Here is a 72,089-nt window from a genome sequence, read left to right as displayed (position 1 = left end):
TCTTAACAATCATGGAAATCGCCTTGAAAGGTTTAAAAGGTTTTCTAAAGATCCATCAACAAGAGTTTGTCCTGGTATCTGAGGAACCATTTATTAACCAGGTAAAGAACTGTTTACGCATCCATGCTTCTTTCAGTTCATGTAGAACGACTGCCTTTTCTAAAGAACCCTTGGGGTACCCCATTTTAAGGATACTTAGATTATATAAAGCCCTGCTACTTCTATAGAACCATATAACTGAATTACTGCCTGAAGGTACGGTAGCTTGGTCTCCAGAAGGAGGGTTGAAGACCGGACTACTCTCTAAGCAAAAAGGGTTCTCTATACTGGAGAATAGTGGTAGTCAACAACAGTGGAACCTTTGTTTTGAAGCTATATAGAAGCATATTTTTAAAAGGTTCTCCAAAGACCCATCACCAAAAGGCTGTCTAGGTATTTGAGGAACCATTTAATCAGATAAGGACCTGCTTACACGTTCATGCTTCATTCTGTTGATGTAGAGCCACTGCCTTTACTAAAGAACCCTTGGAGTACCCATGTGTAAGGGTGCTTATTTAAAGGACTGCTATATTTGACAGCTCAAACGCCCTGCAACTTCTAAACCTGAAGCCTGTAGGAAGGAGGTTCACAGGGAGGAGTGTTGAAGACCATACCATTGGTCTAAGCCAAAAGGGATCCCCTTTAACCAATGCCACTGCTGTACTAAAGAACTAACCCTTGGAGTACCAATTTCTAAGGAGACGTTTTAAAAGAGTGCAGTGATTGATGCACAGGGATCTCTGTGGTAGACAATAGTGGAACCCTTGTTGGTGCTATAAACCTGCAGGAAGGTGGTTCTCCAGGAGGAGTGCTAACGACCATACCATTGCTCTAAGCAAAAAGGTTCACATCTACAAGAGGTTCAGGTCCTGGTATATGAGGAACCGTTTATTAGCCAGACAAAGAACCGCTATAGCATTCATGCTTCATTCTGTTGATACGGAGCCACTGCCTTTACTAAAGAACCCTTGAGAACCCATGTGTGAGGATGCTTATTTAAAGGAGTGCTATAAAAGCCCTGCCACTTTTAATCTGAAGCCTGTAGGAAGGAGGTTCTTCAGGAGGAGTGCTGAAGACCATACCATTGGTCTAATTAAAAGGGGTTCAGGTCCTGGTATATAAGGAACCGTTTATTAGCCAGACAAAGAACTGCTTAAGCATTCGGAGCCACTGCCTTTACTAAAGAACTACTTTTGGAGTATCCCAAGGGTTACTAAAGAACCCTACTTTTAAAGGGTGCTTGTTTGACAATGCAATGTTTGACTGCTTGAAAGCCCCGCCACTTCTAAACCATAGAACTGAATACTGCCAGCAGCAGCAGCATTAAAGTGAGTCATTACAGGCTTCCCTGCTGCGTCCTCAAATGCAAGCGCACGGCCACGGAGCACTCAGTGTACATTTTTTCTTTTCTTTTTGATTATTTGGATTAGACACATTCGTCGAGACTGCGCTGAAGCCGTGGCTTTGTCACACACAAATAACGTTAAACAATGCCGAAAGTTTCAGGTGAAAAGTTCATGCGTCAAAGTGATTGCCAAATGTGTGTGAAATACGGCGTATTGAATTATGCTTCTCGTGAACGCGTAGCATAGTGAGGAGGCCGGGTTATGTGGTCGGCTGGAGACTCGGCTGGCTGCAAACTCGGACAGGTTTCCCACGAGCGAACTCGTTTCCTAATGCGTCTACCGTATCATGTAGCTTCACATATGCATCTGACGCTCTTCAGAAAAAAATAGCTCCAATAGCTTTCCTTTTTTGTTGTTGTTGTTGTTGCTGTTGTGGGTCTGGATTGCTCGTCTCAGGCCTGCAGTGTTGGAGGACATCTTAGCATGTCTGCGTTTAAAGGCCTCGTGTGGTCCGACATGAGCCACGGAAACCAGAGCGGACACCCCCCGGTGCCCTGTCCAAGCTCTTTATGTATATAGGCTAACCTAATGAAATGTATGTGGACACTGCAAGCTTTGTCTTTCACCGTGTGCTGTGCAGTACATCCTATGTTTTATCAAAAAAAAAAAAACTGAACTGAATTGAGGGCAGTGCCTATATGATTTCTGACGGCAAGCATCCAAAAGCATCCAGTGCTCATGTGGGAATTTCACTGTACCATTTTTGTAATGTACCGTGAGAGCACATATTCCAAGGAGGGAATTAGGCTTGGAAGACAACTGCTATTCCCATGCTCACACCCGTTTCATTCGGAGACTCTAAAAGCACAGGTTCTCTTGACAAGAAATGTCAAAGACGTTTACGGGAGACAAGAAAGGGGATCTGCATATCTAGGGATTCCTGGTTTTCCATAATGGAATTCCACTTCACATAAGAGGAAGTGATTAACGAGTGTTCCCGCTGTTACAGAGTACATCCACGACTCGCCACAGCTCATAATAAAAGAGGTGCTGTGTAACACGGAGAACCTGCATGTATTACTAAATGTGTCTACGCAAAGCATCCGAGACCCCTTATGTAAAGTGGGATCAGTAGGTGTTTTTTTGTTGTTGTGTGTGTGTGTATGTGTGTGTGTGTGTGTATGTGTGATTTTGTATGTGTGTGTGTGTTGTTTGAATGCTGCTGTCGGCTGCTGCGCTGTCCTGTCGGGCTGCTGTTTGTCCGTGCTCCGGAACTCCGGAACGTGCCGCTGGTGCTGCTGCTGTTGATGATGATGATGATGATGATGCTCAATGTGCTGAAGAAGGTTCCCTGAGGTCATGCTTTCTTTCTGGAGTGTTTCTTGAAGTTGCTCTTAATGCGTGTTTGCTGGTGTTAGGGGGGCGTGGTCTGTGCATCTGTAGCTCCGCCTATCTTTCAGGTTGCGCTCTACCACAGTTTACTCTTTTGTGGAACTTAAAAAGCCTGAAAACGATTTTCTATACATTTGTACAATGTTATTAAAGAAGACGAGGAAAAAATGACTAAAAACACTGTTTGTAATGAATTCCAACGTGTTAATTCTTGTGCAAATACAAATATATTCACAATAAAAGTTTATTGTTATTAAACTTCAGCTTGCCTTTTTTCTCTTGTGCTAGAAGGTAGGTCTAGGAGGCTGTCTTGACACTTGAATGCCAAGCAGACGTCAGCACACCTAACTGACTAGCTAGCTGACCTAGCATAGAAGCTAGCTAACTTTACACCAGAGTCCCTCAGAGCGCACAGAGCAGTTTCTTATTTAAGTCAAACTGATTATCAGCTAATGTAACTTAGCCTGAGCTACAGCATAAGCCAGGAAACCCTGAGAGCTAAAATGATTTTAGGCCAAATACAGCCCAGTTAAGCCAAAGACAGGTCAATTATGACAAATGTAAGTGCACATCTGGCCCAAACTGGCCGAGCTATAGCCTAACTCTAGGCCCCATGCATCCAACCATGTGTACAGATAGTATCATTGTATAGATAACGTAGGCTAATGACATACTGTAGATAAATACACTCTCAGTAATAATGTCTATGGGAGTCTCTTTATTTTTTTACTTAGTCAAATCCAAGATCAAACTTGGCTAGCCTGGCCCACTCAAGTTGGTCAAGATAGTTAAGCTGGTTGACCAGCTTAGCTCTTCACCATCTTCATATGTTACGTATGTTTTTTTTTTGTTTGAGGTTGGTGGATGGGCTGGTCTACAAGCATGACCAACCTGACCAAGCTAAACAACCAGTAGGGCCAAGCTTGACCACGCTGGTTCACCACCATGATCAAATGCAACATACACTATGCTGGTCAAGAACTGGTTAACCAGCTAGTTTTCCAACCATCTTGACCATCAAAGACCAGCTTAGACCATCTGAGACCAGCTACCAGCAAAAGCTGGTCTTGAGCAGAATTTTTCAGCAGCGATACTTAATAAAATAAAGCGGTCAACTAACCAATAACAGCTGTCATAACATCTTCATAAGACAGCAGTCATCCACTAGATGTTCATTTGAGCTTGAGTCTCCAGTCAGTTCTCGGCTATTCCTGTAACATTAGGAGCCAGCATTAGCGGTTACCAACCCGGACTTACAGAAACACAACTGAGCTACTTTGTGGGTGTTATCTAACATAAGTTTAGCTAGTAAGTTTAGCAAGCTACTAAACTAAGACTAATCAGCCATTTCAGCCACAGATAGTGGCCTTGGGCACAGCAGTACAGCTAGTCTTCTATTTTTGGCCACTTCTTGCATGGGCCAGATTTCAATGTCTTCTTTAAACATTTAGCTCCTTGAAGACGTCCTCCATAAAGACGTTGTGAAGCTAGTTACCAGAATTTACTTTGAGATTTACTGGCCCTTTTCTTAATGGAACAAGACAGCCAGGCTCACGATGGGAAATAAACGGCGAAGGTATGAGAAGACGGTGCCTGTAGAAGATCATTTTAACATCCCATTCGCTTGCATTGCCTTACAACAGCGTAGCCGACAGCACGCACTACAGAATACACGGCCGGCGGCAATCCAGCGAACCCTAGGCTTGCCTAGTCTGGTTTCCTCTGAGCATATCTGTTTATTGACAGCTGCCAGAATTTGAGGAGTGCTTTGCCAAATGTTTCCGAGTGTTTTCTGCCTTAAATTCACCGACCCCACCTTTAACTATTAGAGACAGTGTGACGGAAAAGGTTATAGCCTGCTTTACATTACCATCAAGCAAAGGCAATTGTTTCCAGTGATGCATGATATCATAGTTCTGCCTTATCGACGCTGTGGTGTTTAGTTACTGAATAAAACATCTGACGCTGGCTGGTAACTGTAACCGAAGCCCTGGACATCTTGAAAAGTAACTTCTACAACATTCACAAAGATAAAGTGCTAATAAAGTCAGCACGGCAGATCCCGCTGAGTGACAGGAGGCATATGAGAGGAGTATCGTCAGAGATAAACCAAAGTTATCAGCACCGCAGTTACTCGCCCTGAAAGCAATCCTATGAATCATCAAGGGCTGCTTTTAAAATGATGAGCTTTATAAATCATTCAGATGCATTTACTGAAACTGGAATCTGGAGTCGCTATTGAGAAAAGCTGGGTCTTCTGAACATCACATCTTCCAAAAGTGGAGTGTGCTTATTGTCTTTAGGTCCTGTATAGTTACTTTTGTAACTACTGCATTTATACTAAAATAATAAATTATGAATTGTTGATTATAAATGGTTTATGGTGTGTGTAGGTACTGCACTCCCTTTCCTTCCATTTGAATGGTACATGGCCTTTAGAGGTTCAAGTAAAAAAATGACTGGGGTGGGGGGTTATGGGGGGGGCAAGGGGGATAATTAAATATTTAAACACTAAATAATAACATTTGAAGCACTTTTGCAGTCTAGGTAAAGAAGGCATAAACATTAGCATATTGTTGCCGTCCAATGAAAACCATTTCCATCTCCAAAATAGTGACTTTACAGGAGAAGGCAAAAGCATCCTTAACTCTGACTTAACTTTAAGTCAATGTAAAATATAATAACAGTATTCCAAGTAATTTAGAGCATTTCTATTGGTCCATTTATCCAAATCCAAAAACAGACAAAAAATGGAGATACATGGTTTTCATTGGACAGCAGCAATATTGTGGCTGTTTACTTTCCAAAGTCTTCTCAATATGAATGTCCTGACCACGTTATTTTACCCCTGAATTGAATCCTAAGTTGCTTGAGTCTCTTCATGTTGAGTATCAGCCGAGACTGATCTGATCTGATCTGTGTGTGTGTGTGTGTGTGTGTGTGTGTGTGTGTATAAATAATTCAGCCCCACAGTTTAGATCAGTTCAGTAAAATCCTTTATTTTCAGGATCAGATTCTATAATCAGACTTTCTGGACCTGGTGCGGCGGAGCAGGGGACCCGGCACTTTCCTCAGACCACGTTGGCTGCCCAGCGATGCCGCATCAGTGGCAGTTCAAAAAGATATGGCTTCACATATATCAGAGGGGGGGAGCTACGAAAAGGTGGGTCAATTAGCAGTACCAAATTAGAACTCCATATGTTAATAAATACTGACATTTTATACAATTAAAATGGAAATAAAATGTACATGGTTTTAATCTGACTGTAACTTTAACTCCTCCCGACCCCCACCACCACCACCACCACCAGCAATCTGGGAAAGAACCCGCCCCAGGATCCCTCTCTTTAGCATTAGCACAACCATGAAACAACCATTTCCTGTTGGCTTTGCCCATCTCACAAACAGCATCAGCCAGAGCAACCCTCCCACCCCTGCATCACAGAGGACGTCGCTGCCAGCAGATGAAACGCCCACTGATTGGGGCTGACGGAGCGTAGGCCGTGGACCAGATTCGGGGTGAGGAGATCCTTTCTGGAGTTGACCGCTGGCCGCTTGATTGCTTTTAAAAGCCTATCTGTGACGACAGGCTTGGGCTGCTTTTTCCAGCCCGTTGAGCAGAGGTGGTCCAGATGTATGTGGGTGTGTCTTACTGCAGCTTTTAAGAGTGTATCATGTTATTGCTATGGTGGCTTTTGTGGGGGGGGGATTTTATTTGTTTTGTGTGGATGAGAGGGATGCTTTTAAGGAATGAGGCTGAGGGCTCTGAGATGGTTATCTGGGGTGAGTTGGGGGAAGGGTGGAGGGTCACGGTAACCAGATACCTTCGCTGGTGGCACCGAGGTTGTGACCTCACATATAGTTACCATCTCAGCACATGCCAGCTACACACTAACAACAAACAAACCGTGAAAGGAAGACCCTTTATTTTCTCGCCCCTTAGAGGTGACCTGGTGACTCTCTCGGGCAGGTCCCAGAGCAGAGCTAATTTCACCGTCTAAATAATAACAGTGTTTGTTACACAAGTAGAAGAAATGAAGACTTCAGAAAGAGTCAGTTACATCCTGCCGAGGCTTCTTTACTGACGTAGATTTGGCGTTTAGGATATCTTCAGTGATATTTAACATATATTGCTATTGGAATATGCCTGGTTCCTGGTACTGACTACGCCACCATTTACTGATCTGATCTGAGCACTAATCTGAGCACTAAACCTCTCTATATAAGCACTGTGGTAGACTTGGCTTACATGAAAGTGTCTAAATGTAGCATGGAGGTCTAACCACAGTGTGCAAGTTGCTGATGGTACTTACATTGAAGCTGTTACTCTATATACACACAAACACACACACCCTCACAGCTTGTCTAGTCCCTGTAGAGAAGTACTGCCAATAGAATAGGACTCTCTGGACCAGATAAACAACATTAACCTATTGGGACTATGCTGCCTAACGCCAGGCGTGGGCTAGAGAGGGCTATAAGCAGCATTGGAGCAGCTGTGGAGCAGTGGAAGAACAGTGTTGTCTGGAATGATGGTGATGGTGCTCCAACCAGTACTTTCGGAATATGTTGGGGATGAGGTGGGGTTGTGATCTTCCAACATCCTGACCTCACTAATGCTTGATTTTGTCAATGAAAGCAATCAAATCCTCACAGCGTTGCTCCTACAAAATCAAGTAAAAGGCTTTCTTCCCTGGACAGTAGAGGCAGTTACTCCAAGAAAAGCAGGAAAAACTCTTTTTTAATACTCTTAATTTGAGAAGAAACAATGATGTCCCAAAACATTTGTCAATCTCTCTCTCTCTCTCTCTCTCTATATATATATATATATATATATGCAATATCTGGACAAAACTATTGGAACATCTTTGTGTATCAATTTACCAAAACACTGCACTTTGACCCCTAAAAGACCAAAAGTTCGGGTACTAAAATAGACACCCAGCCATGCACACATTGCAGTTTACTCTTAACTAGCTCGTATTGTCTCCTGCCCCTTTTTCCACTGAAGGCCTAATTTATCTCTCGTTGAGCTTCCCGAAACAAGCCCTTGTTCTGGTCAGCAGTGCAGGTGAGGAGAGGGTCAACTTAAGGTCCCCCCACTCCCTCCCACTCTCTCACACTTTATTTGTCTCTGTTCTCACTGAAAGGAAGTGTGAGAGAGTGACTGGACCCTAACGGTTCTCTTTGTAGTAAGGGAAAACCTTAAGTAACCTTTGTTTTTGGTGCAGGGTGTCTATTCATACTAAATAAAAATAGCATGAATCCTCTCACATTTTCACAGATTATTGTATTGCTGGATATTACGGCCTAAAATGAATGAATATAGTTTAATATGAAGGATTATATGAACAGTATAACACCTGCAGTTACTATTAGCACTAAGTGTATATAGGATCACCATCCAGTAAGTTAGTAACATGGTGTTACTATGGACACGTAGGCTCCGCCCACATGTATTCACATCGCAGAAACAGTCCTAAATGTTTGAATAACATGCCAGCCCAGCAGGGGGCCCTAACACCTCACATAGTCTGATGTCAAATTCTTCAAGAAGCAGCGTAACAGCCAAAACAGACCTAAATACATGTCATGTGCCCACATTTAAGTTAATGTATCAAAATTTTATTCTAAGTGCATTAAATGGACAAAGGTATTGAGACACTTGCTTATTTATAGTTTCTTTGGAAATCAAGGGATTTTAAAAAGAGTTTATCCTGCTTTTGTTGGAGTAACTGTCTTTACTGTCCAGGGAAGAAGGCTTTCTAATAGATTTTAGAGGAGCATTGCTGTGAGGATTTGATTGCATTCATTGACAAGAGCATTAGTGAGGTCAGGATGTTGGATGATCACCACCCCACTTTCTCCACAACTCCACAACTCATCCTCCACAGCTCCATCTTCTCTATGGAGACATTTTTAAGTAGCCGAATACATTTATTAGAAGGGGTGTCCACAAACTTTTACATTTTTGCAGATTTACAGAGATATGTAATAAAAAAAAAAGCAGGAGCAAATCCTTTTACCCTAGTCCTTACGTCCTGCCACTCATCAAACGTCCAGTTAAAGTCTGATAAGTGGGATAACTGCTGATGTAGAGTGCTGCTCACGCAAACGACTGAGCTTTATTAGTTATAATTTTGCATTAATGAAATATTAATGAGTACATATCGGCTTGTCCCTGATGTACCGCTACTGGAGTCTGCGCTCATGACTGCAAGTCCTCTTAGATGATTAGCAGTAGCATGTTCTCCTCATTACGCTGACTATGGTAATTACTCAATAATATGCAGAAGGGCCATAACTACCTTACTGAGCTTCTCTAATGACTTAATGTGTACGGCAGGAATGAACATTTGCTGACCCGTCAAGCACAAACACACACACACACACACATACACATACACACACAAACAGAACCTAGCTGGATCACGCCAGCCGTGTTCTTCAGACGTAGCAGACGTAATAATGGGTTTATTCATTTGTGGTTCAGCAGGGCATGTTCACATGTGGGGAATCGCTCTAGAACAGAGGCTTAGTCCAAACCAGAAACATGACCACTGACCACATAGGCATCCACTCCTACCTCATTAGCAATTAGATCCCTGCTCTCTCTCTCTCGCTCGCTCGCCCGCTCTGGCTCCCTCCCTCCTACAGTATAAAATGCCAAAAGGAGTTTATGCTTCAAAACTACAAATCCCATTTCCCCATTTCCCCCCTTTATTGCTTCTCCTGTGGCCGTCTAGAATAATGACATTCCAGTTTGGGAATGTCCAGCCTTCCAGGATAATTACAGCCATATTTCAGACGCTAGCACCTGAATAATCTCAATTGATTTTCCTGGAGCGCGCTTCTCAAATCACAGACATTTACATCACGAACCTAAACACGGCCTGCGTATTCCGGCGTGGATTCGACGCTACAGTGACCCGGCGCTCCTTTCCCTGGAACAGAATCAATCCCAGGAGAACATTGTTGACGTTTCAGCTACTAATACTGATAATAATGCTTATTAATAGTGATATATTTACTGCGGCTGTGGCTACAGCAGTATCGCGTGACTGCTTGGTAAACCGTCTCTCCATATATATATATGCTGTATGGCTGCACACTCCACACATTACGCGCGCTAATGATTCATCTGTTGGTCATTCAGCCTGACGATAATTATTATGGGAGTCTAGGAGGCCCATAAGCACACAAGCAGCCTGCACCGTTTGTTTTAAATGCATCCATCGTGAAAGTGATTCGAGCCTAATTGTGCTGAGAAGAGTCAGTCTGTGTGAGTGTATGTGTGTGTCTGTGTGTGAGTGGGTGTGTGTGTATGTGCCAATGTGTGTGTGTGTAGACTAAAGCTTTTACAGATGGCCTTAGTCCTGCCTCATCAAGAGTTAATCACGCAAACATGGGGCCACTGCTGATACGCTTCCTTTAGGGCTAACTCTGTTCAGAAGTTTGTGTGTGAATAGGTTTGTTTGTTTTGGTGTGTTTTCAGGACAAAATGTCCTGATTTTATAGAGAACCAGAAACAAAACAGGACTAAACCCAATAGCTGGTCCTGATTTTTTGTTTTACACTAGCTGTAAGTTTCATATGTTTAAATTAAGTTGCAATTATTTATTGCAACTATTTATTTTCAGTTTCTAAGGTTAACCTTAGAAGATTAAGATTTAGGGTTAGGCCCAATACAATCACCTACAGATCCTGTCATGTCACATCAGGCTTGGGGTCATTGAACAGAATCCCTTACATTCGACTAAAAGCTCAGTTGCGTTTAATAAACATTCAGTTGCTCGTTAGTTTAACCCAAGGTGAGTATCCAACCCAGGTCCTCACACTGTGTTAAAAACAAGTATGCGTATGTGCCCATTAAGACTGGGCCTTTAAAAGCAAAGCAGTTTCACTGAGTGGTTATGTCTGGGTAGGTCAGGCTGAGGCGTGGTTGTTGAGCACTCTTCATGGCTATGGTGTAGAGGCCCACACACAGTACCAATACAGCCAGCTGCGAGCACAGCTCCCCGGGCACTTAGGCTGGTGCTTGATGCAGGTGGACCAGGCCAGGCTCTCCTCTCCAGCTGCCTCGTAACAGGCCTCACAGACCTGGCCACAATCAAAGGACCAATTAGGTCGATGCAGACTGACGGCTTTTTAAGGAAAAAGAGAAAGAGAGAGAGGGAGGACTGTGATGGGGGTTTTCCGAAGGATCCTGATATGTGTTTTTCCAGCAGGTTATTAGCAGACAACTGATAAACCTGTGATGAATCCTAGATAACTTAAAATAAAAAAAGTCTACCAATCTGTGTGGGGGTAAATCTTAGAAACGGGTGCTATTAGCCCAAATACTTAATATTTTTAATGATTTGTCATTACAGCATGTCTATTTTTACTTTTGACCAACAAGCCACTTCCATCTAAAATATCTAAATATATCTAATGTATATATATATATATATATATATATATATATATATATATATATACATATATATATATATATATATATATATATATATATATATATATATATATAAATAACTTTTATTGTGTTCAAGATTGTGTGTCCATGTTTATAGAATTTTTTTTATTTTCTTTGTATGCGTCCGTCATTTTGACTTACCACCCCGTCACAGTAACTTGTTTTGTTTATAAATAATGTACTATTGCTCTAAAATACATCACACAGTCCTTTTAGCCTCTAGAGCAGCCACAAACAACGACAAAATGTTCCGATGTATATTCCAAACTGAGAGGAATGTTTGTTAGCCCAGGAACTAAAGAATGAAAAACTGTGGCCATTTTAGAATGAACTTTACCACCCCGTCACATTTTATTGTGAATATTAATAAGGACTTCATGCCCAAAGTAAGAAAAAAATTTATTTTGTAAATGAATATATCTCATCCTGTGGATTTTTTTATTTACGTCAATTGCATTCTGGGAATGGCACATGTTTCTAAGAATGATTCTTGGACATAAAATTAAATGGTCCAAAATACATATTTTATGATACTGAATGAATTTCAATGATACTCGTAATGAATGTACTCATACTCGCACTGAAAAGCAACTCACCCAGTTTACTTGATTTAAAATGTCATATTATCATGTTTAACTTCTGATATTATTTCTATGCAAAACTGATACTAATAAAACGAAGCAAACTAAAGACTGAACCGTGCCAAAGTAACATACACACTTGACATTGAAATGATGTACACGTCTGAATGAAGTCAATTCAGGGCGTCCAATTCAAACACAAATGCTTCTCAGTTCCACTTTCTGATTGAAGCACTTTGTGGTAATAGAGCTATTACCCAGGCCATGTGCTTAGCAGCACCGAGGTGAGACCTGCCATTGGGACTCCAGCTTAAATCCCAGCTGTGCCATGTGCAATCTGTGGTAGAGGAGCCTTGAGAACTGTTGGCCACATTGAGCTTTACTCTCATTGGAGGAGTGAATATTGCTCGTTGAGCCATGAACTGATTGGAAGTCACAAGGCAACGTTTAGGACTGTCATCCAAGAGAGACTGCCAACTATGCTCCCATGCCGTTCGCTGAAAAAGTCGGAAGAGTGTGTAGCGTAGCTTCTGGCCTTCTAGATTCTGGCCTTCTTGGCTGTACAGAAATATAGTGGTAGAATTAAGGGGGGAGGCCACAAAGGAGAAGAGAGCAATCAGCTACACCAACAGTCCACACATTTCTGTACTGAGAAGAGTTGTACCACGAAGGGGAATTCCACAGATAAAAAGTTACTGTATGTGAAGGGTTACAAATACACTGCCTGATATATTAATTTACCTAGTATTTTATCATTAATCAACCAGTAGAGCCTCCTCGGGGCCTTTTAGGCCTTTGGGGAAGGCTAAATGATTGCTGGCAATTAAAAAAATGTCTGTAATTTTAGTTCAATAGAATGATGTATTTAAACCCCTAACACTCCAAGGCTTATTACACACTGCGGTGTATTACTCAGTAACTACAGGAATGTCTGTACAAACTGGTGGGACTGTTCTCTGGTAATAGAAGTTTGTGAAAACACTTTCGGCCCACCTGCTGGCAACTGGCTTTATTAAAGAGTCAAACTCTGCAAGTATTACATAAATAATCTTAACTAATTAACTTTTAGCTTGCAGCAAAAATAGCTTACAAATTGTAACTGATGCTCAGATCAAATTATTTGGAGCCCCAATCGAATCTGACTCTGTTAATGCTGAGTATCTGATCTGATCTTTCTGTTGGTATAAATAATCCAGCCACACAGTTTAGATCAGATGAGCTGCTGATTAATCCGTTCAGTAAAATCCCTTTATTTTTAGCATCAGTTTCTATAATGAGATATTTACTCTGATATATCATGCGGAATCTGTGTAAATGAGTCTTCGGTGTGTTTACACTTGCATTTTTATGAGGCTTGGTCTTATTCAGATATAATCCTGATACTCAAAGTGAATGGTGACTCGGTGGAAACAAGGTCATATTGTTGCTATCTGACACAAAACCCTGCATCTCCATTTTTGCAGTTTTCTAAGTTTTTGACATAATATGAATTTGGCAGGTGTTCTTTATATTGTATGACAACTTTAAGATGAATGGACCAATAGAAATGCTCCAAAATGAATTTAAATTAATAAACAATTAAAATAATAATTAAAAATAATTTTTATTTTTACATTGACTTCCGTTTAAAGTTACAAAGCTTTTTTCTTCACCGGTAAAGTTGCTGTTTGGGAGATACAAGGCTTTTCCATGACAGCAACAAAACACTGGATTTAATCTAACTAGATATTTCCTATATATATATATATATATATATATATATATATATATATATATATATATATATATATACATAACCAATATAGGCCCACAAGTCCCATATTGGTGCTCCCCCCAATATAAAATGACTTCCATTGAAAGTTAATAGCGTTTTTCCTTCTCCTGTAAAGCTGCCATTTTGGAGATACATGCTTTTGTGACAGCCATGATATACAGAAGGTTCTACCTCCTTCTCTAAACATGATCTCAGTTGCAGTGCTTCGGTCACAAATCTGAATGTTGGAGAGAAGCATGCAGCACCTTCTAGAAAGGAAATTATCTAATCCTCTGGGCATCCAGAAGCCTATCCTATACAGGGGCATAAGCTATACAATAAGCTCGTAGGCCGTTTATGAGGTGTGGAGGCTTGACGTGAGATTTCTATGGTAAAGGATGCGTCATCTAAACACTGGAACCAACCTAAACAATAAAACCTTTGTCGTGAGGCTGTTCCGACGTTACATACAATGCATTATTTCTGTGGGCCAGCGACGCCCATAAATATTGGACGTGATGGACACATTTTTGCCATGTGAAGTAAATTTACATGCCTTTCAGAAAGTTCAGAAGCACTATCGCAGGCGGAAACGCGCTTCCAGTCCTCGCGCACAATACTGTTTACAGCAGAACTACATCCTAAACCCTGGCCTTGTAAAACCACTTCAAAACTGGCTTCTCTAAACACCCTGTAAAGCGAACCAAACAGAACTTTGAAACAAATGTCCGATTGCGAAGGTCTGAGAACACCACAGCACAATCAATTGAGTCACTGAGTTTATAAATATTGAGGAAGATTGCCTCCCTACTGTGCCGGGGATCTGAGATGTCGTGGTGTTTGGGTTTTCTCGTGTTTATCAGGGCTTTCGGTGGAGGTTTCAGGTTTCAGTCTTCAGGTGAGTGAAGGAGTGTAGGACTGTCAACAGGCCACAACAGTCCGGCGTGGGCCTAACAGCCGGAGGAAGCCGCAGGAAGTGTGTGTTTATTTAGAGGCTGCTGTGTTTACTGTTCCTGGAAGATCCTCCTCAGGAACACCCCCACACAAATATGCGTCTCAGATGCCTTCACTTAGACAGTAATCTGATATATGGCAATATGTAGATTTGAGATATATATATATATATATATATATATATATATATATATATATGCATATATATGGTATTTCCTAATATCCAACATATGTCTGTGACATATTGAGATTTATATTTGAAATGGGCATATATATTTGAGCCATAAATCAACATATACAAACACATATGTATCATACATCATACATATAGGTACTACACTTCATCATTTCTTATATGTTTATATTACTTACATTGCTTACGTGTTTACTGCTATGTTCATATCTATGTGTTTATATATCAAACCAAAAATATAATATATATATATGATCTATATATTATGCATGTGTCGATTTGAATACATATAAAAATTATATTATTATTATATGTATATGTATACATATACAAATAAAATTTACCATTAATAACCATTTTGGTATATGAGTCTTGAATGTTTAAATGTTCTTTACACGTATATTCACGCAACATTGATTCTTTATAAAAACCAAAATATGGCAAAGTATGGCATCGACCAAAGATCCCTTTGCTTGATGCTGGTGCAAGTCCACTCATGGCTGCTGCCTGCCTACCCTCTGGACCAGGCTCTCACACTTAACACACTCTGTTAATTTCCCAATATTTGTCACAATCCCTCTAACTTTTGTTTTTACTTTCTTTGTTTCCCATGTTTTGTGATGCCCTGTTCCAACTGCCTGACCCAGCTCTCCACTACTTGCTGTTACTTCCTGATGCTGTCCTGCTTTGGATCGTCGCATTGATACATTCACACCACTGCATATGACTGTTTCACCTGCATGGACTTTCACATTACCATTGAGCATGTGTCCTACACTCACTCACATTCTCAAAACTCATGGCTTGCTCTCACATTAGCCATAGCTCTGCATTGTCTCATTCTTTCTGTCCCATTATTCTTGTTGTTCTGTTATTTGATGTGCTTTCCAGCGTCGACCACCGGAGGATGGGTTCCCCTCTTGAGTCTTGGTTCCTTTCAAGGTTTTTTCTTCTTAGTGTGAGGGAGTTTTCCCTTGCCACTGTCACCTTTGGCTTGCAAGAAGCTCAGACCTGGATCTCTGTAAAGCTGTGTTATAAAACATTTGTTGTGAAAAGAGCTATAAAAGTAAATCTAAATGTAATTGAATTCTGCATGAGCAATGCACATGTAGTTTTATGGGATATGGGGTTCCTCCACTTGCCCTTATTGAGAAACTCTTATTAGAAGCATAATTTCCGGCCTAAGTGGAAAGCTGTCAATATGTTTATTAATTTACTGTAACTTGTTTTTAACAAGTACTCTGTAATCTGTGCCACATGTCTCATTCAGACAGACCACATGTGTGTGTGTGTGTGTGTGTGTGTCGTAAGGGTCAATGGCGGGTAATTTGCTGCAGCTGAAACTTGACACCAGAACCAAATCTGCATGACAAATTTGTACAAAGCTGCAGGAAATCTATTAACACCTTGTTCCACCATGCACAGCTTTCCTTGTCTTCAGTTTTTCTGTCTCCAGGTTTCCCCTTTGTACACTCTATAAAAAGGTTCTTCGAAAGTTCTTCTACATAGAACCATGACAACTTTAAGAACAATTTGAACGCATACATAATTCTTTGCCCTGTTAAACGGTTCTTCAAATCCAAGGAGAACTCTTGTAGATGCTTCTTTATGCCGTAGATCCTTTTAAGTGTTTTCCAACCCTGCTTCTGCAAGACCTCCTGCCCATAATATGCCTCTATTGTCATTTATACTGGGACAGTACAATGCAATTCTTCTCCTTGCGTATCCCAGCTTGCAAAACCAGAGTCAGAGCGCAGAGCCTTGCTCAAGGTCCAAATAGTTGAAAATAGTGGACACACGTATCGAACCCACAACTTTAACCCAGCGCATTAACCATGGAGCCACTATTGTACACAAACACAAGTATTTTTAGTGTCTACTCTGCTTCCAGTGGTGGTGTTTTAGTATTGGAGCTGAAAAGCACTACAATGTCCAAGATAGGGGCTCCTTCAGGAACAGGGTTGGGAACTACTGCTACCAAAAATAGCACCAAAAACGGTTCCACTATAGTTGACTTCTTAGGCCCTACATTAAAACTACATTAGTCATTATTAATCATCACTTACACAGAGCCTATAATGAAGCCCTGTGGGACTCCACAAAATATGCTTAGTAAGCCTACAAAATAATCCTTAGCAGTTTCTGCATTAGGGTTAAAAACAGACTAATTAATCTAGGGTCCAGTAGGTCAAAGAACCCATTAATTAAGCATCCCATTATCATACCTAGAACCCTTTTAGCTTCGAGTGTACTTCTTAATTGACTGCCTGTTTAATAATGACCTCTCCAACTCAGTTTCTCTCTGGTATCTCCTCACTTTTCAGTATTAAACTTCCACATTTTAGACTCCCCCATGCTTTACCAGCTCTAAATGTGTATGTGTGTGTGTGTGTGTGTGTGTGTGTGTGTGTGTGTGGTGTGGTGTGTATAAGGAAGCAGTCCTGCAGCAGCAGTAATAACGAGACCCTGTTTAAAACAGAATTAGCCCTCTGCCCTTCAGCTTCCAGAGTCCTGAGTGCTTTTTCACCACAGAGAAAAAACAGTGAGTCACTTATTCATTATTTGTTTGTGCTCTGCCGAGCACATGGTCCGAATTAGTGACTGAGGTGAAATGAGTGTGTGTGTGTGTGTGTGTGTGTGTTTGTGTTTGTGTCATAAACTGGACAGGACCAATTAAAGCCATGGCTATGAAGGAGAAGCACTGCTATGTTGCAATCACAGCTTTATGGCTTAAGCCACGATGACAGAGCAGAAGAAAAGAAGCATGTGTAATTGAAGACATTTAGATGAGTTCAGAAGACCGTGACTCTCTACGCTGCTCTCACGTGACTTTTACGGTGCTGTTTTCGAGTTACGGCCTGCATTCGAAATAGTAAAGGTGCTTCCAATGGTTCCAATGGAGTGATGCTTCAGAAAAAGCACCTTTGTACAAAGCTTCTTCCACCATGCACGGCTTTCCATGCCTTCTACGCTACATGGACATAAGTATTGGGACACATGCTCATTCATTGTTTCTTCTGACATCAAGGGTATTAAAAAAAAGTTTGTCTTGTTTTTGTCCAGGGAAGGAGGCTTTCTGATAGATTTTGGAGGAGAATTAATGTGAGGATTTGATTGCAATCAGCAACAAGAGTATTGGGGAGGTCAGGATGTTGGATGATGCTCACCAGCCCACCTTATCATCCCCGACTCCTCATCCCAAAAGTAATGGATGGAGCTCCACCACCATCATTCCAGAGAGCACAGTTCTTCCACTGCTCCACAGCTCAATACTGGGGGACTGTATACCCTATACTCTATCCCACACCTGTCATTAGGCAGCATGGTGCCAATAAGTTCATGTTCATTTGCTCTAGAGAATAGTCATATTCTATTGACAGGGCTTATCTACAGGGGCTAGCTGAAAGAATTCATGGACATATAGTATATACGTATATGTGTCTATAACAGAGATGTATGTGTGTAAAGAATCTTTAAATTGGTATAATATCTTTATATTACGTGACACTTTTGGCTTCCACACACATACACAGGTTAGCATTAGCTCAGTTAGCAGGAGAACAGCCTGCTCACCACACTTTTAAATACTACAGTATATGGTATTACTGGTATACCACCAAATCCATCATGCCCAGATCTAATTGGCTGAGTAGCATCATGTGTGATATGTACAACTCATACGATTGGTCTGTGAGTTTCCTGGGCTCCTGAACCTGTACCGTAAATGCTGGAAAAGTTTCACCAGTTAAATTAAACACTTTGTCAAAATGGAATAGTGCTCGACAGTTTCTCAGTTATAAATTCAAGTCCGGATACGACAGCGCCTGGGGTCCAGACTGTGGTCGGCCTGTTAGTGACCCCTGTTCTATGACACCACCTCAGACACATCAGACACGTCGTAATTTTAAACTACCATCCTTATACCATATTTTGAGATACCGTCAACATTTGTAAATACCACTGTATACAGTAATACGCAGCACTCATCATTATACCCAGATCTAATTGGCTGAATAGCATCACATGTGATATGTACAACTCATGCAACTGACCTGTGAGTTTCCTAGGCTGCCAAACCAGCACCGCAAATGCTAGAAAAGTTACACCGATTAAACTGAACACTCATACCGCAGCCTGGCTATTAGTGACCTCTGTTCTATGGCATCGCTCAAAGAACCATTTAAGGCATGTTTATTTTTTAAACTGCTCCTGACAGATCACATAATCGCTGCTCATACCTAATGCATGTCCCCATCTCCAGACTCTGGTGTGTCAGCTCTCTGTGAGCCACACCGTTTATTAATCCACCAGCACACAGCGTCAACACAGCGCCTTGCTGCTCCGCTCACCACAACGCTTTCATTTCGACTTCGGCAGCTTATGTAGTCACACTGCACATCTGCTCTCCGTTACAGATGTGGAAAAGAGTGTGTAGACTTACAGCTCCTGACATTTCAATTCCCAATACTGTGCTGTTTTCATTTGCCTGGGAACTATGCTGCTCTTTTAACAGGGTGTTCACTGTAAACACAATCCCGCAGACCTTTTCAACAGTTTTCAACAGAGGAAAAAACTCTCTCTTCTGACAAAACTTGGGGCAGGAAACTGCACTTTGCATAACGATAAACACAAGTTTTACTATAGAGCACAGTTTGCCGCAGGCTGTCATGCCGAAGAACACTGCCGTTCAATAAACAAAAGCCCAGTCACTGTAATGAAACACGGGAAACATTGCTGTCATACTCTATATGGACAAAAGTTTTGGGACACCTGCTCATTCACTGTTTCTTCCGAAATCAAGGGTAATAAAAAGAGTTGATCCTGCTTTTGTTGGAGTAACTGTGGCTTCCTACTAGATTGTGAAGGAGCATTGCTGTGAGGATTTGAGAATTGCATTCAGGAGCATTCAGGTCAGGATGTTGGATGATCACTACCCCACCTCATCATCCCTAACTCCCCAACTCATCCCAGAAGTACTGGATAAAGCTCTACCACCATCATTCCGGAGAACACAGTTCTTCCACTGCTCCACAGCTCAGTTCTGGGGGGTGTCTAGAGCGAGACACCATATGAACAACAGGGGGCAAAGGGAGAGAATTAACAGATGTAGACCACATATTTACTAGTGTTTGGATGTGAAGGGCACAGGACCTCATGAACATGGCTTGTGATTAACAGCATGGTAGCGATGCTGGTGGCCAGCATGGGAGCAATGGTGCGCGCTGTGGTAGCGATGGTGATGCCGTAGTACCGATGATGATGCTGTGGTAGCGACGGTGATGCTGTAGTAGCGATGGTGATGCTGTGGTAACGATGGTTATGCCGTAGTAGCGCCGGTGATGCCGTAGTAGCGATGGTGATGCTGTGGTAGCGATGGTGATGTCATAGTATCGATGATGTTGTGGTAGTGATGGTGATGCCATTATAGTGATAATGATGCCGTAGTAGCGATGATGATGCTGTGGTAGCGATGGTAATGCTGTGGTAGCGATGGTGATGCCATAATAGCGATGGTGATGCCGTGGTAGCGATGATGATGCTGTAGTAGCGATGATGCTGTGGTAGCAATGGTGATGCTGCTGTAGCAATGCTAACATCGCGATAACTATGCTGAGGCCAGCATAAAAGCAACAGTTCCTGCGGGAGCGGTGCTGGACGAGGTTGACGGCAGGCACGGGAGCAATGCTAACACCCCAATAGCGATGCTGGGTGACACAGCAATGCCACAGTATGTCTTCACACCACTTCCCCTTACAATAATATTCCACGCAAAGAGACCCAACCTCAGCTTACCTAAGATTACAGCTCCTCTCAGCAGCACAGATACTTCTTATCTTTGTGGCTAACTTTAGTCCTCAGACCGTCAGGACCAGAAAATGACACACTCGGCAGTTCTCGAGCATAGACGTTTTAACAGGGTTCGTCAGTCAGTTCGTGAAATTGCCTATTGTTGGCTAAAAAAGGGGGGTGAGGAAGACAGAAAGTGGGAGAGTGGGAGGAAAAAGAAGAAGAGCAAGAGTGAGAGAGCAAGAGAGAGAGATAGAGAGAGATCTCAGGTTTGTGATTGAAGGGGTGCTGGGCTGCTGAGAGGCTGGGACAGGATGTACAATGGCAAGTCTCTTACTCTCTCATTACTCCCCTGAGGGCACTAGCCCCGCTGTTAGGGGGGTCGCAGTTTTCGCTCTTGTCATCAGGGGATGCAGAGGCATCGCTGCCGCGAGTCCCAGATGACACTCAAATAAACAGCCGGCCCGCTAACGACACTAATACAAACAAAGACAAACAAACACAGATAAACACGTGCCAAGCTGAAAGGAAAACTGAGAAGCAAACGCAACGCAACACTCGGACACCAACCCGTCAAGTGACCTCCAGCAATACCTGCTGAAGGAGGGTAATTTACATAAAGCCAGGACTGTGAGTAAACCGAGCAAAGAAGTGCTGCTTCTCTACAGAATAAACAGGCACATCATGCATCTACAGCCATGACAAAAGTATTGGGACACCTGCTTTTTCATTTTCCTTCAGTTTCTTTAGACATCCAGGGTTTTAGAAAAAAAGAGCTAATCCTACTTTTGTTGGAGAACCTGGTTCTACTGTCCAGAGAAGAGGCTTTCTACTAGATTCTGGAATATTGCTGCAAGGATTTGATTAGTAGGTTCATGTTTATCTGCCTTTAGAGTAGAGTCCTATTCTGTTGGCAATAAGCTGTGTGTGCCTGCATTTACACATCTGTGTCAGCAACAGGTGCAACTTAAAGTGGCTGAATTTATTCATTAGAAGGGGTGTCCACAAATATTTGGACATATAGTGTATGTCATATGAGGACGCTGTTGTGTCTGCAAGTGGTTCAGTATCCATTTGCTTCTCTGCATGACGATGGATGAGCTCAACCAGCCCATGGAGTCGATCAATAGAGCAGGGATGAGTAAGTAAAGAAGGGCCTGTTGTAATAGACCGTCTGTCTGTGTCGATATGCCCTTGAACACTTAAGACACTCATGAAACTGAACTGCATCAATAAAATCCAAAAGTTTTCACAGACACACTTGTAGTGAATTTACTACCATTTTACTACCACAATTGCATGCCATTTAAGGTATAATTAAGTAATTAAGATATAAATAGCATGATTTAAATTGTTGTGGTGTGAAAACTGTGAGAGGTTGGAAAAAGCTTCCTCAGAAAATTGTACCTCATCATACGGTTAACAATTTGGAGCCTGAGATATTACTAAATTATGAGACCATTCTGGACGAGGATGTTTAAAATAATACATTAATGGCAGAGAGGTCCATGCAGGGTGTTGCGAGACAAAACAGCCCCTAAAATGAACATATTTCTTTCACATTTGGACTACTCTTAAGTTCTTAGGGGCAATTCTTAACCATATATGAGTGTTAAAGATACACCGCCCTGGGGAAATATACATATTATACATAAATATACATATTTACTTACTTACTTACATTCTTAAAATACAACATAACACAAGGAAGACAAGCGTCCAGGCTTTTTTCTGTCCTGGCACCAAAGTGGTGGAACGAGCTGCCCCTGGGTGTCCGAACGGCCGAGTCGCTCGCTGTCTTCAAACGCAGACTGAAGACCTACCTCTTCAGAGAGTACTTGGACGAATAGCAGAGTACTATGGTCACCTTATTGTATTGTGTTTAGCAATGTCTAAGCTTAGAGGTATCTTTTGAATTATTAGCCTATTCTAACTAGCGAAGTTTTCTTGGGTAATTAGCAAAGCACTTTGTAAGTCGCTCTGGATAAGAGTGTCTGCTAAATGCCATAAATGTAAATGTAAATGTAAGGACGCACAGTGTCAATGATGCGAAGCACCATTATGTAATTAAGTGCTAATAGCACCCCCATGTGAAGGATCTTCAGCCTGCTAAACATGCGTGAGCTAGTATATGAGTTACAAACCAGGTGCCTTGCTTTATAAAATTAATTATTAATAATAAATACATGCAACAAAGCGTGATAGAAACACCTACCTAATATTCTGTAGGGCCCTTTCGTGCCACCAAAACAGCTCTGACCTGTTGAGGCATGGACTCCACAAGACCTCTGAATGTGTCCTGTGGTATGTGGCACCAAGGTGGGGGCTCCATGAGCATCAGTGAGCCTAGGGCGCCCATGATCCATGACCATGTCCTTCCTTGGAGGCCTGCATACCACTGCATACTAGACCTGCCTGATGTGTTGGAGAAGTTCTGACCCAGTCGGTTCTCGTCAGAGTGGCTCAGATGCTTATGCGTCCCCATTTTTCCTGCTTCCATGCATATTCCAAGACATCAATATGTTAATATTAATATTATATATTCACATAGTACAGATATTGAATACGCACCCATGCATGTGATGTGACAAGCACCACCGTAGTGAGAAGTTTGCATAGGCCTCTGATATTTCCCTAAACGTTCACTCTGCCACAGGGAGGAAGGGCAGCTTCTGATGGGGAACAAACGTGGTAGTTGCTGCAATCCCTGACATGGACATTCCCCATGCACCACGAGGTCGTCAGACAGTCAGTCAGCAAAACAATATTCTAGTGAACTTCCCGCTCAGCTTCAGTTCAACAACCTCAGCACTAGCAGCACTGCTCCGGAAATTATTCATATGATAAACATGCCTTGTTTCTGGACGCTGCAGGAACGCTATACAGCCTACACACATTATTTCGTTCCCCACCTGTATTCCGCCAAAGCCGAAATCCCCGAGCCCGATTGGCTCAGAACTCACACTCACATTCAACCCACCAATCCAAGCGCAGGAGGCGCGCTTCTATCGACCATTCATAGCCCAGGCGGCTTGGAGGGGGGCGGGATTGTCGGAAAACGGGTGGGACCTGAGTCACCGTGCGTGAGGCAGCCACACGCTCACTCACTAGCGTTATTTCTGTCCCCACCCGTACTCCGCCAAAGCCTAAAGCCCGCATTCTGTGCATTGTGATTGGCTAAGACGTCACGCTCACATGCAATTCGCCAATCCCAGCGAAGGCGGTGCCATTTGATAGGCCACTCACAGCTAGGGGGGGCGGGGTTTGAGGAAAACGGGTGGGTTTTAAAAAAACATAAGGCAACTGTAAGCGCGGCGCGCGCCAGATTCTCTCAGTATTTAAACGGCCGTCGGCGAGTGAGGAGCATCGCGGGCAGTCAGTAGTTCATCGGCTTAGACGCGAATTAAGTCGAGTTTGGGCGGGTTTGTCGCACATAATTGACTCTTTTGGATAATATTAGACACTTTTTAACCATGTGGATTTACAAAATCTTGCTCTGCGTGGCTGTGCTGGTTTACTCAGGTAAGTTTGGACTCGAGGTGCTGAGGTGACGGTTGGTCTCCTGTATTGTGAATTAGCTGGTAGCGCTAGTTGACGGTATTCCTCAGTATTCCTCAGTATTGTTGGAAAACAAGTATGCTAGCTAAGTTACAACTGATTTTCTTTGTATTTTTGGGCTCATTAGTTAAATACTGGTCTTATAAAATCACAAATTGAGCTCTCTGATATTGCATGGTCATGACTGAACGGACTGGGCTCTGGGCTAGCTATTAGCACTAACATGCCCAGTAAGTCCTCACCTGCAGTATTAGCTAATAGCTCAAATAATAGTAATTTCACGTGTCCAATATAAACCCAAAACAACAGGAATACTGTACTATGAATCTGCCTGGCTTTTAGTGATGTTGTCCCTGTCTTCCTCTGCTGTTTTAGATACTTATTTGGGGATTAAATGAAGTTTCGTAAACAAGGAAAAAACGTATTGTAGTGAAAGTGGGTTCCTTTCCTTTTCGCCAGAACATCTGGATGGATGAGTCACCAGAGGGAATAAGAGAGAGAGAGAGAGAGGGAGAGAGATGTTGATATAGATAGATACAGCTGTGTGACTCCTAGCTTGCTAGATAACCTGTATGCTGTAAAACAGCAGGGTTGCTTCAGATTCAGATGATCTAGGTTATTATATATTATTATAATATTTTCTTTGACAGCAAAGGTTCCCTTCTTTCCTTCTTGCACGCCTCCGCTGAAAAAGTAGTAGATGCAGACGTCTCCGACAATCCTGAAATCTCATCACAGGACCTACAGGTAGATCCCGCCACGGTTGATGTCAAAGCGAGCGCTGCAACGAGGCAACCCTTGCTGTCAATAAAAACATTGGGGCAAGACTCAAGATTCATCTGTCCAAAGCACACCGTCCTGTGATGACTTTTCTGAATTCTTAGAAACTGCTTCACGCCTGCTCTAAGGACCTTTGGGATCTGTTTAAACCCCCTTCCCAGACTCATCTGCCTCTACAACCGTCTCCCCGAAGGCCTCAGAGAGCTCTCTGGATCTGGGCATGATGGTGATCTTCTTCACCGCTCACTTCAACCATCAAGAGCAGACCAGACTAAATGTCTGAGGTTTAAATAAGACACTAAGACTCATCCAGAATAGTCCTCTCCAATCATAATGAGGGGATGGGGGTGTTCTTACTTTTTCCTCACATGCAAACTATGCTGTTAGTAATTATTCATTATGTTGCATAATGTTGCTAGGAAATGTGTTGTAGGGTTGTGAGAATGGTCTGTAGGTTTTATTGATGTGGACAAATGTATTGGGAAATCCAGGGAAATAAAAAGAGTTTGTCCTGCTTTTGCTGGAGTAACTGTCGCTACTGTCAAGGGAAGAAGGCTTTCTGCTAGAGCATTGTTGTGAGACTTTGATTATATTCATCGACAAGGACATTAGTTAGGTCAGGATGTCGGATGATCAGAACCCCACCTCACCCCAACATCCCAACTCATCCCAAAAGTATTGGCTGGAGCACCACCACAGTTCCACTGCTCCACAGCTCAATACTTAGGGCTTTATACCCCCCCCAGCCTCCTCTAGTACGTTCATGTTGATCTGGTCCTATTCTATTGGAAATACTTATCTTAAAGAACTAAGCAAGCTGTGTTTGTGCTTTGGCACATCTGTGTCATTAATGGATGCAACTTTAAGTAGCATAAGGAGGGGTGTCCACAAACATTCGGACATGCATTTGGTTGGGTAAGAACGCAATCCATGTCAGTAAAGAACGCCTGAGCCTTAGATCTAATTTCAGGAGTTATTTAATGGGCAGGGGTTCAAGCTTGATGTCAGGGGAGCTGCTGTTGTGAATGAGGATGCAGATGTGAATTTTTGTCTTTCCTCCTCCTTCTTGGTCTGTGCTGTGCTTAATATGCAAGCCTGGCTTTGGCTACAGGCTTGCGGTGCTTATCTCCCCCTCTTCTTCCCTTTAAGACCTTAGACTGTGACCATGTCCAATGGTTTTGGACAGTGAGGCGGCAGCTTGTTCATGCATGTGGAAGTTTGTCTATGGTTCAATACCGAGGAGTTTGGTTACTTGGCACGATTTCATAAGGGCCCTCACAATGAATCCACTCGGCCTGAGTCACCATGCTTAATCAGACAATGATGGATGTCCTTGCATCTTATTACACACTCTAGATTACTCTTACACACAGTGAAACACACTGAACTGGCTCATTTTCCACTCCACTACTCCACTGCTTCAGTGTTCATTTGTCTCATAGTGCTGCTAGTGGCAGATCTGCTTAGTGAGTTTTAGTCTTATTATAGCCTGTCTTCGGGTTGTAGACCTCACATGTCTTGTATGAATCTCCAAAAAAGCAAATTTACAGGAGAAAAAAAAAAAATAATAAGTTAATTTATCATGAAATGTTGACATAATGTAAAGAAGAACTGCCCAGAGATCCACATTATTTAAAAAAGTGAAAAATGTAATGAGATCTGATAGATTTTATTTAACATTGTCTTGGATGTTCATAACACAGTTCTGTTTTTCATGGCAGAAAGCAAGAGACACGCTCTGCAGGACTACCAGAAGACCGATGGGGTTCGCCTTGTTGCTCCGCCTGACTCCTCCTTCATGACTAAAAGCAGGAAGATGAGTTTGGGAAAGTGTGCCCGCCGGTGCAGTCGCAACAGAAAACTCCCCTTCACCTGCAGGTATCAAAGCCTATAAAGTCCAGTTCAGCCCCTTTGCTGGTCAGTTGTAAGGGCAGAACAGAAAGCTGCATCTTGTTGAATGAATAGTCTAACTTTAAAAAGTGTTCCAACCAAGCACAATTAAACGCTCTGCTTTGTACCATCTTTGTCTTCCAAGTCATTGACAGAACCCTTTATAAAGACCCACGTTTTCTACCTGTTCGGATTTTTCTTTCAGCTCCCTTTGCTTTTGTTATAATTATTCACACACTTGCATTGTTCCTTAAATATACAAAGTAGTTAATTTAAAACTAAAACTGTGTGCCTTATGGGTAATTCTGTTCTTTTTAGATTGTTAACATGCTTCCAAAATGCTAACTGCACAGAGCTCCTTTTATTTCAAAGTCAGATCAAATCTTTGTATTGAATTCAGAAAGACAGTAACAGTTGCTAACAAACAGTTTGGTTTGTCTTAATTAGCATTAAGAGGAAAGATGCTGGGGTACTGTGGGAAATGTAGTGTCGGTTCTAAACTTATATGTGCCCAACCCCAGGACATTGAAACTAGGTCTAGTGACATTCTGGTTTATTCATAGAAATTGATGAAGGTCAATACTTGAAGTTTATCTTTGAAAGGACAGTTACCCCCAGTGAAGCACTGAACAGTGACTGTATAGAGAAATGTCTTGCCTGTGCCCTCCAGCATTTCTCTTTCCACTGGCCTAAGGCACACTGCACAGTGTGTTCAGAGGAAGCAGCTGGAAGCTCCATTGCAAGTGAAAATCTAGATTCAGCAGATCAACTACTTCCTATTTTCATGTTTTGGGTAACAGCCTTTTTGCACCTTAGAAGAGAAGCAGCACCCATACTTTGTAGTGCCACTGAGATGAAGACTTAGTTGCTTTGTTAAGGCTTTACCCGGAAATGGCTGTTGATTTGAAGAGTAGCCAGTAGTCAGTATACTGTCTGTAACAGCTAGTTGCCATTTCCTTCTCTGATCTTTATCAAAGGTTACAAGACTGATTGAGTTAATGTACTAATTTGCACACAATCTTTCTCTCTAGGGCATTCAGCTTTGATCCGAACGGCACAAAGTGTCATTTACTCTCCTATGATAACTTTACTCAGGGTGTCCGCATAGAGAATGACTTCAACTTTGACCTCTACCAGAAAAAAGGTAAAACAATCACCCTGATTTTATTACCTTTATCTACTGTCCTGCTGCTTCAGTTTAACAAAGACACTTAGCCTTACATGATTTTGAATAGAATAGAGAGATATGTTTCTATTCAATGGGAGATTTTTGACATCTTCACATCATGTCACAAACTAATGTCATTAGAAACCTTAGTTGCTGACACAAAATGCAAATGCACACACAGCTTGTCTAGAAGTAAAGAAATACTGCCAATAGAACAGGACTCCGTGGAGCAGATAAACATAAACCTATTGGCACCATGCCTAATGCCAGGTGGGGGCTAGAGCAGCACAAAAGATCCCAGCATTGAGCTGTGGAGCAGTGGAAGAACTGTGTTCTCTGGAACGATGGCGCTTCATCCAGCACGTTTGGGATGAGTTGGGGACTTGGGGACGAGGTAGGGTGGTGATAACCCAAGACCCTGACCTCACTACCTCTCTTGACACTGAATGCAGTCAACTCCTAATAGAAACAATAAATGAGCAGGTGTCCCAATACATATACAGCTTAATTGACAGGCTTTGCTTGTTTTCAAGCTGTACTACTGCATCCTAAATAAGCAACTGGATGTGTTTGACACATCAAAACTCAGAGTTTTGGAGTATTTGGTAAATATCAGTACTGAAAAATGACTGAGAAACCCTCATTTACAATACCTCTGCATGGCATGAGTGGCAAAGCGTTGTCTCTGCTGCAGTTTGCCTTTGTTGACCATTCATACACACAGTGTTTGCCTTGCAAAATGGTCCAACAGGCCTATACAGGACCTTCTTACTTGGGATTTAGTTCTACACAAAATTAATGTGTGTAAAATTAGATTAAATTGTGTGTAATGTCATTCATTTGTTTTGATGAGGATTGTATTAAAACCCGACTTGATTAGCCAATGAGTGTGCCAATGTAATGTGTGTTATTTAAAAAATAAAAAATATAATTCGAAGTGTCTTGTCCAGACATTCAATATGTATAAAATAAATAAATATATAAATAATAGTATGAAGTGGGTGTAGAGTGGGAAGGGTTTTCTCTTATGTGTGTGTGAGTGAGAGGTCAGTGGGGAATTAAAAATCTAGAGTGAGCTGGAAGTCAAGCGATCACAGACTGATTTTAGCAGAGAACGGAAAGTCCTGCTTATGTGCTCTACTAAAGGTTCAATCAACTTGATTACCAAACCCATTTGTTCAGTATAGAAATGTTTGTTTAATTAGTGCATTCGTTTTAGTTTACAGACATTAAAGTTAACATTTGCTTCTTTGGAGCCATTCATGCCAAATTCCAGCTGTTTCCAAAGAGTTCCGAAGACTGTAATGTGTAGCTGACCTACACATTACAGTACAGATTGCATTTTGGCACAAACATAGACGCATTAATAATCGTACAGACACTTACAGGAACACACCCACTCACACAAATACACACATCAGGAGTTGATCTCTACAGTAAGATGACGCAGCATTTGGAGATTGTATCATTTATCACAATGGATGCTGTGTCAGCAATGAATGATACTAAACAGGAAATCACAAATAATAGTAGCATTTCTCATCAGTTTTCTGTGAAATAAACAGGAATTGATTAACTCATATTTGTCATGTTGTCTCTGCAGACTTTGTAAAAGAGTGCATCATTGGCACAGGGCTGAATTACAAAGGGAAGACATCGAAGACCGAGACTGGGGAGGAGTGCCAGAACTGGGACTTGAACACCCCACATGAGCACCAGTAAGACTCTCCCTTCATTCTGCTTTCTCTGTGGTAGCTTTTCCATCCACTGAGTTCTGGTGAATTTTGAAAATGCATAAATGAGAAAAGCCTATAATTTTGAAAAAAACAAAAAACAGAATTTAATGCTAGGACGAGGTGGAGTGATGAATTTTTTTTCCCCAATATCCGTTGACGAATCGAGCTGTAATTATTCTCTTATCCGTTGGCACGGGTAGCCGGCGGCTGGAGAAACAACTGACCCGAAAGATTGCTTTCTACAAATTCAAAGCTGGTCTGAAAAAGAACTTTCCTATAGTTGTCTGATGCATTCCCAGTGGCCATCATCAGGGTGGCACAGAGATTTCAGCCCTCATTAGGTGTGATGCTGCTTGTCCAGGCCGGCGTCTCTGAACTGTAAACAACACAGATATAAAAAAGATTGCAAATCTCTCCATTCTGCATGCTACTCCTAATCACGATAGCCTTTTTCATCTAAAGTTTCTTCGTAAAACTGTAGTGGCTGGCAGCACCACTTTTTTTTCTTCTGCTGAAATTTCCTAACTGTGCATAACATTTGTGAAATGTTTGAATGAAAACCTGGCTTATGTTTAATTTTTTAAGGCCAGTTAAAAATAAATTTGTGCCTCTCTATGAATATCTGAATCTAAGAATTTCCTTCTGTGTAGAACACTTTTAACTCCCCTTTTTCATGACCCAATTTACTAGAAACATTTTCTCTGCAATTGAATAATAAATGAAAACCAGTTGCATTGAAACAGATGCATTTCAGATCTCACAACACTCTGCTTTGATGATTTTATTTCACGATAAAAGGGTTATGTGATTTATTCAGCATATTATTAGAGCTGATTCTTTGGCCTCCAGCTCTGAGAGTGAGCTCAGCTTTGTAGAACTCAGCTAATAATGCAGCAGAGTCAGAGGTCAACATGCCTGTGAGAGTCCAGCAAGAAAACTACAGGACATTTCTTCTTGCACTGCACTAAACTACTAATGAAGATGGCTGGAATACAGTGATACCTATACATACACAGTTGTGAATCGCTGCACGTTTGTATACAGAAAAAGCTCTAAAAATAACTGCACTGAAACTGTGTGGAGTTGGAAGAGATGTTGTGTTTACAAGGTCATTGTGGAGGGTCAGTGTAATGGTGGGAGTCTGAAAGAAAGCAGGACAAAGCTCAGATAAGATAGCTAATGTGAAGGGCTTATTTGCCAAGAGTTCATTATGACTGCAAGGGTTCATTAGGGATGCTGTCAGTTTATTGCCTGGCTTTTAGTAGGGTGAGAGAGAGAATAGTGAGATCCTGTCTCCCTGCCAAAAGAACTAAAAGAACTGTCTCCTGACTTCAGAAAGCTGCCGGCGCATGGAAAGTTGATTACCTTGAATAGACCTTGTTTTAAGTCTGATTCCCTCCCCTACAACCTTTTATCTTTTCAAATGGACATTTGTACAGTTAACAAGTCATGCTTGAAATGCTTCCCTCCCCTATCATTTATTATTTTCCTTTGTAAAAGGATGTGCTTCTGAACATACAAAATGGAGTCATAGGTTATATTAGGGGTATAATGGTACGTGCATTCATCCTGGTATGGGCAAATACAAAATATTGCCTGCAGTCTACAGGGAATATGAAGAAGTTCATCTGAGAATATTGATGAATGTCATGCAGACCCATATTTCACAATCGAGAGATTTACACGGAAACCATAAACTGTAAGCTTTTAATAGGTTAGCATGGCATACTGAGTTTAACTCAAGCTGGTTGGCCTATGACTAGGGCTTTCCCATTGTACTGAACTCATACTGAACTGTGAGTACTGTTACACCCTGTGTCACTATGCTAATGAATTTGTTACAGATCTTTTAAGGTTAATCATAATAAAGTTTATGTATGTGAAGAAAATCACAGCCTTAAAAATAAAGGTGCATCAGATGAGCAATGGTTCCTTAAAGAAGAAGAGAAGAGTGTTTGTAATAGCTGTGAAAGTCTAAAATCCTTCACTTGATGGACTGGTTTACAGGTTTAGCTCTTTTACATCTATTTTTTGGTTCTTCTATGGCATCACTCAAAGAACTAGCACTTTTCATTTTAGGAGTGCAGCAGCAATTTTCAAAGGAAGATCTATTAGAAATGCTTGTCTAAAACCAGAAATCATATGAATAAAGCTCATATTAAATATATAACAGGTAGTAGCATTGGCAGCAGCACTGAGATTGCAACAAAAAAGTGCCATTTACGTTTCAGTTTGAGAAGACAGTACAGATCTTATAGGGATTTATGGGAAAACTCACTTCCAGGTTCAGGGGAGTAATTTCTTAAAGAGATTTTGAGTAACTCGGTTTCCTCACACATGGGCAAATGCAGTTCAATGAGCTTTGAGGTTTTTTGTGCTACTAAATGGCATCCTGCCTAGTGCTCCCCTTTGCTCATAGTCAAATGGAAGGTCAGAGGTACATTTCCAGTCTAAAGAGTTATGTGACGTGTGAAAGATGTTCTGCGGTCAGAGAGTCTGTTTCTTAAAAAAACCTCAAGGAATCTGAGAGGCTCTTGTCTCTTTTGATCTGAACCTGTGTCATGGTTTTGTGATTTAGTTTTTTTAGTGGGAGAGTAGAGGAGGAGGACTTGGTACAGGCAATTTCACAATCTACAGTGATGATCTGTAATTCTGTTGCCATTTTTAAAGTATTGGGACACCTGCTCCTTCATGGTGTAATCTTCTCTACTGTGAGAATTTAATTACATTTAACAACAAGAACATGTGATGTGGGATGATCACCACCCCACCTCATCCACTACTCCCTTACTCATCCAAAAAGTATTAGATTGAGCACCATTTATTATTCCAGAGCACTCAATGTTGGGGGGGGTATTTATATCTCTCTAGACCACAGCTGACATTAGACATGGTGCCAGTATGTTAGCATATTTATCTTTACCAGCAATGAGTGCAACATAAGGTAGCTGAGTGCATTCATTCGAAGAGACACACACAAACCTTTACACATAGAGTCTATGTGACTGACGTCAAAAAGAAAGACAGCATTTTGTTAATGTTGGCACACTGGCATGGAGGTGTATGGCCTGATATAGATTGGCACTCTGTCCTGGGTGAACCCCCAGTGCTCGTTGCAGCCCTCCAGCTAGATGGTCATTTCCGGTTGAAGATACTCTGTGTGCAGTTGGCTGGCGTTTCTTACAGGTGTGTGTGAGGGCTGAGTGTAAAGGACTGTGTAGAGTGTTGATTTTAAAGGCTCCTTGGGTATTAGAAAGATGTTATGTAACTTCAGTCATGCAATGTTAATATTAATGTTAATAGGCACAGCTGTTTATTATTTCCTGAATTTACAGTTGAAATGAAAAAGATAACATCTCTTGAGCTCACCCTGATTATATCTTTCCACCATTCAGTTTCTTACCTCAGCGACACAAGAAGAAGGACCTTCGACAAAACTTGTGCCGGAACCCAGACAACAGCACAACGGGACCATGGTGCTTTACAAAGAATCCCAACATACGCTACCAAAACTGCAATATTCCTCAGTGCTCAGAGGGTAAGGAACAGCCCGATCTCCAGTGTTTGATGTGAAAGAAAAGCTAAGTTTAATGTCATTACTATTATCATTTTGGGACTGCCTTGTTTGAGGTACATTGGGAGAATTTCACACCATGAAGCCATGTCGAGCCAGAATTCTTGCATGCACTTTGCAGTTCGCTAAATCAGGACATGGGAGAATGTGGAGTGAGTATGCAGAGTAAACGTCTTTTTTTTTTTTTTGCTGGAGATAGCGATCAGGCAAACAGAGTCAGCCTCTTGTCTATTCTGAGAGCGCTGTGGTAAAATACGACTGGGAGGAGGGTTTGTTAATAAATTAGTTTCCCATAATCAGAAACACACACAGAGGGATGTAAAATCAAGGTTTTATGAAAATGGCCAGCATAAACATCTGTTTCCAATATGCTGCTCCAGTCTTTATAGCGAAGAACAAGACATAACAGGATTTAGAGAGCATGCTGATACTTAGGTGACCTCTCTCCGCTGTGACGTCCAGTTCACTCCAACAGTGGGCCGTTATGACTAAGCTCCTACGCTAACCTTTGATCGTATGAAATCTGTTTGAAACTACAGGGTGACTCTGGAGCCATATTAAGGCGAGGTGTTAGCCGATTTAACGCTTAGTTGGAAAGCTTCAGTTTGAGACATACACTATATGGACAAAAGTATTGAGACACCTGCTCTTATGTTCTTCTGAAAATCAAGGGTATTTAAAAGATATCCAAAAGATTCAAAAGAAGGCTTTCTATTAGATTTTGGAGCATTGCTGTGAGCGTTAGTGAGGTCTGGATGTAGGATGATCACCACCCCACCTCATCTCCAACCTCCCAACTCATCCAAAAAGTATAACATGGAGCACCAACCATCATTCTGGAGAACACAGTTACACAGCTCAGTGCTGGGGAGCTTTATACCCTTTCTTTGCAGGGTCTAGACAAGCTGTGTGTGTATGTGTCAGCAATAGATGCAAGTTAAAGTAGCTGAATGCATTCATTGGAAGGGGTGTCCAAAAACATTTGGATATACAGTGTAATAGCAGGTCAGTTACTACTGGATGTGAAAGATGTAAAAGATAAATTACAATTAAAATCACCCTAAGCCACGATTAGGTAAAATGTGCAAATGCAATCATGTGTTTAACATTCCATCATCGTCTGATTTTTTTTCTCTTTCGTTTAATGCAACGGCCACGCTAAAGTACATTTATCTTCCCTGAGCATGCTAATGTACCTCAGCTGTGTGTATAAGTATTCCTCTGGGCCTAGTCCTCTAGACTGAGATTCTTACCAGCCGTGTTCCTCTCAACAGTGGAATGTATGATGTGTAATGGAGAAAGCTACCGAGGACCCATGGACCACACGGAGAGTGGCAGAGAGTGCCAGCGATGGGACTTGAACGAACCTCACAAACACCTCTTCCACCCCAAAAGGTAGGAACTTCTCTTGGTTAGAGCATCGCTCATGGGACAGCACCAATCACCAACACTCTGGGAATTATGTAACCCTGCCCCAATGATTAGCACTGCTAATGAGAGGACGGCAGTCGCACTGTGTACATAATATGAGAAGACCACGCCGATTAAGCAAGCAGAAAGAAGTGTATACACATTTCTCACACTATTGTATAAATCTTCTGGGCACTTTAGGTTTGTTCAAATCGTTTAATTTATGCCTCTTGCTAAATATTTGCATTATCCATTATACTGTGTAAATCCTTCATAGGCAGAGTATTGTAAAATATGAGAGAACCTTGAGGGCACAGTACCAAACAGTGCTTAATCCAAACAATTATTAATCTGCGTTCACCATAACAAGAGAAGGTATGTGAATATTATAGTTGTTTACACACACAGTGGCATGCAAAACTTTGGGCACCCTACTTTAAGTTGCTGTGTTGTCTGTAACTTGCACACACAGTTTGTATAGTCTCTGTAGAGAAGTACTGCCAATAGAATAGCCCTCTCTGGAGCAGATAAACACAAATCTGTTGGCACCATGCTGCCTAATGCCAGGTGTGGGCTAGAGGGGTATAAAGCCCCCCAGCATTGAGCTGTGAAGCAGTGGAAAAACTGTGTTCTCTGAAATGATGATGGTGATGGTGTTCCATCCAATACTTTTGAGATTAGTTGGGGAGTTGGGGATGAGGTGGGGTGGTGATCATCCAACATCCTGACCTCACTAATGCTCTTGTCGCTGAGTGCAATCAAATCCTCACAGCAACGCTCCTCCAAAATCTAGTAGTAAGCCTTCTTACAGTTACTCCAACAGAAGCAGGATATTTTTTAATTTCCATTTGATTTCATACAAAACAAAGAATGTCCCCAAACTTCTGTCCATAAACTGTAACTTTTTGCATGGTCTCAGATCTTAAGTAGCTTGTTTGGACAATAGTTTGAGCATGGTTGTAGTAAGGAAAGGCCAGGTGATGCAAAATTCCAAGCACATTTCAAAATCCACAAATAGGGCTAGCTGTAGGTTTTACAAAAAGCCTGTGGATAAACCTCAAAAGAGCAGTGCAACCATACGGCCCACAACCCTCGCAGAACTAGAAGCCTTTTGCAAGAGAGAATGGGAGCGAAAATCCCCTTTAAATCACATTTCGCAAAGCTTTAGATTTGTTTTTGGTGCCTTGAAAAAGATACATCTCAGTGGGTACAAAAGTACATCTCAGTGATGCATGGTGTACACATGTGACACTCGTAATCAAAGACTAAGCAATAATTGCTTCTTAAACCAACATCAGTTTCAGCAACGTTTTACGCTGCATCCACACCCACCAAATGTACTTCTTAACTTAGATCCAGGCAGCCTTGGGAAACAACAGTGGCATGGCTTTAGAAATAAATGTCAGTTTGTTTAGCTGCTCTCCCATAAGAGTTGCTAAACTCACAAGAAGCGAAGCTCTATAATCTCACAAAGAGCTGCTCGTACTACATTTACCTCATGAGGAATGGCATTTGCCAACAACTTTTGAAAACATTTGAAAAATCAATAAAGTATATTCCCAGCACTTGCCAGTGTGGGAACTGTGTCATGTCTCTGTTTAGCATAAATCAGCGGAAAAGTGACTGTTTTGTGTGAACCTGCCAAAAAGGCAAGTTTAGTCATGTTGTTTTAAGCTTTTAAGACTTTTAAGGGTTCATCCAAACAGTTCGGAGAGACCCCACTGACTTCAGCAGTAGCTCTGAATGGGTTGCTCTTCTTGGCTGCAGGTTATTGCCATTTCTCTTTGTTGTAAATCAGCATCGCTGTGTATGTGGGCCAGCAGGAGTGTGGTGTGTTGAGTTAGCACTGCCCCTTCTCTGACAGGTATCCAGATAACGGCCTGAAGGATAACTACTGCAGAAACCCAGATGGGCGCCAGCGACCTTGGTGCTTCACCACTGATCCTAACGTTCCCTGGGAGTACTGCAGCATCAAACAGTGTGGTGAGTGTGTTTCTCTGTGTATGTGTCATAGGAATGGTGTGTGATAGGCAGATAGAAAGAAGAAAAAAAGAAGGAAAGAAGAAGCTTGTCAAATTTATAGCTTCCTCTTCTGGTAGCTCCCTTTTCATTTGGGACCCTCACAGGAATGTTGTTTGCAGCAGAGAGAGGAGTGAAGGGTTCACCCATAAAACTCTTCGTTCCCCGCTACACTCCCCGGCTCCTTAAGCTCACTAACGTCTCAGAGTGTTTGTTTTGCCTCATCAGCGCAGCGGTGCGTGGCCTTATCTGCACGAGAGCCAGGCGCTGTGGTTTGGATTGCTATGTAAAGCCTCCATCCACCCTAAGGGCATAACACGTGTGTGGGTCTCCCCCTCACACCACCACAGCATTCTCAGACAGGCTGTACATACAGCAGCCTCATCTCAGCAACACTAACCTGTTATTATAATGACTCTCCTTCACCCCTCCTTCTCCACCTTCTCGCTCTGCCAGGGGTTATTTTCATTAGCAGGACAACAACGTGGTGGTTCAGAGAGCAGCGATGCAGGAAGATTTAATGGCTCTTTAAGCTTTGCTTGAGTTTCAACACTGCAAAAAATAATATCGTAGCAAGTGAAATCTTCTAAACATTTAATATTTCTCATTTTGAGATTACTATGTCAATATTATAAGATTTATTGAGTAGATTCTAACTTAGTTTTACTGGGTTTTAGTCATTTCATCTACTAATTCTACTGGTAGCTAATTATACTTAATATTTGATATATATTATATAATGTGTAATTCAGGAAATATGGACAAAATTATTGGGACGCCTGCTCATTTATTGTTATTATTAAGTATTTTTATAAAAAAAAAAGGTTGGATGATCAACCCATCTCATCCCAAACTCATCCCTGCTCCACAACTCAGTCCTGTGTGGTTTTATACTCCTCTCATGCTTTAACCCACATAAGACACTTAATATAACAAAAAGTAATTATTAAAAAGTAAATAATAAGTTGAATAATCTCATGAACATCTTACTACAATGTAACAATGTAAAAAATCCAGATATTCAGACTAGATTTAAGACTGTCAGTTGCTCAGATATTGCGGTGAACCTCATTTGCCTTCTGCCCTATGTGACAGAAAATTGCAGAACAAAATGACCAGATGTCACAGAAGCTGTGATTCTGCTCTGCTTTTGCAGATTTGTGCTTTCAAGCACTTTTTTCTTAGCACTGAAACCCCTGCACAGATATTACCCATATGCTGTAGGTCGGTGCTGTGTGGATACTGATGCACCAGGCCTGTATAAACGATCATTGCCTCTGTGTGAGTTTAGATGGCCTTAGTCCATTTGGAATGCGTGCGTCCTGTGTCTATCAGATTCCCTTTCTTAAGGCCAGAGCACAGTCTTAAAATCCTTAAAAACCCTGCTGCTCTGCAGTAAACACAGTAAAGCTTTAGGCACAAAGAATCCTATTGTTTCTACAGCTCTGCCTTGCTACTAATGAGGACGAGGACTACATGCCACAGCCTAAGTATGCAGCACGTCAATTAGGCTAAACAATGTTAACATAGCATTACAAAGGCCTGTGTAATGGGAGCACATACAGATTAATTAACTGTTATTTTTTAAATTAGATGAGGTGACTTTTAATATGACTTTTGGTTTAATTAGTGAGGGACCTTCATACATGTCAAACATAGATACATGCTGTCATGCAGCTGCCTGATTCATGAATGTGATTTGATATAGTGAGCTGCAAATTTAAAGGGCATGTCTACGAAAGATTGAATTAAGTTTTACCAGAAGTCTGCTGTCGACTGTTTTTATCAGTCGTACTAAGCAACTGCTTTGACTCACTCGGGAGGCATCGCTTTCCCTCAAGAAAAACAGAGCTATTGTTATTGCATTCTGAAGTACCACAGTTGTAGAGTGAGTGTGATATGTGATTCATCATTTATCATGCTGAAGGAGTTATTGTTTTTGTTTGTCTCTGTCTTTCTGTCTCTTGCTCTCTTTCCCTCTGTCTTTATACACCTTCTCAGACTCTAACAACCAAAGCGACGTTGAAACTACTACTACATGTGTCGTTGATAACGGAGAAGGGTATCGTGGGACAGTGGCGGTGCCTCGAGAGGGTTTAACCTGTCAGAGATGGGACGCCCAGTTTCCCCACTCGCACTCCTACATGCCCCAAAAGTATAGTTGCAAGTGAGTGCTCATTCTTAAGAAATCACATATGGTTGTATGAACTTCTTTATCTTAGATATCTTAATCTGCACAGTTCTCACTTCTGCATTAAATGTAGTTTGACAAGTGCAGAATGTAGGATTGTCATCACCAGATTTCCCACTCTCAAAATGTGCTTATCTGTGGTCAGGACTGGGTCATGTGGTTTGGCGAAATACAGAATTCTATAAAAACAGTCATAACCATTTTCACATTCTCATGTAACGCTAATTTGAAGCTGTAAATATATATATATGTGTGTGTGTGTGTGTGTGGATTCACAATGCAGGGACCTTAGAGAGAACTTCTGCAGGAATCCTGATGGCCGTGATACCCCATGGTGCTTCACCACTGACCCTGACGTCCCTTGGGCCTTTTGCAAGAACATCCCACGCTGTGGAGCCACAGCTACTGAACCTGAGGGTGAGCTCCATTCGCTTGGCATTCAGCACACACATATTGTATTCACTGCTAGGCTTTGTGTATCTAAGGTTGTTTGTACTGCGGTTGTCTAATTGGAAAAATAACCCTGCAGTCTCGTATTTGAGCTCTTGTAGTTTTATGACTCCCACATTTCTAATAGGCGCAGCCTACTACTACTACTACAGATCTGCATTGCCTTATTGGGCAACTGAGACATACAGAGAGCTAATGTGTTCACTGTATGTCCAAAAGTTCATTCCTCATTCCTCATTCCTCATGAGGTACAGCTCATCCAGTATTGGCTACAGAAACATGCTTTTCTCTTTTGGGAAGACTTTACTTTAGATGTTGGAACCCTGCTGTGAGGATTTGACATAAGAACATATGTGTGTTCAGACTCGAATGTTAGGTGATTCGTCCTGGATTTATGCTTCATAGTCCTGTAGCCAACACATGGCATATGCAGCTGCTCTGAAGTATCCCATTCTATTGAGAGTGCTTTTCTGTGGATATTATACCAATTGCGTGTGCATAGTAGAGCATCTTTGTTAGCAGCGGATGATCTTTAAAGTAATTCACTAATTAGACTGATGTCTAAAACTAAGATCAGATCTCATTTGAGTGTTGAGTATTAGAGCAGGGAATAAAGAACTGTATTCTCCACACTCAGCCCCTTACTAGCTTTTCTCCTCCGTTTGGAGTGCTGCTCTCCAAGAATGTTACACAGTCTCTGTTAGAGATTCAGAGGAGGCCTTTTCCTTTTGATATCTGCAGTTTCAATGTTTGGATTTTTTGTTTTTTGTAATGTGGTCTTACAAAAAAAGATACAATACCCTATACAATTTCACTTTTATTGCATCAGTTTGTAAAAGATGCAGCTATTGCTCTCTTTTTTCCACGTTTGCTTTTTGGCATTGGTTCTGGCTGGTCCCTGTAGTCCAAGCTCCTTGAAAACAGCAGTGTGGGAGACAGAATGACTCAAACATTAATCACCATTGACAGCTTCGTGTGACTGGCAGGGCCCAGGGGACCCTGCACAGGAGGACGTACATTGGAGCTGATGCTAAAATCGATTTAGCTGCAGTTCTGATTGGGGCCACTCGGGTAAGAGGCTCAGGGAGCATGGAGAAACAGGGGCTGTGATGTGATGTGTGATCAGCTCGCTGTAAACCTGACAGGCTTTTTTGGTTGCATACGCAATAAAATCTGAGTGGGACCATCGGCACATCTGCAGCACATCTCTTACAGTTTGTAATCTGCTCCCCCCTGACCATGTTCCTCGGTTTTCATGTGTTTCAGAGTGTTATAAAGACAGTGGGGAGATGTACAGAGGCAAGCAGACTAAGACCCGTTCGGGCATTCCCTGTGCCCCATGGAGAGATCACAGTGAGAGGTAAGACCTTGTCCTGAAACTTCAACCATAAATATTCACTAGATCTCATTCCATGCTGAGTGACCCTCAGAACTCGCAAAAGGAGTGAGAAGATTAGGAGCAAGTCAAAGGTGGCCTTACAGTCTCATCTCTACCTTACAGTACAACAGGACAATAAACATCTTTTAAGCCCTGACGTTCACTTGGTTTCCATGGAAACGAAACTGGGTCCATTTCTTACACTTTATTCATTGCAGCATCTCAAGGACAGCCTCATAATGCCTCTCTGCTGCTTATGAAATGAATGATCAGTTTGGTTCTTTGGTTCAAGGGTACAGCTCGGTAATACAATTAATGGGGCAGCTTAGATGGCATATAGCATATGTGTTGCATTAGACATTATGTATGATCTATATGATCATGCAGTTTTGCCTTGAGCATATGATTAAAATGATCAGTCCAATGCTAACTTTTTTCCTTTCTTAACCTTGAAATCAATCAGCTAATTATGTGTGACTTGGTCATAACTTGATTTGTCTAAAAACTTATTTTATAAGACATTATCAGGGGCCTATCATTTTTTAGACCATTCAAATATGCCTTAACATTAACATTAACAGATTTTGACAGAATTTATTAACAGGAATTCATAGAATATTGGTATTTTTTCACACCTGAATTTGTATGAACTAAAAAATATGTACAGCTTAGAAAACTATTAAATTGAATTGAAATTGAATTCATTAAAATGACAATCACTCATCAAAATGTATTGTATTTTTTGATGTAATAATGATGTGAATGATTTAATTTAATTGTCCAATTAAAAAATATATATATTTTAGCCATTTATTTTTATTTATAATTTATGCATTTATTGATATTTTGTCTTATTTAGATATACATTTTATGGGGACAAAGAACTGTAATTTATAATCCTGCCTGATTGTTAACTACAGCTTGTTTATATTACAGCTGCTTTTTTATCACATTTCAATTCAGTATTTGTGTGTATTTCTGTTTGTGTGTGTGTGTATTTCCATGATTAAATCAGTCAGTTCAGCAGTAATATTCCTGTTGTACACACTGACCTGAAATGTGTGGTTTTAAATAACCCTTTTTTATGAACAAGGCCCAGGTCAAAGTTCACGCTCTTCCATCTCTGCAGAAACCCACCAGGGCAGTGAAACAAAGCGCAAGGGTCCCTGTATCGTCAGGGTGTATTTGTCTTGCTTGAGAAAATAAGCCCCTTGCAGTTTTTTGAGGAAGAAAAACACATTTTAGTGGAGGACCCCTGTTTTAGAGAGCTTAAAGTGTTAAAGTGAGTTAAAGTGTGGCAGTTGGAGTGACTTAATTCCCCAAGAATTACACACAGTCTACCCCAGCTGGAGCAGCATGCTTTAACACTGACCTCTGCCCTTCCTACACCCACTCCTTGCACAAGCCTCTTGCCATGCACACATCAAAGGTGATCAGGTTCGGTGTTTGGCTTACACCCCAAAAGACATCACGGTCAGGTCAAAGGTCGCTCACAGGAAAGGCTCAGACATGGTGGGTTTATGCATGAGGTGAGACTGGTTGAAAATTAGATTGAAGTGTCTGGCCTATCAGGCCTATCTCCATCTTGCAGATGTTTGCAAGAGTTCGGGTAACTTTGCTCGTATGGAATTCCTGTCTAAAATTTGTAGTGTTTTGACAGTGGTGTTTCCCCAATGTAGAGGATTCCTGACTGTTAATGTGGGAGAGCTGAGCGAAAAAAGGTCATGTCATGAGTATCGCTGAAGCCAAATATTTCGCCATTCCTCCAGAGAGGAGCAACCTCACAGCTAAGCAGCACAGGGCTAGTGTCAAAAGGTTTTTACCTAGACCTCCCGGATTAGACTACTTATGATATTATAGGTGACTGAATTTCCCCCTAATGTTCTCAGACGTATCTGTAAATGCAAGGCATGTCCAAATGTTTGTGGACACCCCTTCTAATGAATGCATTCATGTACTTTAGGTTGCACCCATCGCTGACACAGATGTTCAAATGCACGCAGACACAGATTGTCTATTCCCTGTAGTAAAATGTATATGGGTACAAAGCCCCCCAGCATTAAGCAGTGGAGCAGTGAAACTAAATTCTTTGAAATGGTAGTTGGTGCTCCATTCAGTCCTTTTCGGATGAGTTCATTCAACATCCTGACCTCACTCCCGCTCTTGTCAATGAAAATGTCAATCAAATCCTCACAGCAATGCTCCTCCAAAATGTAGTAGAAAGCCTTCTTTCCTAGACAGTAGAGACAGTTACTCCAACAAAAGCAGGATACACATTTTAATACCCTTGATTTCAGAAGAAACAATGAATGAGCAGGTGTCCCAATACTTTTGTCCACACAGTGTATGTTATTCAAGTGATTCTGGAGTTTGTGTTCTGTGATAAATGTGCAGTGAATTATGTATTTGTGTAACTACAACCCACATCTTATCTCTCTCTATTATGTCATTATGCTAACATGTTCTAATATTTCTAGCATCAGGAAAGAGCGAGAGGTGGTGACACTTAGTGAAGAACTGGAGGGGAGTTTCTGCAGGAATCCAGACAAGGACAAGCATGGGCCATGGTGCTACACCAACAGCTCCCTTATCCCCTGGGATTACTGCGCAGTCAAGCTCTGTGAGTTATACATACATACATATTTATATATGCATAGCTGTATCCACCCAACAGCTGTGCGAACAGCCTTTAGATAGATATTAACCCCTTGAATTGTTTGACTACAAATTCTTATGTTACCACTTATCAGAGTTTGTCTGAGAAGGTTAAAGAGATAACACATGGGCCTCTGTAATTTTATAAAAATGAACATTATCATAACCCTGCCCTGTCTAAAACCAACAAGACTGCTTAGTGTTTTGGTAGTGGTGGCTTTAATAGGTTTTCTAAATTATATAACATTAATAGTTTATTCAGCTCACTTTAAATTCCCACAATTAAATGTGAATGCACCTTGGGAGTCATTAACCCCTTGAGGAGTCGCATTGCATTTAACATCTAAGATCAACACTTGCACATTGGGCTTTACAGCCTGCAGGTCCACTCTCTCTCACACACATACACACACCCATCCACATACTTTCCACAGAATCTTAGTTTAATTAAAGAAAGTAAAGTCCGCCCGGGTTTGGCTGTCAGCACCTCCTCTGTCTCTGTCTCTCTGTCTCTCTCCCATGCACAAGCACACACACATTATAACCTGAGCAGAGGTGCTTCACAATCATAGATCATGCTCAGTCAATGGGAAGCCTAAGCAGTCCCACATGCTGTCCTAGTTAATACAAAGGACCTCACACACACGTTTTCATCGAGACTACGGTACAACCTGGGTATATGCTTATTATTTTAGCTGACTGGCAATTAATAATGAAATCAGAGCTGTAGATGTATTGTAATTTGATCGTATAATTGTTCCTTACATGTTTCTTTACAGGTGACCCATTACCAAATGCTCTACCACAAAAAGGTAAGTACAGGCAGAGCTTGTTTGATGCATCTTATTTGTCTCTGTTTTTCATCGAATGGTTAAAAAATGTGTCTCTTTGTTTTTGGCTCTCTAGCTGAAGTCTCTCAGGCCTCCTGTTTCGTTCATAAGCAAGTGAGAATAGTGGGTGGAGGCCCCCTACCGATTAAAGAGGGCAGTTGGATGGTCAGCATACAAAAAGGGTGGGTAACTTAACAATGACATGACTCCACAAGTTTATTTTTAATTATTAGGACGTTTATAGCAAGTCACAGTAAATATTATGGGAATAAATCTATTCTGATGATACTCTTGGCTGCACTTTGCAGGACCTTTTTCAAAATCTTGTGCCATTTGTATTTGTACCATGGCAACATTCTTATGTGAATTCCCTGGAAATTCCCTGCTAAAAATGCTTAGTGATCTATGTTGTATCATATGTGAAATGCCTGTAATCGTCTGCCTGCTGCATGGTGCTTTATAACGTGCGAAACCCACGTTAGCCATGTATGAGCGGCTCCCGGCCTGATGTCCTGCTGATCTTTTCAGGGCCACTCACTGGTGCGGAGGCTCTCTGGTTCGTGAGGAGTGGGTGCTGACAGACAGAGAGTGCTTCTCTTCGTGGTAATTATCTGCAGCCCTGTTACACAAGCACATCATGTCCTGCGTTTGACCTCTAGATTCTCAGGGCAAAAGGGCTCCTTCTCCAGATCTCTCATCATTTGTCTTACATATCTGACTTAACAAATCAAAGCCACTGATGCTTTGGGACCAAAGATATTAAACCGCCACCATATTTGTACATTCTCACCAAATGCCCACGTGAGAAGATATGAGCCAGCGAGTCACAGAGGGAGTTTGTGGTTGATTTATTGAGTTATTTGTGCATATTCCTGCACAAGCACACAGATGTCATATACAGAGAAGTGTAGTGATAATGATGGCTATGACAGTAATACATGTGCATGCGTATTTTAAAGCTCTTTTAAGGCATAGTTGTTATATCTCCTAGACACTTTTGTACACTTAAACATGTTGAAATAAGTTAATAAGCTTAAATAATAGAAGACACTGTCATTTTCTCCTCCTCAGCGTTCCTGATGTATCAGAGTATAGAGTATGGCTTGGCTCTGCCCACCTGAATGAGTCTGGTGAGAATATCTGGAACAGGCAGGAAAGGAGGATTGCCCATGTTGTCTGTGGCCCAGAGGGTTCTGGACTCGCCCTGCTGCAACTGGCACAGTAAGACCTTTTCTTCAAACATTTTAAACATCCTCTGATAATCAGTGTGATGATTTCTGATCTAGTCTCACCAAATATTTGCTTGATATTTGGTTTAGCCATAGAACAGTGCTGTATAAATGTCCTAATATTGTGGAAACTGGGTTTTCATTGCTTTGTCTATGTTTTCCAGAGCTGCTCTCATAACAGAACATGTGAGGATCATCCAGCTGCCTGTAGCTGGCTGTAGAATTCAGGAGGGCATTGTTTGTTCTACATATGGCTGGGGAGAAACTAAAGGTGAGAACCTCACACCATTGACTTAGTGATTAACATGAGAACTTGACCCAATCTAATAATCAAAACACTTGAACAATCTCCTAGATACTGGACACGAAGACACACTGAAGAGTGTTCAACTGCCCATCGTCAGCAATGAGCGCTGCCAGCAATTGCATAGAGGAAGTCTTCAGATCACTAATGCTAAAGTATGTGCTGGTGGAAAGAGAGACGAAGGAGTGTGTGAGGTGCGGTGCTTTTCACTTATTTTATTAGCGTCATATCCGTCATATCATCATTTATCTTACACCTGCATCTGGAATAACACTGCATATGTGTTGTAATTCTAACAGAAAGACTATGGTGGCCCGCTGGTGTGTCAGGAGAAGGGGAGTAAAGTCATAGTTGGAGTGAGTATCCATGGAAGAGGATGCGCTCGACACAATCGACCTGGCATCTTTGTCAACGTAGCCCAGTATACTGGATGGATTCATAAAGTGTTCAAAACCTACCCCTACTCAGACTTTAATTACTAAAGCAGAACCTTGGAACACCTGGAACTGGACAGTCCAGAGGATCCAAACCAAACTTCTGAAACAAAACCAACAAAACCGACTTGACCCACAACGTTTAAATAAGGAAAAAAGTGTCCAGTATATGGATTCTGACCTGCTTCAGTAGACCTGCTTGCTTACGAACTATTCCAGGATGGGAATGCCTCACATAGGCACTACTTGTGCGCTACACAAAGAAAACAACTGAGAAACAGAGGAGAAACGACTCAAGTCTCTAAAGACTCGCTCAAAATATAAGCAAGGAGAAGGACTACTGGTAAGTACTGCCAGAACCTGCACCTAAGGACTCTAGCAATACCTGAACACTTACCAAAAACCTCAGCTTCTGGAAGAGAATGTTGGCCCTTTGAACAAATATTTTCACACATGACCCGTCAGACTAAGGGCTGGACAAAATCGAGGATTTTGGACGGAGGAATTGACCTGAGCTATAATCTGGATTCATACCCAGAACTTCATCCTTAGACTTCTCAGAGAATACTAACCCATGTACAGTATATTTAAACCCTTATGGAGGAGGTAAACGATTAGGTCCTTCTTAAGGCTCAACTATAAAATAAGAAAGAATACCCTGCAGTATTAGCTGTATTACAGAATGGTGTGTGTGTATAGTATACATGTAGAATATCTTGTGGATAGTGGTATTCATAGAAGGCTTTTAACGTTTATGCTCCTGATAATACTTGAATACACACATGTACAACAAAAACACTGTCTGTTCTAATGGCACTTCCTCATTTCAGGTATTTGAAGGTTTTCGAAGGCTTTGCAGGTGTCTTATTTTGTGACCAGAGAACAGTGTTGTTGTTCGTGCGTCCCCCAACCCTCACTGTTTTGCTTGGTCATCCTTTTCAGAAGCCATAGAAGGATTGGGTGTTGTAAATAGTGTAGTCAGTTGAGTGTTACAAACACTACTGATGCTTGGGTAGGTCTTATAGACCTTTTAATAGAGGCTTTAAGATGTTTTTCCTTCATCTTCAGTGTTGTTCTATCAAGAGGTGTTACACATTTCGGAAAGGAATATGTGTGCATTCATTCTCGACCAAATCTTGACAAAACCACTAGACTATAATGGATAAAAGACAACCTGAAATCAAAGGAGGGTAAAAGGTGATGCATTTATGGTGTAAGAATATGATATACTTATGGAACTCCTCAAGAGTATAAGGGACTGTTTGTGTGTATGTATATGTTATATATGTGTGTGTTATGTGAGATGTAGTATTGGTCAGTGATGTTCAGTTGAATTTGCCACTGGCAGGTTGCAGCTCTGCAGGACAGAGGGAGAGTGTGTGTGTTTATGTAGAACAAATACCTGGGACTTCTTCCACAGGCCAAGAAGAAGCAGGTCTAGTTAAGGAAAGATTCATTTAAATGTTTTTTATATCCTGGATAAGTTGTAAGACAAATCTGTATCCATCAGAGTAATTTCTCCTGTGTGGTCGCGGCCCTGGATTACTCTGAATATACGAGTTTCTCATTCCTGACCTCTTACTCTGGACGGCCTCCAAAAACAATCGACTTGGGAAATTACCTCCAAAACTATGTCAGCTAAAACAAATAACGCACTGAAAGATGGCTCCTAAGTGTTTGCATTCTGAGCACTCCTGACGCTCATTATGTGAGCTTAATTTGTACGTAAGTCGGCTGACACGGCCCTTTAAGTTAAACAATCCTGAAAATGCTCAGTAAATGCTCATAAATATTAAGTATATCAAATATAATGAAAATGCAGGAAAGGAAACATGCATCTCTAAGAAAAAAACTTTACTTTCAATGGACGTCTATGTAATGAGCATTTCTATCGGTCAATTCATCAGGAAATTCTGACACAAACAAAAAAAGGCACAAACAGCTGCCAGATTCAGATTATGTCATTAAAGCAACAATATGAAGCATTTTTACGTTAGTATAGCAGCTTCGAAATTATCTTGTTGCTCTATTACGTAAAATAAGGAGAATAGTGTCACTGTTGTTGCCAGTCCGGGCTGGGCATGCTGCTAACTGCAGTATGTGACTTCATCTACCACCTCAGTCCACATGCTTCTTCACTTTCAGCTGCTGCTTCTGTAGCTCTCAGCTTGTCCAAAAACCGTGTCCTTTAGGTTAGCTCAAAGCTCAAATTACACTTCTCGACTGAAATGGGAGCCCAAGAGTAAGAAGACATGACGGTTTTCGTACAATGCTGCTGTAAATGAAAAACGGCTGGAAATACAAGGTTTTTGCGGGAGAGGAACGTTACAGGGATAACTGATAAGATTGTACGGATGCACAAAGATATCAGTTATAATGATGACATCCAACATTATTATAGACAGATGTTTAGATATCAAAGCAGTATTTCATCCGTTTCACACAAAAACCTTTTATCCATTGTTTTTAATTATTTCACTTTTTTGACTTTGATTAAAATCGAGAAGTTATTAGTTTCATTTTGTTTTTTATAAAGATTTTATAAAAGTTTTTTTTTGTTTGTTTTGTTTTTTTAATTTTTAACATTTCATGATGAATGGACCAATAGAAATGCTCCACAATGACTTGGACTATAATCTTTTTACATTAACTTTAACTAAAATGTTGTTTTTTTTTACTTCTCCTGTAAAGTTGCTGTTTCTGAGGTGACTTTTTTGCAACAGCGGCGATTTGAAGTATTTATTAAATTCCAGAAGAGCAGAATGTTTGGGCGACGCTGGGTTACTGTGCTACTGTATTCATTTTTTACTGCATTTTTAGTTCTCTACAAACCTTGTTTCTCCACTTTTGGCATTTTTCTACGTTTAGACATCATTTTAATGTCAGTTGTTCTTTACATTAGAAATACAAATGCTCCAAAACGACTTGGAATGGAATATTTCTACACTACTCGTTTTTCCTTCTCCTGTAAACTTGCTGTTTGGGAAATACAAGTTTTTTAATAACAGCAGCAAAACACTAGGTTTAATCCAATTGGAAGTAGTTCCAACAATTGCACATGAAATATATATACATATATTTATGGTATTCCCATACCGTATATATGACATTGTGATCAGTGCTGTGTAGTATTTTAGGAATCAGATAAGAAAAGCAAAGACAGAAAGTGCCTGACTTTAGAGATTAAGGGGGTTAATTCCATACTATCGCACAATCGCAGAACAGAAGACTGATTGTAAGATGCTGCCTCTGAAACAGCTGAGCTTAGGTGTGCACAGGTAGTATCATCAGATTCCTCTACACACGGCCATCCTGTTCATCTGTTAGCAGTTTCTTTTTGCAGTTTTTATCCCAACCTTGTGTAAATGCTCTTTGTTTTGTGGGTGCGAATGTGTGACACTCACTCACTGAATGTACAGTGCTGCTATCAGAAAGGTTGTAAATGTCCTCTGTACAGAGTTTCTCCTCACTCATTCATATTCAGTATATTATTCACCTGTATTGTACGCTCATGTTGAATTACACTGACGGCTGTATTTATCCGCTCCCCCTGTGACTGTGTTGGTTAGAATTCCTCTACGTGCCTTTACTCCAGAATGTTATTTTACCATGTCTGAAATAAAAATAAAATAAGCCTACACGCTCTTTCTGCCAGGCCCGATCCATGAGAAACTGTATATTTTGCCACAGGGGTGGCAGAGCGAAGGTGGTCTGTGTTCTAAGGGTTTGTTTCTACAGTCTCCCAGTTTTCCTCTCCCCGGAGTCTCTCAGCCTGTTTCCCCAGACGGGACGCTCGCTATCTGGATGGATGTTTGACAAATTACGTTATGTCTCCCTCTTCTGGTGCTTTTGTTTTTTTTCACCCTCCTTACTTTTTTAGAGGGATGATGCTGATGCTGCTGCTGCTGATGATGATCTTGTAAGAGGATTTAAAGGACAGTATAAATATAGCTCCTTATTTTAAATGCAGAAATGTTCAGAATAATTTAATAGAAGGAAGGAAAACCCTGAAGCTGGACTCCAACAGACCCAAGTACTATTCCAACAACAGCTTGATATATCAGCCAGTGCCCAAACACTAACTAGTACTATTAGCTAGTGCCCAAGACCCAGCTAGAGAACCTGAGAAGAAAAAGCTATTAAGGTATCTGAGCAGTTTTAACCACGGTCTACTGAGAAATGGTCGACCATAAGGCGTATACACAAGCTAGACTGGGTACTAGTTTCCAGAAAACCACAAAACACTGCAGAACTGTTCCTTCCTTCATTTTCGGGTGAAGTTGCAGGGTATGCAGAAGCCGTGCCGCTTTGCCATCAGTGGCCGGAATCCAAGAGAGCACAACTGGCCGTGCTCTGTCCAGGTGGGTCGATTAAGAGCTTGGTAGGTACAACACCCCACCAGACCTCCCTGATGTTTAGGAGATGTTCTGACCCAGTGGTCTAGCCATCATAATTAGGCTCTCAGAAGCTTTATGAAAGTTCTACTAGAAGACGAATGCTAATGCTCCAACTAACCAATCTCACGCTCCCACCTCCCACCGTCTTTAAAAGACCTTTACCTGCACGCCCAGGGGGTTCAGGCATGTCTCCATGTCATCGTTAATCCGTTGTCATCTTAAAGGTGTTCCTCTCGTATGCTTACCTCTGGGGTCTTCTGGTAGAATTGACTGTTCACTGGCTGTCTGTAATATGTAGACCCCACCCTATTGAGTGGTGTCAGAGGAACCAAATAATCAGTGTTGCTCACTTCACCTGTCCATAGCTGTCCACCTGTCCACTTCACCATTCATTGTGATGGTAAATAATGTCCCTTCAAAGCCAATGGTCTCTCCAGTAGATGTTTTCCTCCTCTCTTGCCTTCCTTTCACTCCCCTGATGGGATCCAACTACTTCGCTCTGTGTGCTGCTGGAATTGACTTAACTCTGGAGGGAGGCAGTGGTGGGAGGCAGTGGAGGGAGGCAGTGGTGGGGAAAGCTTGGCAAAAATTTGCTCCATTGGTCTTTAAGAGATCTGGCCCTTCGGGGAGTCCATTGTCGGTTGGACGAAAGGCCCGTTTTCCTTCCCTGCTTCTTCAGCCTCCCTGTGTTGTCAGCACTCGTGTAGCCAAGTGTTAATGAGTTTAATTGTTTGATGTTTATCTTTGGATAGAAAGAGCTTTCGTGATAATCCAATCCACCAAGAACACACACCGGCCTGCTGCACATCAGCCTTGCTGGGCCGTGAATCTGAACACGGTGCATTCTGATGCATTCAGACTTTGACTTACCTGCCAATTTCTTTAGTCCCAAAGAAGATTAGCTTGTGATCCCAGAGGCTCCATGTAGTGGAGAAACAGTTTCAGTGTGTTATATAAACGAGAGGCTATTTTGGGGGTTATTTTGGGGTGCTGAATGCACCATTTCCTGAAAGCTACAGCAGACAGCTCCCAGGGGCTGAATAAGACCACTTTTAAAAAGCGCTGACCTGTTTCTCCAGCGTGTTTGCTCATAAAGTAGAGGTGTTAAGCTGTGCTTTTATGGTGAGGGGAGCTAGAGAAGGGGCTGATTTTGCACGAGTGTGGCCGCCCTCTTTTGCAGGGGGCTGGTATGGATTAGAGCGCCGGGCCGTTCCTCTGTGTTCAGCACATCCCCACTGTGTGGCAGAGTGGCTGGAGGGTTTTAGTGGCCTTTAGGGCCGGACAATGCGGCGAGCGTGGCCGAGCTAATTAGCTGAGCTGTGCCATGGAGGACATGTTGAGATCTGGTTGAGGAGTAGAGCCATCCTCGAGCCACTGGGTGGTGCTACTGGTACAGCAACCAGAAGGTCTACAAGAGAGTCTTCAGCTAGCGCAGGGAGAGGAGGAAGGTCTCAATGATCAGTCTCTCTCTCTCTCTCTCTCTCTCTCTCTCTCTCTCTCTCTCTGTCTCTCTCTCTCTCTCTCTCTCTCTCTGCCCATCCTGCCTGGAGCCGTAAACGTATCTAATCAGTGGTGGATGGGAGTGATGAACCTACTTTCATCTTTCTCCTCACCACTCAGTCATGAAGCTGTGGAGCTTGGTTTTTTTGTGTGTTGGAGGGTGGGTGGGTGTGTAGGGTGAAGGGGGGGGGGGGGGGGGTTGGGAGGGGTTTGAGCGTGCCGTGCTGGCACTGGCTGCGTTTTAATCAGAGAGGGTTGAGCAAGGGGACTGCAGGCGGTGCACTGCAGAAGCAGCAGCATTAAAGCAGAGGGAGGACAGATGTGTTAAATACAGGATGCTGAGCCTAACAGGAAGAGCTGGAGCTAGCAACAGCTCTTTAAACTGGAGACAAGTAGTTAACCTGAAAGACCACCAACATGTGGCAACCATCTGGATCAGGCAGCCTCGTCCTGCATTGAGACTTATGTAGCATACTGCAGTAGAGAAAAAGAGAGAGAGAGAGAGAGAGAGAGAGAGAGAGGTGTGGTTTTACAGTGAAGACCAGAGCTTTGGTCACTAATGCTGAGCATGTGTGAAAGGCAATGAAAAAGGAACCATCATGAACATCATCGTCATCGTTGCTCACAGTTAATCCCGCCATAATCGCCAACTCTATGATCATTATCATCGCCATTGAGGCTGAACTGGACGCTCCTGGCCTGTGTCATTCTGTGTCGTTTTCCTGCAGCACTTTAGACGAGGAGGATGGAGGGTTTTATTGCAAGCTAACAGTCAGATAAATGCTTCCAGGCTGATTCTGGATAATGATTCAGTGTTTTTTTTTAGATTTATAGCCACTCCCATCCTCCCGTCCAATCACTGACATCTAATATGTGGCAATATATAGATTTTCAATATCTAGCATATGGTAGAATATCATCGCTGTCCAATGAAAACCATGTGTCTCCAAAATGGTGGCGTTACAGGAGAAGCCAAATATGTGCTGAACTCTGAATGGAAGTCAATGTAAAGTCGTTTAGAGCATTTCTATTGGTCCATTCATCCAGAAGTATTTACACAGTGTACAGAAGCAGCTACTGGGTTCCAACTAAAATCTCTAAAATGGAGATACATGTTTTTTCAGCCTTCTTTTTGCTAGATCGGATCGGGCCTTTAGCTTATGATGATTTGAGAGAAGCCTGTAAGAGACGAGGAAGAACTGGGCTGGAGTTCCAAGCCAAGCCCCCCCTCTGATGTGTGGAGCCAGGAATGATAGATGACAGGGTTAAAGGGGAGGTGACGGGTGGTGGAGGTGGGGTTGCGCAGACTTGTCATAGACACAGGAACAAGGTAGAGATGGAATTTATGGGGCATTTATTTATAGGAATTTATTATTTATTATTATTTCAATGGAAGTCAATGTGAAAAGATTTTATTAAGATTTTAACCCCCCCCCACACACACACACACACTCTGACAAGTGGAGCAAGGAATGAGAGATCTGTCAGAGTTAAGGGGAGGTGACGGGGTGGTGGAGGGTTGCGAAGACTTGTCATGGACACGTGAACAAGACAGAGATAGTAATATATAGGAGATGTTAGACGTTACAGGCGGTATTTAAAGGACCTTAACATAATTATTTCATAGCATCTCAAGTGACAAAAGTGAAAAAATACAAAAATGGAGGAGATACAAGGTTTTTGCATGACAGTTATAATATCCTTGTCATATATTGAAATATATGTGGCATCTATGGCAACATTTGTTACCATTTTTGTCAATTTCCTTATATAGGACAAATATTCTATATCATCTATACATTCATATATCATCATATCATATCATCATATCAATATTTCAGAGTAGTAAAATAATAGTATTTAGCAACTTTACAGGGTGAAGAGAAAAATTCCTTAACTTTTAGTGGAAGTCAATGGCAGAACAAATGTAATATATGTACAGAGTGTATGTATCCCTATAACTAATATTGTCTTCTATATTTACTACATATACATACAGATATGTATTTAACCACTATTTTAAACTGATATGTAGCATCTATACAGTGTGCATTTGTTCAATAAATTGCACTTTGTAATTGTACTAATTGCACTTGTATGTATACAGTATACATTAGGACATATATTGAAATACATGCTCAATTCTTTTCTCAATTCAATTCTCTACCCATTATTTTTTTCAGACCACTGTGCCTCTTGCAATGCACCTGCTGTTTTCAGAAGGCATTACTCATGCAGTCCCACATATTCATTATCTGTTTCTGATTGGGTAACAAAAGCCTGACGCCAGCATGAGCGCTGATATGAGGAAATTCCTGTATTGTTCCTGCTGCTACGCACTCGCTTCAGCTCCCAGTGAGCTTCATAATTAGTAAACGGTAGAATCGGACTGTGTTTGAGTGGAGAACATATAAATGCCACCATTAGGACTGGAGTTAAGAGGGCTGCTCTATATACAGTCACGTGGAACAACACTATTACAACATAGTCAAACATCCATCTTCATGTGATAAATCCTGAGAGATGGAGGCAATCTAACTAAATTCACACCCCCCCCTCCCCCCCAAACACACACATTTATTACTCCTTCTAATGTGTGGAATTAGAACCAGGTAGATCAGCTGTAGATGATCAGAACATGGTTGGAGAGGACTATTCTGGAGGAGTCTGGAGTCTTATTTAAACCTCAGACGTTTAGTCTGGTCTGCTCTTGATTGATGGTTGAAGTGAGCGGTGAGGAAGATCACCATCATGGCCAGATCCAGAGAGCTCTCTGAGGCCTTCAGGAAGAAGGGTGGAGATGTGAAGGAGTCTGGAAGGGGTTTGAGGGGGGTCATTTACAAGACAGCATGGCCAGGCCAGCCCAAGAGCAGACTGCAACATCAGGGCGAGACTAAGGATTGCCTGAGAACACCTGGACAAAGACCAGGACTTATGGAACAGATAAATCTAAGTCTCGCCAGTCTTAAGTCCGTGGTTAAGCCAGTTAAGTCAGTGGTGGCTCAGCGGTTAGAGCTTCAGACTATTAAAGACGAGGTTGTGGGAAGGGGTCTCCTACAATAACAATCACCTTCATAATCACATACTATAGTAATTACATACTGATGCACAGCAACCAGGTCAGTGTTGATAGAGGTCAGTACTGTCTTTACAGCTATTACCAAACCTACACCCCACGGTCAGTGCAGTCCTGCTTAAAAGGTGAACATGGACTGAAGCTGGAAGGTCAGACACCTGGTTCTGGTGGTACTGCTTTCTGGTAGTTGGAGCCAGGAGCTGTTGGCTAACTGACATCCTGCAGCAGCACATTTACCACAGTCTTTATTACTCATATTCTGCCTGCGAACACATGGCAGCAGCGTTTGGCAGCCGTACACATTCATTTGAGGCAGGAATATGTAAATAGCAGCTTATAGATAATTGGTCTATTCTAATAAGGATTTAAGCTGCATCACAATCGAACCCATGTCTTTAAGCTGTTGTAAACCAGGTTGTATTTTGGATTTTTTTCACAGCAGGAGATCCGAGCACGGCTGCATCACTTTAGATGACAGTATTTCCAGGTTTTATTCGTTCATGAATTTATTTAGTAGCCGATTTATTTAGATACCGATGCCTAAAAGTAGGGCTGTGTCCGAAACTGTGCCCTGCTCACTACTTAGGGGTTTAGTCATTTTGTAGTGGTGTCTGAAAACGTTTAGTGCACTGTAACAATCCCATAATGCACAGTAATATACAGTGTACAAACAATGTACACAAAGTAGACATGGGAATACCTGGAATACCCATAATCCATTGCGTTGTTTTTGTTTTTTTGTTTTTTTTGTTTTTTTTTTTTTGGGGGGGGGGGGGGGGGGGTTAAAAGAATAGCACACAGAATCTCTGAGGAAGACCAACCATCAGATTGTTTATGCAGCACACACACACATAACGAGGTGTCTGAAATCGTTCACTACCTTGACGAATTATCATCGCTATAATAGTGCCCTATACAGTGGTCTGGATTTCCCCCCCATGTCTACTGTACAGCATGCACCATTTCTTAGGAGGTGAGCAAGGAGGAGACCCTTACTGTCAAAAATAAATAAATAATGGCAAGGGGCACGGGGTCTTCTAAATTCCTCAGGGTTTTCACTGAAGGTATGTCATCAAATATCATTTAGGGGATCTGGAATAGGACACAGTTTAGGACACAGCATATTGGCTGACATTGCTGGTATGGGCCCTTTTCACATTTCCAGGTTCTCCCTCCGTTGGATTTTAGTTTGCAGGTTCAACTGAACTTTAGTCGATTAGTCGTTTTTGGAAAAGGGGCTTCTTTAGTGGACGGCAGCCTCTCAGGCTTTAGAGTACACGTGGCCATCTGGAACCAGGTCTATTGATCAGCTAGTTCTTGGAAAGTTCTGAGGACACAGCCATTGTGTGTATATTGACAAAGAGTAGCTCATTAGAGGTGGCAAACATTTGACATTCACTGTATGTCCAAATGTTTGTGGACACCTTTTCTAATGAATGCAGTCAGCTATTTTAAGGTGCATCCTTTGCTGAACAGAAACACACACACATACACACTCACACACACAGCCCATCTTGTCCCTGTCAATAGAATAGGACTCTCTGGGGCTGATAAACCTGATGATGGACTCATTGGCACAATGCTTAACACCAGGCGTGGGCCTGAGGGATATAAGGCCCCCCATCATTGAGCTGTGGAGCAGTGGAAGAACTGTGTTCTCTGGAATGATGGGGGTGCTCCTTCCAATACTTCTAGGATGAGTTGGGGATGAGGTGGGGTGGTGGTTGTGGGGCGCTGAATGCAATCAAATCCTCACAGCAATGCTAGTAGAAAGATTTTTTTAAATACCTTCGATTTCAGAAGAAACAAAGAATGAGCAGGTGTCCCATTACTTTTGTCCATACAGAGTATCGCCCTGCGGCTGTGAGGAAACCATCCGCATTGGCATAGCCAATGCATGTCGTTCCAACCAGAGACCACCAGTGTGCCTCACTTCACAGGTTGCAGTGGAGGCCATGCGGGCACGGCTGTCAGTCAGCGCCTGGTCGTCATGGAGACGAGAGGGCCAGGTGGCAGGTGTCCTGAGGTCATCTCGCAGCAAATCAGAGCTTAATGATGTGTGAATGAGAATGGCCAACTCATCACTCCATTGCCGGTGAGAGAGAGAGAGAGAGTGTGAGATGGATCCAGTCATCAACATGTGGGGGTTAGCAATGGACCATAGAATTTAATGTTCCGGGAAAATATAGGCGACTCGAGTCATGTGTCCTTTTAAAGACCAGGTTGGAGGCGTGTTTTCTGGGGACGGAGCAGCGAGAAAGTCTGCAGTGATGAATCGGGATGTAAAACAGTTGCAGCGTTCATTTGTCTGAGCCAGGTTATCAACAGAGATAACCTGCAGAGGGGAAATAACAGTGACGGCACCGGCGCAATCGGGCTCTGAAATGATAAATGAATATTTTGTCACGCACAAAGGTGATATTTTTCAAACCACAGTTGCTCTCCTTCTTATCTCCCAACACTAATAATGCTGTCAGACAGCTTTAGTGAGGGAAACTGCTGATGGTGGAAAAGCTGAGGAACACAGATGTACAGCAAGACGGTGTAATTACAAAGGAAGCATCCTCGCGCTCAAGCTGTCGCCACACATTAAAGGTGTCTTTGACAACAGAGTGGAAGATATAGAAAAATAGCTTGGCTATGGAAACGATGCACATGCACTATACTGACAAAAATATTTGGACACGTGCTCATTCATCGTTTCTTCCGAAATCAAGAGTATTAGAAAAGCTTCTCCTGCTTTGGTTGGAGTAACTGTCTCTACTGTCCAGAGAAGAAGACAACCCCACCTCATCCCAAAAGTATTGAATGGAGCACCATTAGCCCTATTCCAGAGGACGCAGTTCTTCCACTGCTCCACAGCTCAATGCTGGGGGGCTTTATACCCCTCTAGCCCACACCTGGCATATGGGACAGCATGCACATAGGTTCATGTTTATTTGCTCCAGAGAGTCCTATTCTATTGGCAGTACTTCTCTACAGGGACTAGACAAGCTGTGTGTGTGTACTTGCACATCTGTGTCAGCAATGGGTGCAACTAAAGTAGAGGAATGCATTCATTAGAAGGGTGTCCAAAAACATTTGGACATATGTTGTACTTTTGTCTTCAAGAACATTCTTAAAAATGAAAGGTGCTTTAAATGGTTCCTTAAGAAAGGCCATAGACGAACCACTGCTAATGCTGTGCTAGATCTTGCACCACAAAGGTGCAATCAGTAGATCCCTACATCATTAAGCCCCTCCTACCAAACGGTTCTGTGGACCCAAGCAGAGTTAGCTGTACTGAGCCCGGTTCCTAAGCGTTGATGGCCGAACCGGAGTGGTTAGCCTCCGTGCTCAGAACCGGTTGGCCCTGCAGTGGAAAAGAGGTCACTTGTGGTGACCACATCAACTTACTGCAGCCTGGAACATCTACAGGAGCTTCTTACCTATCTTATCTTATGCTCCATATTGAACCCTATACCTACTCCACTCTCATATCCGGCTTCTTGTAGATGTTGAACACAATCTGTAATCCAGCAGATCTTTTTCTGATTGGCTTTTTGAACCTAAGCCATTGATCTATCTTGCAGATCTTTCCTGTTTCAGCTGTTTGACTTAATTCCCCTATCTGATGCTGGCCAGATTAGATTGGGTTCCCCTTCTGAATCCTGGCTTTTCGTGGTGCGCTTGCTCACTGGGAGGCTTGAATCCTGATTTTCTGGGAAGATTCCTATATGAATTGTGTATGGTGTATGCCCATGGTGTATGTAACGGAGCTGCATATTGTGAAATGTTCACCATTCATTCTTATGGTGGAAAAAACCTGTAATTTTACAGAAATTTATGGATTGGTTTAAAGAGCCTGAAACTACACTACAGGTTGTACGATTGTGCCTCATTTGGTGGTTATAGCTCAAAAATGTGACCCATAGAGAAGTTTATGGACACTTTTCAATGTAATCCTATGGGACTTTTTTGGCCGTAATACTTTTTCCCCCTAAAAGCTGTATACAAGCACACTATTCCAGATCAGGATGGACCATAACCCTAACTAGGGTCTAGGGTCGAGCTGTAACAAAAAGTAAAAGTAGGCTTTCTCCCCAGACCTGCCGCCAGACCAAACACCAAACCCTGTGTATGTACATGCACATGAACTAGTTTATGAAGCAGCAGAGAACCTGATGCTTTAGGGATTTAGGGATTTCTCTGATAACTAAACCTGTTTATGCAAAATACTAAAAAGGTACCCATCCACCACCAGCAGGAAAAAGGCTTTCACCTCCTACTTTTCAGGATTTATGAGTTAAAGACTGCTGGGTTGGTCTGGACATAAGCTTTTTCCTCTCGTGTCAAGGAGGAAGGAGCCCTGAGCATCTCTCTAGGTCAAATGTTCCCATCCCGACACACCTGACCCAGCTAATCAGCTCACTAACAAGCTCTTCCTGAGGTAAAGGTATATTAGAGCAGGAAACCACTAAAGCTTGCAGGGCAAAGGGTCCTCCAGAACCAAGGTTGCAACCCACCGCTCTAGGTGGTGCCTCAGTGACCTCTTTTAGAGTGGAGAGCACCCCTGTGTGGCCAATCACAGGCCTCCACTTGTTGCAACACACTCAAAACACACAGGAATTCATGATTACATAAAAATACACCATGAGCATAAAAGTATTGGGACACCTGCTCTGCTGATTGCTTTTTTTCTGAAATCAATGGGAATTAAAAATTATTGATTCTGCATCTGTCTCTACTGTCCAGGGAAGAAGGCTTTCTACAGGACTTTGGAGGAGCATTGCTGTGAGGATTTGATTGATTTGATTCAGCGACAAGAGCAGTAGTCATCATCCCCAACTCCCCAACTCATCCAAAAATGTTGGATGGAGCACCACCACCATCATTCCAGAGAACACTGTCCTTCCACTGCTCCACAGCTCAATGCTGACTGGCATTAGGCAGCATGGTGCCAATAGGTTCATCATCAGGTTGATCTGCTCCAGAGAGTCCTATTCTTTTGTCAATATTTCTCTACAGGGACTAGACAAACTGTGTGTGTGTGTGTGTGTGTGTGTGCATTCATTAGTAGGGGTGTCCACAAACAATTGTCCAAATAGTTTGAGTATGTAGTGCTTTGTAGTGATTCTGTAGTTAAACCAACGAAGCAAACGGGGACGTCCAAAAACTGGCTGAGAGCTGAGGCTGAGAGCTGAGTCCTTGCCATCACTCTGAAACGGAAGATTCTGAACTTTGACGCCAAGAGCCTCTCATTACGTAAATCCCCCTTGCGTCACGCGGCGTGATTTCCCTGACTCCACTGAGCTGACCCCAAGCTCTCAGTCAGGCCTACTCCATTCACTAACAGCTAAAATCCAAACACCAATGTCAGTGACCCCCTCCTCCTCCCCCTCCTCTTCCTCCTCCTTTTGCCCCCAAACACTGACCCTCCTCTCTTGTCTCAACAGCCAACACTTCCTCAACAGTAATTACGGTAAGAGTCGTACAGCAGTGCGCGCTGCCACACTAACCTTCCTGCCTGGCAGGGGAAAGGGCTCGCGGGCACGCTGACCTCAGATACTAAGGCAGCCAGTGAGGCCGGGGTGCGGCGCGGCAGAATTCCCGCCCGGGCCGCGAGCGAGACGCTAACAAGGTCTGACAGCGCCGGGGTCAGCTCTGAGGCCCGGCCATCATACTGCGCCAAACCTAATGCAACCTGAACACTATGGGAACTGGAGACTAGTGTCCTCTCTCTCTCACTCTGTGGCTGCACCATTCTCTCCATGTCCTCTACAACGCATGGACAGTCTGTTTGCTCATGGATGTCAGTGGACGTTGTTTGTTGGGTATGGAACGTGTGCTGCTTTTTGCCTGAACGCATCACTGTGAGCCGCATGGCCCGTGACTTTGAGTGTCTGTGGGCTGTGGAAGAGCCCGGTTGATTCCCTAGTCATTGGAGCTAATGTGGCAGCACGGATGGCCTGAAGCACTTGGGGATCCCACCAGTGGATCCATTCTTCAAGCAGTGCTTCCAAGATCTAACACTTTACACACCACTGGTGGCCCGAGATCTCAAACAGACAATGTTTGCCATTATCGTGACAACCCAACCAAAAGTTTGTGGACACCCCTTCTAATGAATGCATTTCGCTACTTTAAGTTGCAACTACTGCTGAAACACATGTGCAAATGCACACACTCAGCTTGTCACCAATAGAATAGGACTCTCTGAAGCAGAAAACATGAACCTATTGACATCATGACTAATGATGAGGTGGGGTGGTGATCATCACCCAACATCCTGATCTCGCTAATGCTCTTGTTGCCGGATCAAATCAATCAAATTCTCACAGCAATGCTCCTCTAAAATCTTGTAGAAAGCCCTTTTTTTCTGGACAGTAGAGACAGTTACTCCAACAAAAGCAGGTTCGACTAATTTTAATAGTTTTGATTTCAGAAAAAACAATGAATGAGCAGGTGTCCCAATATTTTTGTCCATATAACGTATATATATAGATTCTCCTTATTGGACTTGAGATGAGTGCGTGCTGATTAAGGCAGTCTGCATGATGCTAATTGGTAAAAGGCATAAATGTCCTAATCTGTCTTGGGTGGTCAAATGCATTTGGGATTGAATGAATTTGTCATAATTAATAAATAAATAAATAAATAAATAAATAAATAATCCTCCCCAGTTTTAGATTACCCAATTACCCAACCCACTCGTTAGTATTCTTCCCCTATCACATAGAGAGTAATGCTCCCAACACTGGGAGGGTGAGGGCCTCCTCCGACACATGCCCAACCAACCACCACCTCTTTATGGACTACCGCCAATGCAACATCATCGGAAACCCAACATGCTCAGAGGGCAGCCCTGGGTACCCGGCTTTGGCGTTTCGGCTAGCAGATGCCTGTGCCGGCCAGCAGCACATTGAAGTGATGTGGAGAGGGAGCGCCATCCACCCACCCGGAGAAAGCAGGGCCAATTGTGCTCTCTCAGGCTCCGGCTGCTGATGACAGGCAGATTGACCTGGGATTCAAACCAGCGATCCTCGGGTCATAATTGCCAGTTTTTGATCAAAGCTTCTACCTTGTGAATTTTATATGGTGACATCAAAGAAGTAAATATGTACTAGTACAACTACAAGAATGCATATATTTGTCTTTTATGCTGTTTGTTCTTTATTTTGTCAAATTTCTTCGACCATAGCAGAGAACAATTTATCTGCTTTCTGATAAAGACCTTGTGCAAAAAAGAAAATCGGCCCTGCCTCAAATACACTGTTCAACATGCAATCAAGGTTCTGACAGAACTGTCGGGTTTTTCATTCCCTTGCAGATGTGCTGGCCTTCACATTTTTAACCACACTGAACACATTCTCCCTGGTTTACAACGTGTCAGTAAAATCCTCTCTGCAGTGATTCAGAACTGCAGCATAAAACCAAGGCTCCATGTGTTCATTCATTTTATTACTGTATGAACTAAACTACTCCCTAAACCAAAAGGGTTCTGTATAGCACTGAAACGGGTTCCTGGAGTCATAACAGATATATAATAACGGTGGAACCTTTTTATGGTGCTATATACAACTATTGTTATTTTATAAACAGTTCTAAAAGGAACCTACAATAGGTTTTCCTTCCTAAAGAAGCCTTTATTCATTTGAGTGTTTCTATTTATGTGTAAAACTATTGATTTTAATAAAGAATCACTGAAGAGACCCTTCTTTTTTAAGATTGTAGGTTCTGTAAGGTCATGGAGTACATTCCTCAGGTTCAGGATCTCACCCCGTCCAATATATTTATTTTTTTCTAAATAAAATCGCAGAATGTGCTTCTGGAGCCCTATTTACTTAATTATTTATTCATTTTGTTAGTTAAGTCCTTAATTATTTACTCTTATAAATAAATAATAACTCCAATTTTAGTCCGTTTCCAATTTCCACCCAGTAGCTCAGACTCCCCCAGCACAAAATGCTACCAGTGCTTGGAGGGGGAAGACAAGCATGTGCTTCCCCAGAGAAACACAAAGCTCTACCTCCTCCACATCTCCTCGAGCTGCCGCTAGTGCAACACCACTGGACATCTGAACACGCTTGAAGGAGAACGCTAATCGCTAGTTCTGTTACATCAGCTAACAGATGACCTTACTGACTAGCACTGGCTAGACTGATGGGGCAGAGGGTGGACCATCCTACCCAACCAACTGTGCTATCTGGGACTCCCAGCCATAGATGGCTGTGGCATCACCAGGGAATGTGATTGATTGATGGTGTAGCCCTGCTACATAATTGAGCTTGTTCATTTAAAGTAATCTATCGAGCCCAGAGCGCTCTTACGACTTACAGTACTTACAGTTCATTCATTGTCGCCCAGTGTAAAGGCGCTACAATGGGATTCCTGATGATAGGACCAACAATTAGACAGTTGTGCCACTCGGGAGCCCCATGACTCATTTTTAAACTGCAGTCGGGAAATATGAGCATGAGGAAATTTCATTTGCATGGATTGTAGAGAAATATCTTTAGATAGCTGGAATGACTTTAAATTAATTACACTGAAAAAAAGCTTATTTTTATCCTCCAAACAAGTATGTTGGATATTTTGGTCTCTTGTTAAGCTAAAGAATCTGAGTCATAGGTGATGTGACAGGACTGCCGTGCTTTGGCATCCTTCGCGTCCTCTTCTGAACGGCTGTTATGTCAGTAAACCTATGGCTGCAGTCCTACTCCTCCTCTGCTGCTTTTGTCTCCAGCAGTGCCGCAGACATTCACGATCCAGATGCAAATGGCTCAGATATGTAATGCGCTTATCGAGAGGGGAAAGAAAAGCTTAAGCCTCCTCGCTCACCACATCTCTAGCGGTGGCAGCCAACGTTGCTGTTCGACATGCGTAATGACAGATCTCTGAAAATGTGACTTGTTATTTGCTATTGTTATTTGCAAGCTCATGAAGATGAGCGTTCTGGGGGCATAGAGACGTTCTGCAGCTGAAATTTCTCACACACAAAATGAGATTGGCTGATTGGAAATTAGGGTGGGGCCTAGGGATGCATCTCAGAGCATTGGTGGCTAAATTAACAGCAATGAGAGATAAGATAAGATAAGATAAGATAGTCCTTTATCCTTAATGCATACACTGATCAGCCAGAACATTAAAACCACCTGCTTAATACTGTGTAGGCCCACCATGTGCCTTAGATCCGTTGAGGCATGGACTTCACAAGACCTCTGAAGGTGTCCAGCACCAAGATATTAGCAACAGATCTTTTATAAAGTATCCATGGATCACGTCAAAGAGCCTTAGGCACCCATGACCCCGGTTCCACACCAGGTTCCTCAATTGTCCTTTCTTGAAGTACTTTTGGCAGGTGCTGACCACCGCAAGCCAGGAACATCCCACAAGACCTGTCTGATGTTTTGGAGATGCTCTGACCTGGTCGTCTAGAGCATCATAGTTTGGTTCTTGTCAAAGATGCTTAGTTTCTTCATCACCTTCAGGAACCGGCTGCTTTGTGACTTTCGGACTGGCTGCTCAGAGTGAACCCCACTTAATATGATCCATTGCGAAGTGTGGACCATGCTCACTGTGGGCAGAGGCAAGGGAACTCGAGGGGAACTCGAGATACTTGGGCTGGAGTTCTGGGCGGCTTCATCTGATGAAACTTGAAACCAGACCACCTATTGAAAAGACCACTGGAACTGAAGGAGGAGGAGCTGGGCTGGTGGTAGGGTGCCAATTTTCATCACAAGTAGTTGAAGGAGAGAAGCGTTTTTGATTTTGAGGAGGAGTCTGGTCGTGGTCCTTCTCCCAAACTTTAATAATGTCATAGTTCCAGTAGAAGCTCCTGCAGCACTTTTTACATTTAAATAGCAAATTCTGGAATCATTAAGAAAAACAAGGCCTCGTATTGCATCATGACCTGAGCTTTCTGACAGTATGCAGCTCCGGAGAGATGGTGAGCAGACAGTGTGATTTTGTGTGTTGGACTAGTTTGCGCAGTCGTTAAGCCAATGCTGTCAGGATGTTGTGTCTGACTGAGTCCAGGGAAAGTTGTAAGTGCCAGCAAAGTGAAATTACCGTCACACCTTCAGCTGCTTGCAAGAGTAGGGGGAGATGGTCTTAGTCACCACATCCATTTCTACTGCAGTGAAAGACTTCAAATAGACCTGCAGCAACTCACCCACAATCACATTACGCCCTATTTGTCATCAGTATCCAAGCACTCAAGCCGCGCCCTCGGCGTCACGTCCTTAATAAAATTCAGACCTAATGCCTATATGCAGTGGATACAGTTTTCAGTAACTGCAGTAAAGCGATCCCCCTGTGGTCAGTGGGAGTTATTCGGTTACGTGAGTTGAAGTAAAAAGCTGTCAGTAAGCCTCATTGAGCTTTATTACTGTAACTACAGGCACCACTGCACACTGCTATTTAGGAAATGCTCTCAATGATTTGGAGGTATTTAACCGTTTGCCTCATTAAACTATTTTGAGTTTGTCATAAAAGTCATGGTGTCCGTCGGCACGGCCCCAAGAACGCTGTCCATGACATGGTGACCAGCAGGGGATTTAAGAAAATGACCATTTTTCTTGCATTCTTTGATCACAGCATGACTCAAATATTCAGCCCTGACAGTTTGGCAACTGCAAGAGTCCTAAAAATAAAATAATTAAAAAAAAACTAGACGGAGTGAGAAACTTCACACTGATGTAAGACCCTTGACAGTGTGCATCACATTTCCACTGCTTTCACTTCTCTGCTTGCTACTATTTGGAATTACAGGGCTTCGTTCAAGGCTTTAACCCTTGCATTGCAAGCAGTACCTCTAAGAGCAAGGTAATATAAGTCCTTTTAATGTATTTTAATGTATTTTAGTGGACACTGTCGGTCACCAGGAGGTCACCACTATCTGTCCTCCTGGAGAGCCACGTTCCTGTGGGCATCTGACATGCTCCCCACCCTCACGTTTATCTAACACTCATTTACGGGTCCCAGCGAGAGTGAAATGACATTCATTTCAGTGGGATTCGCCTCAAAGTGCAATTTCTTTTTAGAAGAAACTTCAGGAGCAAACACATTTAAACCAAATTTGAACACAAGTTTAACTCAGTTCATGAAGTCATGCTCATGACTGATGCATCTGGCTTCACTGACCTCAGCTCTGAAGGCCTGCAACAGTGAAACAGGGAAACTGCTAACCTTAGCTGAGACACAGCACACACAGTCAGTCAGGAGACTGTAGTATTAGTGTGTGTTAGCTATAATATTTCTGATTTGATTTGACTGTGTTTTTGTAATTGAGTTAGCCAGCATGCTAACTGCTAAGTTGTCTCCTCAGCTGAGAGAAGCTGAAACACAGATGACCCTCTTCCCCGACCTCTGCAGTTACATATACAGTCGAACGCTAAAACTCCATGTTGATCTGGAAGGATAAGCTCACTGTTGTCATTATCATTTGTGGTAGCTAACCACATTAGCTAGCATGCTATTCGCTAAGTTAACCACAACTGAGTAAATCGTCCTTTATACTAAACCTCAGTGTGTGTGTGTGTGTGTGTGTGTGTGTGTGCCAGTGTACTGGGGTAAGTATATAATGATAAAGCATAAATATGTCAAACTTTTTTTTTTGTTTGTTTATGGGAGCTGCATTAGCCAGACCGCTAATTGTTAAGTTAGCTTCAACCTAAATATATATATATATATATATATGTACTATTATTGATATTTATTTAGATGCCTTGATTTGATTTAGATGCCTCTTCCTGTCCCTCAAGCCCCTTAGATGCCCCACCCCGTCTCCTTCCTTTCTTCCATCAGTCCAACCACACCAACAGGGGGTCTGGCTTCACGTGCAGGCCATGGAAAAGCCTACCCAGGCACCAAGCAAAAAACATCCTGCTGAGCTTAATGATGGTAAATCAGGTGAGCTGCTGCTGCTGCTGCTGCTGATGGAGTTGAACACATCCTTCACGCTGTGCTGGCTGGACTGGGGGGCGTCCAGGAGAAACCTGGAGGAACCGAGCTCTGTTCTTCAGACTAGCTCACCGACAAGATCTCACTACTTTCTTTCTTCAGAATGAGAAGCTCTTGTTTCTCCTTTTTACTGGATTTATTTTCACCTGCTTTATCTGTTCTGATGAGATCTGGAGCTTCTACAGTACAAACTCTCTCACTGCTGAGAGACGGGGGTTAAAATAATGAGCTTAGATGCCTTTAAGGAGCACCAACATTTGCACAATACTGTAAAGGTTAACCTACTAACTCCAAATACATGTATGATTCCTGTATAATGCATGTGTGGATGGTGACCACATTTCAGTGCTTTGCAGGAGTTGATTGACATGGAGGAGTATTTACATATGCCAGTAATGATTGCATGGAGATGCTGCTAAATCTTAAGCTTCCTATGAGTGTTTTTATACATCTCAAGTAAGTATAAAATGATAAAATGAATATATCTTCAGACGGAGAGATTGTGTATGTGTGTGTGAGTGAGCGTGAGTGTGTGTGTTGCTGTAATCAGGAAAATCTGTATCTCCATATCTCTGTGTAGGCCAGCCTACATCACTGTGCTTCAATCAGCTGCTAATCAATTAGCAGCAGATGAGAGGATTCACAGATAAATCAGCAAAGGCTGTGAAATGATATCCTGGGTTTATGCCAGTTATTCCAGACTAATTCTGAGGGAATTCTGGAGCTTAAAGAACTCTGTAGGACTGACTAGACGTCGCACTGACCCTACTTTACTAGTTAGAATATCTATCCAGGCTTGTTGTTGAATTTTGAATATGAATAAATTGTATTCTACAGATTTCCATACAGCGCAAAAGGCCAAGAAACTAGGCCCACATCTTTAGAATCTGTAAAGGACATCATTGTGGTCATTGTCTTTACCCTCTAAGCTGACCAGACATGATAACTCACCCCTGATTTCAGAGCCGTGCTTTTGAACAACAACACAGGATCACACAGCACATCTACTTCATTCAACTGGGACCTAGTATTAAAAGATGTCACCCCAATTACACCAATCAGCCATAACATTAAAACCACTGATATGTGAAGTGAATGGCATTGATCTGGTTCCAATGGCTTCTGTCAAGGGATGGGATCTATGGGCTAGCGTAGGAATCTGAGCCGCAAACTCTGATGGCTAGACGACTGTCTGGGTCAGAACATCTCCACAGGCTTCTCCATCTTGTGGGGTGTGTCCCAATATGCAGTGTTCAGTACCTAACAAAAGTGCTCCAAGGAAGGACAACCGGTTAACCAGCACCCAAGGGTCATTTCACTGGCAAGGCCCCCACAAAACCATTGAAGGTGTCATGTGGTTTCTGACACCAGGACATTAGCAGCAGATCCATTTAAGGACAACCACATTTATCATTTGCGTCGGACACAGATAGAATACGGACTCCGCCTTTAACCCATCCAGGCAGTAAACACACACATATAAGCAGTGAGTGCACATGCTCAGAGCAGTAGGCAGCAGAAGGGGGTTAAGGGTCCTGGTCAAGGTGCACATATCCTACTGAAAGAGGCCACTGCCATTAGGAATACCATTGCCACGAAGGAGTATACTCGGTTGGCAGCCATGTTTATGTATATGAATGCCAGGACTTAAGCACTGTCCGTCCAGAACATCACATCCTATAGTGCATCCAAGGTGCCATGTCTTTCCCAGGTAAGTGACACAGGCATAGTATTTATTATTATTATTATTATTATTATTATTATTTATTGTGCTAAATTGTTCACTCTTGTGTTTTAGGCTAGTTATCATACCACAATGCATGTATTGCACTATATGCAGTCTAGAATTCCTGGCATATCGTATGGCCCTCCTGTGAGTACAGGCCACATGTGTATTCTGCACCAGCAGCCCTGGAGGAGCATTATTTCATTCTGCTATATTGGAATATATTAGGTTAGGATGACAATACAGCTTTCCTTGACTTTCTTTGACTTGCCTTAAATAGAGTCCCGTATCTACTGCATGTACGTTATTGAAATGACGGCATCACCAAGGCGGGTTGTTGCCTGGAACCTCACTGTCACTCTAGAACCCCGTACAGCACCTGCACCCCTGCTGTGCTGTGTGGAGCGGGCTGCGGCTCAGAGTTACAAATGGCTGCTGATGTTCCCGAGTGGGCCGCCGAGTCTGGGGAGTTGATGCATGACGATGCGGCCTGTCACTGTGGCCCTTTTTCATCACGTCTCCCGGCCCCGATCGATGGCCGCACTAAGTCACCGTGGCGATAGCCGTGTGGATATTGATCATTTATTATTTAATCAAAGGCCCTGAACGGCGGAGGGAGGGAAAGAAGGAGGGAGGGAAAGAAGGAGGGAGGGAAGGAGGGAAGGATAGGTGGTGTGTGGAGGAGACTCTGAGAACTCAGAACTCTGAGAGATGCGGTACAGAGAGCTGCTGATCCTCCCGTAACAGTCCACACGCCCAGCTAGCTAATGGACTAATTCGGTGCTAATGAGGCCACACATTAGCCTGCGATATGAGAGAACAAGTCGGCCATTGTGGTCTGAAGCCGTGTGTTCTCGTGCAGTGCTTTATTGCTGCGGCAGAATCATAAAAGCTTAATAAAACGGATAAAAGAACCACGTATAAACAGAGAAAAATAAATATTTGCTGCTCTTGCTTTGCATTTCAGCTCTCCTAATGTAATCTTTGCCTCGACTGTTTTGCGAAGTGCCGTGTTTTACTGCAGGGGGAACGAATGCGAGGTAAATATAATGAATTGAACTCATTTTAGCGTGCCGCACTTGAGCCCCTTTAGTATTTCCACATCCCAGCCTCCTGTTTGTTTGTGCGTGCGGCGTGGCTGTGTTGTTACGTGTGAGGGATGCCTCCCCCGCGGCTGTGTTTGTGCGTGTTGGGAGTGTGTTGTTTTGTTGATCAGGTTCCAGTGCTCTTGCGGTGAGGAGTGTGTGTAGTGCGTCACCTTGTCTCCTGTCTCCCAGAGGCCCCAGAGGGATGGGGCATATGGCTGTCCTGCTCTCCCTGCTGTCTCCCGCGCTCATCGCCACCTCGCCCAGCCCTCCGTCTTACTCACCCACTGTCAGATCTCTACTACTACGCCGTCACACGTCCCGATCAGACTTGTTGGCACACCTTTTTTTTATACCTTTTAGGCTTAAATATAGTCACAAGTAAGTCACGTTTGGTGTCATCGCCATAAGGTCTTATATTACCTGCATTATCCCTTTTAAACCGTCTTCCTTTTCTTCTTATGTTTTCTCTGGAGTTTTGCAGTGTAGCTTGTCTCAGTTTTCAAGATTTCTACACTGTGACGGCAGATTGTTCGGATTCTGGCACGTTATGGTTTCCGTATAGCAGCAGATTTGTTTTACGGAATTTTTGCCCATTAGAATGAATGGGCTGCAAAATATTTTCTGATGATACAAATACCCTAGTGGCTCCAAGCAGCTCAGCGGTGTAATTCACCACCACTATGGGGGCGCAAGTTCGAATACCGAGCCATGCCGTGTGGCCATCAGCAGCCCGAGAGTCCGAGAGAGCACATTTAGCTGTGCTCTCTCCAGATGGGTAGATGGCGCTCTCTCTCCCCCCCTGACTTTTAAGCAATGTTGGCTGGCACAGGCGTCTGATGGCTGGTGGGGTGGAGCTGGGGACCCGGTGTTTTCCCGGTGTTCGAAAAATTGCTAGTGCTAGGGGGAGCTACAACAGGTGAGTGGCAGTGCCAGAGCAAAATAAATAAATAAATAAATAAATAAATAAATAAATAATAAATAAAACATACACACCAATAACACCCGATCATCCATGCTATTGGGTACCATGTTGACAAACGTTTGGCAACACACTAGCAACCACCTGGGATACCACAGCAACTGCCAAACAACTATTATGCAACTCCTTTGCAACCTGCTAGCAATCCCACTGTAAACACCAGAGATTCCATTGTGACCACAAAGCAAACCCCCTAGATTTTACCTTAGTAACCATGGTGCCAAGCCTAGCAACTGCCTGGCACTAAACAGGGCAACCGGGGCTGGATTAAAAAAAAAAGTGGGAACCACTTGAGAGTGCGGAATTGAAGGGTGGGCTTTTGCAGAAACAGCAGTGATCACCATATCAAGACCTAAATCCCCCCCCCCCCCCCCCATCCCCCCTCCACCCGTATCTTGCTGCTCTCCCGGGCAGGTCTGGGGGCTTCTCCTGCTCTGTGTAAATACTGTATGTAGATCCAGACCTAGTTTCTCTGGCTTCTCTCTACGCCACTCTGTTTAGGCATTCCTCCTCCTGCAGCTTCGTAACTCCCAGCATCTGTCTGCAACTTCTACAAGCTAGTCAGAGGGGAGAAGCTCCATCTCTCTTTCTCTCTCTCTCTCTCTCTCTCTCTCTCTCTCTTTCTATTGCTCTCTTTCTCTCATCTATCTATCTATCTGCCCCCCCCTCACCCCCCTTTCCCATCAGACACACACCATACTAGGGGGCCTTGTCCTACTGAATGTAAATCTATGGAACCCAGAGGGGGGTCAACCACCAGCATTCTGCTCTCATCCTGAGGCAGTCACAGAGAGCCCCCTGTGCCCCTCCCACTACTAGACTATTCCTGGCAAACCTTGCGGAGCTGAGGGACTTGTCATGTGCTGCGGGGAGTGTTTATTTGGATTGGCACTGCATTTCAATCTTGTACTTGTCTTCAGATATCCATAGTCAAATATCCCTCTGGTCCCTTTCCCTTCTGTCCCTGTACTGTAAGTGAAGGTCATTGGTTGGGATTTGGGTTTGCTGTTGAAGCCATTTTGGCTGTTCTGGTGGGATCAGTGAGCCTGAGTGTCTGTTACATATATCATCACCGTCAAGCAACAATGTCAAAAACAGCGACTTTACAGAAGATGAAAAAACCTTTCAATGGACGTCAATGTAAAAAGATTTTATTCCAAGTCATTTTGGAGCATTTCTATTGGTCCATTCATCATAAAATTCAGATTCACATTATGTATGAGTAATACTGAATGCATTCATTAGAAGGGGTG

At 42.5% G+C, this 72,089-nt stretch overlaps 2 protein-coding genes across 3 annotated transcripts in view; both read left to right on the top strand.

Moving 5' to 3' along the window:
• The window catches only part of LOC140575554 (voltage-dependent calcium channel subunit alpha-2/delta-1), a 134,575-nt gene extending 131,540 nt beyond the window's left edge, over window positions 1–3,035 (top strand). For both annotated transcript variants that reach the window (XM_072695942.1, XM_072695941.1), the window contains one exon: window positions 1–3,035. This exon is cut by the window's left edge and continues 1,899 nt beyond it. The gene's annotated coding sequence lies outside the window, so the exon portion shown is untranslated.
• Window positions 3,036–23,879: 20,844 nt separating this feature from the next.
• On the top strand, window positions 23,880–48,632 carry hgfb (hepatocyte growth factor b). Its single transcript, XM_072695648.1, has 18 exons — window positions 23,880–24,043; window positions 26,581–26,737; window positions 27,781–27,893; window positions 29,521–29,635; window positions 33,049–33,191; window positions 34,502–34,622; window positions 36,502–36,620; window positions 38,658–38,823; window positions 39,131–39,264; window positions 40,564–40,657; window positions 43,153–43,295; window positions 44,110–44,142; window positions 44,237–44,342; window positions 44,689–44,763; window positions 45,232–45,381; window positions 45,554–45,660; window positions 45,745–45,887; window positions 45,993–48,632. The coding sequence occupies exons 1-18, from the start codon at window positions 23,995–23,997 to the stop codon at window positions 46,173–46,175; spliced, it is 2,151 nt and encodes a 716-aa protein (XP_072551749.1). The 5' UTR covers window positions 23,880–23,994; the 3' UTR covers window positions 46,176–48,632.
• Window positions 48,633–72,089: the final 23,457 nt, after the last annotated feature.

This window comes from Salminus brasiliensis, chromosome 13 (genome assembly GCF_030463535.1).
Source record: "Salminus brasiliensis chromosome 13, fSalBra1.hap2, whole genome shotgun sequence".
Taxonomy (NCBI): domain Eukaryota; kingdom Metazoa; phylum Chordata; class Actinopteri; order Characiformes; family Bryconidae; genus Salminus; species Salminus brasiliensis.
Note: the sequence above shows the minus strand (reverse complement) of the source record. Positions and strands in the feature narration are given on the sequence as shown.

Excerpts from the sequence above, each read along its gene's own strand:
- hgfb (XM_072695648.1), top strand. The coding sequence starts at position 23,995 with ATGTGGATTTACAAAATCTTGCTCTGCGTGGCTGTGCTGGTTTACTCA. Across the intron at positions 27,894-29,520 it reads TGACCTCTACCAGAAAAAAG|ACTTTGTAAAAGAGTGCATC; the intron begins GTAAAACAATCA and ends TTGTCTCTGCAG. Across the intron at positions 39,265-40,563 it reads CACAGCTACTGAACCTGAGG|AGTGTTATAAAGACAGTGGG; the intron begins GTGAGCTCCATT and ends CATGTGTTTCAG.